Source organism: Monodon monoceros, unplaced genomic scaffold (genome assembly GCF_005190385.1).
Source record: "Monodon monoceros isolate NGI ecotype Baffin Bay Population unplaced genomic scaffold, NGI_Narwhal_1 Super_Scaffold_18, whole genome shotgun sequence".
Lineage (NCBI taxonomy): Eukaryota > Metazoa > Chordata > Mammalia > Artiodactyla > Monodontidae > Monodon > Monodon monoceros.
The window spans coordinates 9482779-9554867 of NW_021703774.1; positions in this window are offsets into that span (position 1 = coordinate 9482779).

The following is a 72089-nucleotide window of genomic DNA, read 5'->3' on the forward strand; positions in this document are numbered from 1 at the left end:
AAAGAAGTACTGGTTTGTGTCTTAATATAGTTTTCTTTCTACTTAAGAGCTAATGACTGAAATGTAGTAAATGGCACAATACCTGTTTGATAAATAAATGAATCAATGAAAAAATAACTAGATGATTATTACTTATCAAGCATAAAAAATCTTTTTTTTTTGTTTGTCTGTTTTTTCAAGATAATGGTTTTATTTCCTTTGGAAACCCAAATATCTAGAAGTGGGAGTGCTGGATTATATGATAGTTCTACTTAAAAATTTTTGAGGAACCTGCATACTGTTTTCTATGGTGGTTGTAACAGTTTACATTCCATACTAAAAGTGTACAAGGGTTCCCTTTCTTTTTCTTTCTTTCTTTTATAAAAAAATTTTTTTATTGGAGTATAGTTGCTTTACACTGCTGTGTCAAGCACCACCCCCTTTCCCCCTTGGTATCCATATGTTTGTTTCTCTATGTCTGTGTTTCTATCTCTGCTTTGCAAATAAGACCATCTATACCATTTTTCTAGATTCCACATATATGTGTTAATGTACGATATTTGTTTTTCTCTTTCTGACTTACTTTACTTTGTATGACAGTCTCTAGGTCCATCCATGTCTCTGCAAATAACACAGTTTCATTCCTTTTTATGGCTGAGTAATATTCCACTGTGTATATGTACCACATCTTTATGCGTTCCTCTGTTGATGGACATTTAGGCTGTGAAGCATAAAAAAATCTTTACTTCAAACTTCCAGTACTCTGGCAATTCATATTACAGTGTTTCTACACAGTCCACATACACAGAAGATAGCTTGGTGCAGTGGACAGAGCATAGACAAACTAGGTTAAATGCTAGCTCTGTTACTAACCCCCTGTATGACCAAAGGGATGTTCTTCAACCTCAGAGAGGTTGAGTTTCCTTTCCTTCCATATTCCAGATCTGTGCTTTACACCCAAACTAATATGTAAGATCAATAAAAAACCTAAAATGTTGCCTTCTCCCATCACTGGTTTTGAAGCTGTGTTATAGATATCTCAAATATTTGTTTCCTTCAAGGTAGTGGATAGTGATTTCTACACATTTTTCTAGCTGTAGGCTATGTGGGGGCCAACAACTGGATGACTTAATATTCTCAGAAATATGGCAGTATTGCAGTTCATTGCCTTCTGTGGTTCAGCAGAGCCATGAGGCTAGTTGTAGTCAGTGGGTTATCAGAAGTCAGCTATGGGCTGGGTATTGAGTGGCAGGGTAAGACCCTCAAAAATTCTCTACTGAGAATTTTTTTTTTCTTCTTATAATATGTGACAGAAATCTCAGATGGCCCTCAAAATTCCTCCTTAGTGTACCTTCCATATATAACCCTCTTTCCCTTGAAGTGGACAAAATTTGTGAACAAGATATCATTCCTGTCATTAGGTTACATTATAGTTGAAAGGATTTTGCAGCTGTAATTAAGGTCCCTAATCAGTTGGTTTTGAATTACTCAAATTATTCTGCATGGGTTTGATAATCATTTGATTCCTTAAAAGAGGAATTCTCCTGCTCACCTACTGAAGTGAGCTGCCAAGTTGTCTGTAAGAGGGGAATGTGGCAAAGGACTATGAGTGGTGCTTAGGACCTGAGATCAGACCCTGGCTAGCAGTCACCAGGCAAAAGGAGACCTCTGTCATACATCCACAAAGAGCTGAATTCTGCAGACAACCATGTGATTTTGGAAGAGTATCGTGAGTTCTGTAAGCAATGTAGGCCAGCTAACACCAAGATTGCCATCTTGTGATACCCCAAGCAAAAGACCAAGCTAAATTGTACCCAGGCCCTGACCCACAATAACTATGCGATAATAAATGTGCATTGTTTTAAGTGATGCTTTACACCATTGAGTTTGTGGTGGTTTTTTTTTTTGCGGTACACGGGCCTCTCACTGTTGTGGCCTCTCCGGTTGCGGAGCACAGGCTCCGGACGCGCAGGCTCAGCGGTCATGGCTCGTGGGCCCAGCCGCTCCGCGGCATGTGGCATCTTCCTGGACCAGGGCACAAACCCGTGTCCCCTGCATCGGCAGGCGGACTCTCAACCACTGCACCACCAGGGAAGCCCTGTTGTGGTGGTTTTACAAAGGAATAGAAAACCGATACATAAGGAATGATACATAAACATCAATATTTAAGAGGTTTCCCTGGCGAATTAGTTCCCTGCATGAAGATTATGTGTAAAGGTCTGTTGCCAAATTACTATGTACGTACAAGGAGAGCAAAAACTAAAACTCTTTTTTTTTTAAAGTATTGAGATTTATAAATTCTCTTCCCTTCCCCTCCCTTCCCTTCCCTTTTCTTCCATAGCCTAAACTAGCCTATCTTCACTGATACAAATTTGGCACCAGAAGTCAAATGCAATAATGACCAAACAATGCATTTTACATTGCTTTAAGAAGTTTTCTTAGGAGTAAACTATTATTAGAGACTAGAAGGAGAGTCATCCTTGTTAGGTAGTGGAGAAACACATGATAAAACTGTCAAATGTCATCATTTGCAATGTAGATAATTTATCTTCTGACCTTGTAACTTTAAGGAAAGTGTTTGGGAAATAGAATGTTAGTAATGTGTGTTGGTTACTGTTGGCTGAGTTTGGAAAATGAAAAGATGAATAGATGAAGAGATGGATCCAGAAATTATTGGCCAGCTTAGAAGCAGAAATGAAAGAGCCTAGAGAGACTCCAAAAATGTGAGAAATTGTACAAGTGGAAAAAGCAATTTCTTCTCAATCCTGACCAGTAGGAGATAATTTTGGGAAATTTCTTGAATAAGGGTTGATTAAAATTCAGCCATGCAGCAAGAATGCAGTCAGAGGTTTGACCATTGTTAAAACCTCTTGATGAGTTAAGGTTACAGGATAACAGGATAACAGAAGAGAGAAGATATCTTTGGAGGCAGAGCTAAGGATCAAAGAGGTCAAAGACCAACACTTCCTGAGCATGGAACCAGGGCCTAATTGAGATACATTTACCACAGCCAGTATGGGGTCTTCTTGTAGCTGAAATGCCCATGGGATTTCAGAATTGCTGCGGACCAATGACATCTGTGTACTTTCCTTTCTTCCCATTTGTGAATGGGAGTGCTTATTTTGATTGTCCTGTTTTTGTTCAACCACTGCAGATTTTTTGGAGGTCGAGCACACAATTTTCTGATAGATCTATGCATCAAGAAAGGGTCCTATCTAGACCTGCTGTAGTGCCTACTGCTCATCACTTAGAGATCATGGACTTTGAAGTTTGGGTCTTGACTTTATGGGACTTTGGAGTTATTTCCTTTTGGGAGTGGGGAAGATGTCTATGGACTTGGAAGTGAAGGTAGCTGATCAGAGAGTGGACTGTCTAATATTAATTACATTCACTAAATATTTCTGACTCTCTGCATTCCAGGCCTATAGTAGTATTATATTTACTAAGTCACTGTTGTTGGATGCAGTCAAATGACTAGTTATGGCCAGTGAGCTATGGGCCAGTGAGCTAGGACTGAGTGTTTAATTGATGGTTCAACAACTTCAGGACTCTCTGTATCCTCCCAGATTTAGACATAGTTATGGTGTACTTCTGTTCTCAATAGCAATTGGAAACTTCTAAAAGGAGAGATCACAAATAAACCAACAAATTCTAATTGGAGATGATGGACTATGAATTTAGAGATAGGGAGAGAGATTGGGAATGAGAAAGAACAAAGAAAATAAAACAGAAAATCGTGAAAAAAATATTGAATTCACATGGTGGTTGGGGAGGACAGGTGAGCAGTGGTCAGGCAGTATTTCCAGATACTGGGACCAGTTGTGATGAGGGTGGCTCTATTGGTATGGGACCTAGAGTGACTGTGATGAGCTGAGTCCCATATTGTGCCCCTCGATAAACATGTAATGGAAGCTAAAAAATGTATCATTTTAGGTTTCAATCACTGAGATTTGGGAGTTAACTTATTACCACAACTTAACCTTACCTATCCTGCATGACACAAAAAGGAAGCCCCAATTACTTATTCAAATACATCTTATAGGGAAGTTAGAATCCTTCAAAATTCAGAATGGAATTTTGATATTTAATTTTAAATTTGTTTTCACAAGAAATTATTATCATCCTGTTAAAAGTTCTACAGTGAAATACCTCTTAAATATTATTACATTTAAATGAAAGGGAAGTTGGTAGTGCTGGAATTAACATAGAAACTGCTTGTTGATGTAAGTGATTCTATTTATAATGTTAAGAAAGATTAGCTTAAATATTCCACTTTACCTGCAATGTAAGTTGAAGTGCTGAAAGTTAAAATTACATGTTTTGAATGAATTTACCTGTGAATTAAGTCTACTACTCATAGGAAATGTTTCAGTAATTTATCAAAATCACATGAATATCCATTGTAAGTTTACTTCTACTAAAAACCTTAATTGTGCCAACACTTTTATGATGATATAATTGTGATGAAGAACCAACATAGCATCATTTTATTTGTCACCAGAGAAAACCTATGTTTGTCTCATCAAGAAATTCCAAGGCAAAAATAATTTTTAGAATCTTTATATAAAGGAAAGATCATGATAATTGGGTTGGAATAAATCATCTTGCAAAAAATAGCATTTTCCTCAGTTAAATCCTTATAAAAATCATATTTTGGTGATTTGATTTTTAAATAAGTGTTGTATATTTTAAAACTACATATAACATTTATTATGATATATTAATATAGTGTGTTAGTATATACTATATTAATATAATGTACTATATATTAATATAATATATTGGCTTTGTTATAATTAATATTATAATAAGTTTTATACTAATATTGATATAATATTAAGTTAATATGACATTTATTATATTGCAACTTACAAATAATGAGGTTCCCTAAATAAGGGACTTTATTTGCAAGAACTGTCTGTCATTTTCTGGCTTAGTGACCTTGAGAAGTTAACCTCTTTTTCTTCTTTAAACCTTTGTAAATGGGATAATAACTTACTGAATTAAAAATTAAAATTTTTATCTAGGTATGTAAGTAGAATTTCCTTAAAGAAAAAAGGAAGAAGAACACAGTTAAACTAGATGTTACATTAGTTCAAAGAAGTGGATTTACAGTAAAGAATAATAATGGCTGCTTTCATAAGTGATGCAGAACCAGGTTGAAGAAATAAATGTAAAGTGACAGACAGCAACAGAAGCAAATCCGCCAAAGTGGGGAGACTCACATTCTGAACTCTAACCATACCTACAGCTGCAGATAAAAACACCAAGAACGTGTCTTCTCAGATACATTTGGAAACCTCTAAGTGGAGAGATAACAGAGAGGGTTAAAAGAATGTGGGTGGGCATAACAGAATGGAAACGATAAAGGAAAAAATAAAACAGGGAAAGGGCAAGGAAGAGAATGCAGTTGAACAGGAGGTAGGGAAGGTGCCTACACATAATTTTGGAGCCCTTTTGAGGGGAGATTTATTGTGAGTACTCATGCTGCCAGACAGTTCTTTCAACTTTTTATTTCCTTTAGTGTAGAGCCAGTGACAACGTATTGTGTTTGAAATCACTGGAAATAAGGAGATCTGTTAGTACTTAAGATCTACTGAAAGGATGGATTTGTTTTGGAGATTATATAAATAAAAAGGAGGAGAACATGACTATTAAAAGTATTTCATGGTGTTTTGTCTCTGAAAGTTGATTATCATTGAAAATAACTGTGGAGGGGGGGAAAGGTAATAGAATTGCTTCAAAGACTCCTGTGATTATTTTTATGCTTTCAGTGAAAGTCTTTCAGTGAAAGATATATTTGGATAAGGAAATACGGTGATATAAACTGCGACAAGGGGAAACGGGGAAAACCACCTAAAAGATGCTTTACACATAGAAAGAGAAGCTGTTGGTGATGTAGGAAATAGCCAAAGGTATATTACGGAGGATATATAGTATTGAGTATAGTGTGCAGTGGGTAGAGTATACTAAGCAAGGAGGATAAAAATTAAGAGTACCTTAGGTTTTGTACTTAAAGGAGGAGTAATGGTGTATAACTCTGTATTTTTGTGAGAAGGAAGCTCTCATAGCCATGCAAATTGTAGAAGACTTTGCCATAAAATATGGAAGGCACTGCTAAGAAAGTCCAGTGCCCAGAATTAGATAAAATAAAAATCTTTAAAAAGTAAATTTTACCTAGATGAATGAATTTCATTCCCAATAAATTCAGGTATATAGGAGAAGGGACTGAAAATGATTATAATGTAATACTTGTAAGACAGATACATACCTCCCTTTTATTGAGGTGTACAGCTTAGCAGTCAGGGGAAGACTGTCCAGAGTCACACTTGGATTTGTGCCTTGACTGTGCCACATACTCTCTCTGTTTGACTTGTCAAATTGTTTAACGTCTTTGAGCCTCAGTTTCCACACCTATAAAATTAGGACGTGAATACTAATAAGATCATGAAACTTAAAATTGCAGTACCTAGCACATAGAAAATTCTCAAAATGTGTTAGTCAAGTACTATAGCAAAATCTTTACATAGATCTAAAAAATTTTTTTGAAATAACCACCCACTGTGTTTTCCTTTCTCATTAAGTTTTTTTTTTTTTTGGTGTGGGGTGTTAGGTTAGAGAGGTGAGGAGTATTTTAGTTATTTGGCCATTTAAGCATTAAGGCTAAGCCAAACAGAAAGATGAAAGAGATAGAAGAAACTACCTAGAGCAAAATCCTTGGTCAGTACAGTAAAGAATTTACCCTTGCTCAGTGAGAGGTCTGGCCTTTGCCCTTGGATTGGGGAAGATTATGTCAAAGCTCTGGGGATGTCTTATCTGATAAAAGTGTTTACTGGGGGATCTTGAGTCTTGCCACGTAGTAAAAAGATGTGATTTATGGTGGGAACTTTGCGTTATCTGTTGTCAGCTCAAACTCCAGAGTTGCCTAGGAAGTGAGGTCAGCTATGTGAGCAGTTGACAATTCTATATGACCAAACCCTAGTAAAGACTCTGAACACCATGGCTTGGGTGAACTTCCCTGGTTGGCAATGTGTATCATCACACGTCACTGCTGGAAAAGTTAGCACTGTCTGTGACTCCACTGGGAGAGGACAACTGGAAACTCCATGCTTGGACTTTCCTGGGCTCTGTCCCATGTGTTTCTTCCCTTGGTTGATTTTAATCTGTATGTCTGCACTGTAGTAAACTGTAACTATGAGTATATATATAACAGCTTTCAGTGAGTTCTGTGAGTCTAATGGGTTATCAGAGGGGGTAAGGGGTCTTAAGGACCCCCAAACTTGTAATTGGTGTCAAAAGTAAACATGGTCTTGGGACCTACTGAATTTGCAATTGGTCTTGGAAGTGAGGGTGGTCTTGGGAAACCCCAAACTTGCAATTGATACCAGAAGTGAGGGTGATATGAGGACTGTTCTCTAATGTTACCCTTCTTCATTAAGGTTTTTTGGTGGGGGATCATGAAGTTAGGAAGTGTTATATTTATCTGGTTATTTCCCCATGACAAACGAAGTAAACAGGAAAGATGAAGGAGGTAGGAGAAAATGCCTAGAACAAAAATTTTGTTCTGTTTCTGGTTTTAAATTAGACACTAGACTTTATAGATCTAGAGAAGAAAAGCTGAGTTTTCAAGGATATGGAAAGGGGGTCCGTGGAACTCCCATAGTTAAGCTTTTCATCTTCTCTCTCCAAATCTGCCCCTGCCCATCTTCTTCATCTTAATAATGGAGATTCTCTGTTTGCTGAGGGCAAAATCTTGGAGTTATCATTGATTCTTCTCTTTCCTTCATTCTCATAACACATCCAACAGTAAGTTCTGTTGATTCTGTCACCAAAACATATCCTGAATTTGTTTACTTCTTTATAGTTTCATTACTTGCATGTTGAATGTAAACTCCATGTGTTTTTTCTTCCAAAACTACAAAAAACTTCCCAGCTGCTTATGTTTTCACCCTCCTCCCCAGTTGTTCTCTAGACCAGTGGTTCTTAAAGTCAGGTCCACAGACTTCAGGGGATCCCCGGGACTGTTAGACTCAGAGAATCCTTAGGTCAAAAGTATTTTTATAGTAATACTAATATGTTAGTTGCCTTTTTGACTGTGTGAACATTTGCATAGATGATGCAAAAGTTACGCTGGGTAAACAGTTGGTGCCTTAGTACAAATGAAGCAGTGACACAAAACCACTACTAGTCATTATATTTGTCACCCCCACACACTCACAGTTGAAAAGAAGTAAGTTTAATTTATTAATGTCCTTGATAAACTGAAAAAAATATTAAATTTATTGACCTCAACTAATAAGCATATGTCTTTTCAGTATTTTGTGTGACCAAATGGGAAGTACACACGAAGCACTTCCGCTGCATACAAAGGTATGATGTTTGTGTAAGGCAAAACACTGTTCAGTTGTTTGTGTTGTGGGGTGAATTAGCAGCTTCTTATTCATGGAACACCATTTTTTACTTGAAAGATTTACAGACAGAAAAACTGAAGTTATTCAGACATAGGAAGATATTCGGACATTGTCTAAAATGAGTGAAGCAACATTGTCACGTCAAGGAGAAAAACTGACAGTGTTTATCGCCAATGATAAAATTTGAGCTACTGAGAGAAAAATCAGAAGTTTGGAAAACTGGATTCGCAACTGTGAGATTGACATGTTTCCAAAACTTAAACACTTGTCTGGTGAGGTCACTGGTGATAATACGAAATGTGATTTTAAAAAAATTGTTTAATGAAATTTGTTAACATGAGGAAGAGATGCATAACTCATGCAACTAATATTTTTCTAATGAATAATGTTTGTTTTACCAAATCACGTAGGGGTTAAGTACTTCCTCCTAAATGTGAGATTCAACAAGAGATTTTACAATAACAAGGTGTAAGAAACTCAGCAATAGTTTCAAATTACACATTGCAACTAAGTTTTAAGAAACTATCACTTGTAAAGTTTTGGTGTAGTATCATAGAAGAATATCCAGAGTTATCTAAAAGATTATTAACAATTCTCCTCCTTTTTCCAACTATATATCTGCGGGAGGCCAAATTTTTTCAGATACTTCAACCCAAGAGCATATTGCAATAGATTTAATGCAGAACCAGATAAAAGGATATAGCTCTCTTTTATTCAGACAGACATTGAAGTGATTTGCAAGAATATAAAGCAATGCCAATATTCTCATTCTTTTTATGTTTTGAAAAATAGTTACTTTCAACAAAAATCTGTTATTTTTGTTGACATGTAATGAGTTTATTGTTTTTAAGTGAATTAATTTAAAACATTATCATATTTCTTAGCTTTAATTTCTAATACCATAAATATCAATGGATACACACTACATAAACAAAAGCTCTTTGAGGTCCTTAAAGCTTTCAGCAATTTAAAAGAATACTGAGACTAAAATGTTAAAGAATCACTCCTCTAGGCACTAGCCAGATGGGTATTTTAAGATGTCAGTCCCACCAGTGATTTCCCATTGCACTTAGAATGAGGTCAGGCACTTTTCCTTAGCAGTCTTATATGTTCTGACTGCTGCAAAATTTCAATAAACTTTCCTCTTTACTGATTGCACTTCAGCCATCTTGGTCTTGTTTACTGCCTGGATTGTTCCTCTTCATTATCTTTACCTGGTTAGCTCCTTATGATTAAAATCTCAGGTTAATGTCACCATTATAAGAAATCTTCCCTGATTCCTCAGTATAATTACTGTATATGTATTTAACACTCTTTTACTCTATATGTTTTTACCCTGGTTTAAATATGTGCAGAGCACTTAGTAATCTGTGATATTTTTTAATTTATATTATATTAAAATTGTATATTATCTGTCTTCACCCTCTAGCAAGTAAGCTATATCAGAGCACGGATTTTGTCTATCTCATTTATCACACAGTCCTTCAGTCCTTAGGGTCTAAAATAGTCCTGGCTGATGGTAGATGCTTAATATATTTTTGATAAATGAGTGGAATGATGACTTGTAGGGTTGGCTACATCCAATCAGAGAGCAAGGAACGTTTCACAGAAGCTCATGACAGAAAGAAACTCAGGGTTGGGCTGAGGGATGTTTAAGAGAGAGCATGAAGATAAGAACAAGTTGGGCAACATCAGAAGAGAGAGAACCAGAAAGAAATTTTGAGACACAGTTCTCTCATTCCCATCTTGAAATCTAAACCTGAGGTACAGGGTGGCTGGAAGGATCCAGATAGATTTGGGGAAATATAAAAATTATGAGCAATTTTTAACCCTTTTCCTTCCTTCTTTCCTTCCTCCCTCCCTCCCTCCCTCCCTCTGTTCCTTCTTTCTTCCTGCAAGCTTCTCAGAAAATTATCATGTTTGGCATGGTACCAAGTTCAAATGACATGGGATTAGTAGAGTAGCGGTTGTTGAGAAAGGTGACTGGGCCCAACTTCACAGATTCCTGTACCTCTGTTAGATGGTATGGAGAAGCCAGCTGGGAATTCTTCATAAATACCAAGGCAATTAATGGAATGGAAAAACCTGGTGTTGGGACAAGAAAGCTGCAGATATGAGGTTTCAGCAGCAGGGACAGTGGAAAGGCTTGTGATTATCCTCAGACAGTGTCAGGATTACAACAAAATAGACAGCCCTGACCAAGAGCAACTAAGCAGATACTCTGTAGAGCTTACTTAGCAAGCAGGTAGATTCCTACATACTGAATTTCCTTAAGGTGGAAAGCTGACATTAGCACTTTGCTTAATGTGTTCCTGTCTTCATATAGTTTTTGGCTATAACCATTTAGGTCTTCTAGATCTCACATATGATATGAAGAATTTAAAATTTTATTTAATATTTTTTGTTGTTTTCATTGGGATGATCGGTCCAGTACATAGTCACTATAGTAATGGAAATGAAAGAGAAGACAACCTTTTCATGATGTTTGTGAAGGAGGGTCATGTCATAATAGCTGAAGGGGGAATTATGCAGGTGAATGTCAGGCAACAAGGAATAAAGAAACACATTTATTAGAGAAGAACTGAAGCTTAACTCAAGCTCTTAAATGAGTAAAAATGCATCTTCATCTGATGGTCTTGTTTATGAATAAAGACTTTTAGGGCTTTTGGGAAAAAAATTTCCCTGCTGATTTTAGTGATGTATGAGAAGACGAAATGACCAGCACAGTGATACAAAGCGTGTTAACGGTGGCATTTACAGGATGAGAGGGAGGCCATCCAGACTGCAGCCTCTGACATTATTCAACATTGATTTAGGAAATTTTTACAACCGCTACGCAGGTTGACAAGAATGTCAGAGGTCAAGATGCACTAAGCACAGTGGTATATCACAAAGAGCCAGAAAATGGCAGACGATTTGTTGAACTTTGGGGAAATAAGTAAAAATATGAAGGAAGTTTAGAATAATTTTTCTGATCTTTGAAGAAAGAATGTATTGTTGGTCATGTAAGTCAAGATTGTTTTTCTTAAAATTATACAAAAGTAGGCATTTCCAAAAATAAACTGCTGGGAAAAAGGCAATATATTATGCTTAAAGTACTATTCACAGGTTTAGAAAGGGGAATGAGGAAAGAACTTAAAATAGTGAGATAGATAAAGATGGGATGTCAACATAATTCTTTACAGTGCCTAGTGCCAAAAGCCTCTCCTCACAAAGATCTAACACTGTGTGTACAGTATTAGTCGAAGATAAAAATGGTTCAGCAGTGAATTTCAGACACATCTGAGTAGTTCAGATATATATTTACGTGTCAGAGAATCTGGAAAGAGTTAAAAAAAGAACGTTTAAATGGGAGAAAAATTAAAATTCAAGAACATGGAGGGAGTAAGCATAGTATTTTGAGTCATAAAAACTTTTACACACATTTTGGCAAAGAATAATGTATTTTTTAAAGTGGGAAACAAACACTACAAGATGATATGCAGAGATTGAGTTGGGAAGTTTTCACCAGAATCCTGGATAAGATATCATACATTTATTATTCCTAACTTTATTTTGCAACAGTTGAAGAGTAGTTTCCAGAGAAAGCATTGATTATTTAACTGACAAATCCCTTTGATTAGCCTATGGACTAGGGAGAAAAAAAAAGCTTAATGTGAGATAACTTATATTTCCTATAAAAAAGAAGACTGACTATAGGTTACTGACAAAGACTCTCTCCTTAACCAAACTTTAGTCAGCCTCCTCTGAGCCCTCTTTTCAACTAGGCCTTGTCTTTGGGCCTCCTCTTCAGCCTGCCTACCCCAGTTTTAGCAAAAATCCTATGTCAGTTTAGTGAGAATCATCTTCACCTTTGACATCTGATCACCCTTGATACCTGATCAGATTTTTCATCTCCCACCCTTGATCACTCTGGCTGGCCTTCAGCAAGAATCCTGTTAAGTTGGTTTAGCAAGAATTCCCCTACACTTGACATCTTCTCTTAATAGTTTTCCATTTTCATTATCCTCTTTATCCTGTTCACTGGTTATAAATCCCCACTTATCCTTGTATTTGGAATTGAGCCCCATCTCTCTCCTCTATTCTAATAGTACTGACACCCATTGCAATAGTTGTGAATAAAATCTTCCTTACTATTTTAACAAGCATCAGAAAAAAATTTTCTTTAATATTATATACAACTCTTTTATTGTATAATACTTTTTCATTAAATTAAAGAAGACAGATGATGAAGTAAGTTGATAAGTTGACAGAATAGGAAACTTTCAAGTTTCACTGCCCATATGAAGAAACTATGAGGAATGGAGTGTTTTACTAAACAGAGATTTTCTGTATTATGCAGGACGACCTATGAAAAGGACATTTCTGGTTGGAGGATAAAGGTCAAAAGCCTGGGAGGGATAACCTAGAAATAATATTAGACAAATGTCAGCTTTCTGTTGAAATAAATGAAGTGAGGATGAACCCATGGCTGAGGATATAAAAAAGCAGCACCAGGATATTTCAGGCCTGTTGTGGAATGCTTTCTCTACAAAACTTCTAGTTAAATCCAGAAGTAAAGACTCAACTAGCAGCATTTCACTTATGAGGAATAAAGTAGTGCCATAAATATTTTAAAGGCATAGATATTAACCTCCATAGTTTGATTCAGTGTCTGAATTTGAGTTTATTGTTTATCAGGCGGTGTGTTGAGACCATTTTCATTTAAAAGAAATTTAATAAAGCATTTAAGAATTTCCCTCAGTTAATTATGTCTTCACTTGACCTTTAAAACTAAGAATTATATGACATATTTTAAGTAACATATCTGTTTTCAGTGTCTTCTTCTTGTTTATGAAAATGTAATCATTTAACTCAGATCCCTCTAATGTACATGTTACATTGCTGAATAATTTTATATGCATTGTAATCCATCCCATATTGAGAGCACCTACATAAAATATTTTCATAAACTTAAAGCTTTAAGAATATTATGATGACAGTGAGTACCTGTGACTTCTGTTGTTCCATAACTCCCAAGAGGCAGATACTCTGAATAATGGATCATTTATGAAAGAAGTAAAACAATTTTTCCTTTAAAAAGAAAACAGCAGCAGAGGAAAAACTTTCAGAATAAACTTGAAATTCTTCAGCTTCATGTTCCAAGTCCTTTGTAACTTACTTCCCCTTCTTTCTGCTTCTGCCACCAGACATACCTTCCCTAAACTGCTTTCATACCAAATACTGTTGTTCTTTGTCAGCCATCTCCTCTCTATGTTTGTACTCTTGTAGCTCCTGTTCTTTGCATAGAATGTACCTGCCACTGTCTTCAGCTGTATATGAATTGTGTGCATACAGGGGGTTGGCCCCAACAGAGATTAAGTATGTGATTTTCTTTCCTTTAATGAGAGTTGGTAACTCTGTCACAGAATAAGCAGCCACAGAAAATCACCTTACGATTATGGGAGATCATTTTTTGGAGAATTGTATCCTTTGGCATTAGAGAAGATAGAATCCCTGACTACAGGGGAAGGAGTGCCAGTTATTTTAGAAGAATGGATCATTCTGACTCAAAATAGGGTTATTGGTTTTGTAAAGAGCAGACACCCAGGCTTCCCTGGCAGCACAGTGGTTGAGAGTCCGCCTGCCGATGCAGGGGACACGGGTTCGTGCCCCGGTCCGGGAAGATCCCACATGCCGCGGAACGGCTGGGCCTGTGAGCCATGGCCGCTGAGCCTGCGCGTCCGGAGCCTGTGCTCTGCAATGGGAGAGGCCACAACAGTGAGAGGCCCGCGTACCGCCAAAAAAAAAAAAAAAAAGGAGCAGACACCCTTACTAACCATGACTTAGTGCTATTGAAGCTTTCTTGTCTCTCATATAGTGCTTGTATATAAGTAATAAACTGAAATAGATGATTGTGTTCAAGATGAAGAGATGTCTTTATTGAGACTGATTCAGGCAAATTATCCACAGTGTCCTCATTAAGCAAATGTGGCATCAGTAGCTTGACGTGTTCAGTGACCACTCTTGTTATGGACTGAATTGTGTCCCCCACTAAAGTCATATGCTAAACTTCTAATCCCCAGCACCTGAAAATAAGGTTAAATGAGGTTATATGGGTGGGCCCTAATCCAACGTGACTGGACTCTTGATAAAAAGATTTTAGGACACAGACATGCACAGAGAAGACCAAGTAAAGACAGAAGGGAGAAGAAAGATCATCCACAAACCAAGGAGAGAGGCCTCAGAAGAAACCAACCCTACTAACATCTTGATCTTAGACTTCTGTCCTCCAGAACAGTGAAATAATAAATTTCTGTTGTTTATGTCACCCAGTCTGTGGTACTTCTTTTTTTTTTTTTGGTACTTTTTTATGGCAGCCCTAGCAAACCAATACACTCCTGTACCACAGGCCTAACACTTTGCTAAGACTTCATTGGTGTAGGCCGCAATTGCCTGCCTAGGAAGATGGCACAGCACCCTCCCACTTAACTGAGGCACCTCACGCTTAAGACATAGTTCTTCGGCATCAGTGGCCCTGATAACCTGTTGTACAACCTGAATCTCTTCAACCTGGTACCCATGAAACAACAGAAACGTGAAAGATCTTTAATTCAGAGATCCTAATTAAATGTGAATCCTCCCAGAAAGGTTACACTGGGGAGTGAATAACTTTCCCCTACGATTTCCTAACATAAGGAGTGAATCTGCTTTAGCACATATGGACTTCCTAGGAACCGGGAACTTTGCCAGATTCTCTCCTTGCAGAATATCACTCAAGTTTCCTCTTTCTTGTAGTCAGCTCACCTATATAGAAGTGACCTGGACCAGATTGTGTTCCCTCCACAGACATGAAACCCTAGAAGGCACCCAAAATGCATAATGGAAGGAATTATTGCTGCTGGATGACTGGATTTCCTACAATAACTAACTTATTGTAGGCTTAACTAACACAGCCCCAGAATGGATTGGAGCTGCACGATTCCTTTCACTCAAGCTGTGTAGAAAAACAGTCTGGTTACATACTGGAGTCCTAGCTGACCCATTAACATAGCTCTGTGAAGCCAGGAGCTGGCTCTTTTCATCTCAAGCCTTCCTCCCAAGGTCTGGATACAGACTGACACACAGTACACTTTAAATAAATACTTTTAAAGGTTATAATCTAAATTTGGGACAAAAATTATAGTCCTTGTTTTAGGTAGAATGTAGCACTTAAACATAATTTTGCACAACATCAAGTGTGCACTGGTTATAAAGGTTAACATCCGCAGAAATGCTTAAAGAAGACAAAAGAAATTACAGAGCTTTCAACTGATAAGAAATTGATTTATATTTGTTGTAAAAGAACTGTACCTGTAATACTGAAGTAAGAAGAAATGGGGAAGGGCTTTTGAAAGCATAAGGGAATTTGCTCTTCACTAAAGAACCGTTGGCTCCTGGTGGTAGCTGCAGACCTTTACTGGAACTTTTAAGGCCTTTCCACCACTAAGCCTTCAGCTAGCTTCTCAGATCCCCCTGAACTCCGTTTGTTCTTCCTTCTTGTCTTAGAATATACAGTCCTGAGTCTCATGCTGTGTCTGTGTCCTATTAAAATTTTCTCCAGAAAAGAGGTGCAATCTTCCCTTTTTCCTATTGTTATATAAATAAGCCAAAGATGGCCTCTGTGTATTGGCCCCTATGTTGCTTACTTCTTTACTTCAAGCTGAGACCTGTTAGCTCAAAAGCCTGCTAGTGCCAAACTCAAATGTTTATACATCCAATTATTTAAAAATAGCCCAAACAAGCAGATTTTTAGCCAGTTAGGGCCTGCGTGCTTTGTATACCCCCCTGCAGAATCTTACTTCCCATCTGCTGGCAATAGATAAGATAGCCCCAGGCCATAGAGACCCCAGGCCACTGCAGCTGCCCTTTTGGAGCTGTCTGACCCAGAGACTCCCAGCCGTGCTGCTGAGTGACATCACCTAGACTTGCAAGCCTCCTCTCTGATCCCCCTCTCTCCTGGGAGTTCTCTTGCCTTCATACCCTTCTGGATGGTGGCATAAGCCTCTGGACCATCTCATGCTGTGAGAAACTTTGCCTCTCATTCAACGCTGTCCAAGTGCCACCCAGTCACCATTGTGTGTGGTAACTGCCTCTCATGCTCCTATTTTTCTTTCCTTAATATGCCCCTAAATCCCTCAAAACCCCTGCAGCTATTCCTTTTCACAATTTTTTTTGTCATCTTAGTTAAGTGTTTAAAAACAAAATAGATGAGTTTTTTTTTTGTTTGTCTTGTTTTTTTACCTTTTCTAACAAGGCATTTGTTGTAGTTGCACAGCAGTATTGGGTAGGTGCAGCTTATGATACTGGGAAGCTGTGACCTTTGGCATCAAGTTAGATGGTCTTCAACAACCTTCTACTAAATAGGCTATCCATGTTTCCGGGCCTCTAGTCTTCTCCTCTCTATACATGGCCGGTTGTGGATTTCTCAGATGCAGCCCAGGCCAGTGGCCACCAGTGCACTTCTCCATGTGGGCTTGTCTGACTGAGACTTTCATATTCAGCAAGGTGTCCTCAGTAACCAGTTGAAGGAGGTTCTGAGACAGTCACCAGGGCTAAGACCAGAGTGGAATTTTCCATTGATCAAATTAAATCAGTCATTCATTAATAGAACATTTTTTTTTTTTTTTTTTTTGCGGTACGCGGGCCTCTCACTGTTGTGGTCTCTCCCATTGCGGAGCACAGGCTCCGGAAGCGCAGGCTCAGCGGGCATGGCTCACGGGCCCAGCCGCTCCGCGGCATGTGGGATCTTCCCGGACCGGGGCACGAACCCGTGTCCCCTGCATCGGCAGGCAGACTCTCAACCACTGTGCCACCAGGGAGGCCCAATAGAACATTTTTGATGGGCATTAGTAAGAATGAAATGGAAGGATGGCAGGAGAGTGAGAACTGAATGTCAGGACGTCAGACTTGTTGACAAATATACCTTGCTTAACTAAAAAGTTGCTTCTTTTAAAAAAATTTCAAAAGTTAAAAAAGATATACATGTGAAAGTTACAAAGTTTCCAGTGTTTTTATAACTATTTCCAGTCTTGAGTCCTGACCTAAAATTTCTTGACATATTTCTATGTTATTACCATAACCAGAGATAAGACTTATACATACTATCATTGTGAACTTTCTCCTTCACAGTTCTCACTCCAGCCTCCTCTTTTGTGAAATATATTCTGACCCTTTTCTTCATGAGTCTCCTTTATCAAGCGGTATGTCTACTGAACTCAGAGCTTCTTTTAGGAAGACATTTAGATTGAGAAGTGCCCATTTCTCCAGGCATAGCCCAGACACAACCAGTTTGTATATTTCCCCATAAGAAGATAGCATTAATTAGAAATGGAATTTGTTGGGGATACACTTAAGATGCAATATGGAAAATCACTTGTTTATAAATTTGCTATGAAATTTCTTCTCTGACTACAGTCAGAGAAAAGCTTCACAACGAGTTAACGTATGCAGGATTGCAACAGATCTTTCCAAGGGATAAAAGAAACTATTAGAAGGAAGGAATCAGAGTCATAGTTGAATAAAACCAAAATGATATTTAGGAAAAGGATGAGTAGCTCAGGTCACATGGAGCAAATGCTGGAGGTAGGTCTGGAAGTGTGGCTTTGAGAAGGTTGAGGGTTACTGACCTCAAACATACAATTATAAAATACAGAGAAATATAAATTGGCGTATACCATTTATAAAACTGGGTGAATTTTGAAAGAATTGTATGTACTTCAGCCAAATATATACATTTGGAAGTTGTATTGTTCACACAGTTTATTTTAACGAACTTTTCCAGTGCCCAGCATTGTGCATAACTTAATAAATATTTAATGCATGACTGAAGTGTCTCCCACAGTACTTCCACACTTAAGGTCCCCAGGTATTAATTTCCCATTCACTTTTTACTCCATATTTCACTAAATAGTCCCTATGTGGAATATATGTTAATTTGGTTTATCTGTAGCCATAACCTGCTTCTTTCTCCTTGTGTCTCTGAAAGGCAGAACTCTAACCAATGGGCAGATTTGCAAAAGGCAGGTTTTGCCTAGAACTTTCTGATGAGTAAAGCTGACTGCAATATGCAGTACTACAGTAATGATCCTCTAACAGTTAGTTTTCATTGAAAGACTAAAAGATCCTCTCTCTCAGAAATTTAAGGAAGTTGACATAGATGGCTTCCAGGGCTTTTCCAAATATTTCTTTTGAGTCTTTTGACTGTTCTGAATACAGAATGAGAAACAGGACCTAATTCTATTGGTTTCTGTTATGCAGTCTCCCCCATTAAACCTTGTTAAACACAAAATGCCAGAGACAAGAACTAATCACCAAATTTCTCAACGTATGCATTATTCTTCATTGTAATTTTGGATATTAAAGAGCACAAAGTCATCCTAAACAAATTTATTTCCTGTACTGTGCACTTTCTTTTTCAAGAACTATCTTGCTGTGTATGAACTAAAGAACATCTACTTCATTATGTAATTTATCAATATTAAGAAAAAATAAGTTGTTTCATTAAGTTTGACTAACTGCTGTCATGTTTGCAAAGGTGTTGTCTGGTGATCTGGAAAGCAGGAAGGCACTTTTAGGGGCAAGAGGATTGTGCCAGTGGATGAGCTGCAGGGGGAAGAAGCAGGCACTGAACCAGAGATCAAAAAGTCACCCACTGCTGCTTGAGTCTTGCCTTGCAGGAAACGCTACTAATTGCTGTTCATTTATCAAGCTTGCCAAGAAGCCCTGGCTCTAGCATAGGCCTTCTCTCCCACATTCACCCAGAGATAAACATGGAAGGGCAGCATCAGAAGGAATGGCAGTAGAACTTTCTGCTTCCTGGGAGGCCTGGAGCCTTGGAACAGCTTGAGGGAAAAAAAAAAAAGAATAAAATACTGAAGTACTTATGTAAGCAATGGCCATCCTTCTAACTTTTGCAACTTTTGTAAAAGGAATTCAAGATAAGGGCATGATTCTGCACTCCTTTTTATTACGCTCATTTCCTGAATGCCAGTTATTTAAGTTGTTTTATGTTTGATTAGTTTGGGATTACGTGCCTTTTATATTTGTTGGTCAGTTTATCTTTAGGAAACTGATGTTTCCCCAAGGTCACAGCAAATATATGCTGTTTCGTTTGCAAGTATGTGTTGCTGAGAGCAAAATGTTAACATCAGTCAGTGATCACCCCATCAGGGTTTATTCCTCAAGGTCTGAATCTGCAGGCTAGCTGCACTAATGGCAACAGCAATATGTTATTTTATACAATAGCAATATAATGCTACTTAGGACAACACTATACAAGCCTACTTAGTTTCTAGACTCTTCTGTAATATCCCCCATAGCACTGTATATTTCCAAGCTTAAGTTCTGGTCTATTGCAAATATTAATGGAAAATAATTACACACAACTCTGCCGGAGAGACCATTACTTTCAATTCCCTTTGAGTCATTTAAACAAAATAGAATGGATCTTTCTTGATCGTTTAATTATTGAGTATAATTACTTAAAAGTTTGTAAGAGGACTTCTTGTATTCACCTAAGAAGAGACCATAAATCAAAAAATTTTATCTTTAACATTGAATATTTTCCAAGGTTAGAATAAAGACCAGTAAAAACAGACTTTGTGGTAAGCATATTATTTGCACAACCCCTTGTAAAAATGTACTGGACGTAAAGACAGGAACTTTGCTTTGTTAACTGCTTCATCTGCAGCACCTAGAAGACTGTGACACTTAGTAGGAATTCAGTAAATCAACGAAATTGAATTAAGCCTGCATTTAACACAATTCAGACTTTTTAATATGAAACACAGAAGTAGAGCCACAGAAGTATTTGTTTACCAGTTTTGTTTTTGATTTAAGAGCCAAATGATAGGCTAAGTCATGTATCCAGAAGGATATTTTCTGAAATATCTTTGCTAGTTGTGTTATGTGTTCAAAGGGCTTAGAAGAGCCAAGCTGAACTGGGCTTCTCAGGACACTTATTATATTATCCCACCAACAAGGAGGTACTGAATACCCACTGTACATTTATTTCTGAGAAAGAAAACAAAAAAATATAACCTTACCTCTACCTTCAAGGAAGCAGCAGTTGGAGAGAAGTGACCCATGCATGAGGGACCACAAAGCATTACAAAATAGTATAGTATGAAAAACTAAGCCATTTAATGAATTAAAATCCCTATGTAAAAAAACCCAACACAAATTGTTTCCCTTGTTATCAAGGAGAGTAGCAAGGACTTTTGTAAACCAGAGGTGGCAAACTGGCTGCCTGCAGGTAGAGCTGCAGACTTGTTTTGTTTTTGCCTGCACTGTGTTATAAAAGAATGGATCGGTATTTAAATATTGAAGATTTTTGACTAAAAATATTTTTATTGCTTCTCTTGGAAAATAATTTCATAAAATCTGGCATCTTTGGATCGGCTTTTATTTTTATTTTTTTTTTGGAATGACCAGTGGCTGTCACTTTTAGAGGTACTGATGCTTTCATGTTTTTATTAATTTTTGTTAACTTTCCTTGACAGCATCTGATTTTACTGCCCTGGTGCTGTAGGGGAGCAAAATTTGCCACCTCAAAATATGTCTCTTTAGTCTGAGATTTATTTTAGGCTGACTATTTTTTATGAAACAGAAGACTTAGTAAGTCTTTTTTTTAACCTCCCCCTTAGCTGCCTAACAGAATCTAGATAAAGGGTCTGTTGCTGGAATAGAGCTAGCACCAGAGATATCTGCAAGGAATATGGGCTAAGAATGATGGGGGAAACTCAGCAGGGCCTAGAGATCAGAGTCCACTTTGACCGGTTGTCTCTCTCTACAAGGCCCAGCAAACATTTGTTTACCAAACATTTGCTCCATATGAATTGCCTTTCTCTCCTTTGAAGTCCCAAACCACTAGCCCTGACATCCACTTTTGTCTTTAGCTGAAGATGGTTTTGAAAGTGAGGGTTTAGGCCATTTTGATAAGTTACTCAGTTTTGCTGGCTCTCTCCCATGTATACATGTTATTAAACTTTAGTGTGATTTTCTCATGTTAATCTGTCTCATCAATTTACTTCTTAGACCAGCCAGAAGAACTTACAAGGGCAGAGGAAAATTCTTTCCTCTACAGCAGTGCATACATACAAAATAAGTCTCCAGACTCTAATATTTCATTTGATATTTTTGATACAAAAGACAGGGATGTCTAAGGGTCTACTATTTTAGAACAGCTAGAGCAATGAGGTTTTTAGGAAGGTGGGTTTTTAAAAGTAGAGTGGGCATTATGTCACTGAATGCAAGTTCAAGTGCTAACACACAGTGAGGACAAACAAACCAAAACGTCAGAGTTTGCAGCAGAGAATGGTTTATTGCAGGGCCAAGCAAGGAGAACAGGTGGATCATGCTCAAAAGACCCAAACTTCCTGATGGTTTTCAGGGACAAGTTTTTATGGGCAAAATTTGGGGTGAAGTCTGCAGGGTGTATGACTTTCTTCTGATTGGTTGGTGAGGTAACAGGGTGGTGTTCCAGGAATCTTGTGCTCAGCCTGAAGTTACCATCCTTCACCTGGGTGGGGGCCTTAGTTCCTACAGAAGAACTCAAAAATATTGTTATGTATATCCTTTGAGGAGGAACCAGATCCCTGACCTATAGATGCGCTATTGTTTCTTGATTGCTCCTCCTTTGTTTCTGCATTTATTCACTTCCCTGATTAGCAATTGTTTGAATCTGCCCTAAGGTATTCAGGAAGGTCTAGGAGGCTGAAACTTTTTTCCTACAAGCAAGAAATGGAACAGGAAAGGATTTGTACCCAGGAGGGGCCCACAGGGTCCTGCTCGATTTCACCTGTACAGCTGTGTTTTCTAAATATGTTCAAGAAGGAACCAGAATCAGAACTAGAACCATCAATAATCTAATGTTTTGCCCTTTGTGACTTTTGTTGGTACTTCATATAACAGTTTATCATTTCATAGGAAAAGATAATATTTCTTTATATTGGATTTTGAGGAATTAAATTTTTTACACTGGCTGTATCAGCTTCCTCTCCAAAGTCATACACACCTCACCAGCATTCTGGATTTCATCATCTATTTATTGCATTCATCATTTTGAAATCGAGCAGGACCCTATGGGGCCCTCCTGGGCACAAAAGCCCTTCTGTGTCCCCAGTTTCTTGTTTGTAGGAAATAGGTTTCAACCTGCTAGACCTTCCTTGAGTTCCAAAGGGTAGATTCAAACAGTTACTAGTTAGAGGAGTGAGGGAATGCAGAAACAAAGGAAAGGCAGTCAAGAAACAGTAGTGTAGCAATGGGACAGGGTCCTGGTTCTCCCTCAAGGGATACACATAACAAAATATTTTTGAGTTCTACAAGAACTAAGGCCCCCACCCTGGTGGAGGATGGTAACTTCAGGCTGAAGCCAAGATTACTGGAACACCACCCTGTTACCTCGCCACCAACCAATCAGAAGAAAATCACACACCCTACTGCCTTCACTCCAAATTTTGCTCATGAAAACTCTCCCCTGAAAACCATCAGGGAGTTCAGGTCTTTTGAGCATGAGCCACCCATTCTCCTTGCTTGGCCCTTGCAATAAATCTTTCTCTACTCCAAACTCTGGCATTTTGGTTTGTTTGGCCTCACTGTGCATGTGACCAGGGACTTGGTTTTGACAACAAGGTACATTTGTCTATACTGGTAATTTTTTTTTTTTTAAGCTGTAGAAACCTTTGTTGAAATAGAATCATTTGTAAAAGCCAAATTCGTTAAATGAATGTGGTGGGAAAGAAATGTTGTGAATTTCCATTTGTCTTTTTTTTCCAACATAGTATCTCTACCATAAGCAACACCTAGATTTCCTTTTGGGGACTTAACTTGCCTTGTTTCCAGTAACGTACACAGATAGAGAAAGAGAAACCTGGAATATGCTTCCTTCTAAAAAGGAGGTATGCTGCAGTTCAGATTATTGCTGCTTCATATATTAAAAGAAACCCCAAGGATAAAGCAGTACACTTTTTACCTGTGTCAGTGATATTTTACTCTTTGGGGAATTCTGACATTTTGAGGAAGTAATTCAAGTTCAGTCATTTGGTGTAAAAGTTCTCTCTCTCTCTTTCTCTTTCTCTTTCTCTTTCTCTCTCTCTCTCTCTCTCTCTCTCTCTCCCCCCCTCTATCTTTAGAGATCTGATATCATTGGAAATAACAAGTGCTTCCAAACACTCTAGTGGCCTCCAGTTATTCAACAAATGTAGTCAATCATCCTTACAATCACTGTCCTGGTTGTTGAGCCATGGAATTAAGGCTTTTTACTGTTGAGGAGCTCACAACTGAGGAAATATATAGAAAGCCGAACAGAGAGTTTAAAATTCCAGTACTGTCAGTAGTGGTATACATATTAAGAGAACATACAGGAAGTACACACACTTGATCTTGAGGTAGACAAAGAAAGCTTGCTCAAAGTCAGTCTATTGAAAAATATGTTTGCTATAGCTTGGAGTATTTAGGAAAGTGTCAAATATTGCTGTATATGCTGAAGAGTATTGTGTGTTTGATAATGAAAGAGTTTTAAGTGTGTTATATTTGAAATTTTATTTGTAAAGAAAAGTTGTCTATCAGTCCTGATGGCTTGCTGGATGTGGAATGAGAAGGAAGACTCCTAGGCTTGAGGGTGGATTTTGGTAAAATTATCTGTGGAGAAGTCTGTGAGGAACAGGTGTCAACAGCAGTAAAGATGATCAGTTTAGTCTTAAATGAGATGCATATGAACAGTCAGGTGGAGGTGTTCACCAAAACTTTGGAAATACGTATCTGCAGCTCATGAGAGATGTCGAAGTTGAAGACGTAGATTCTGATGTAGTCAATATAGAGGTAGTATCTGTAAGATCATTTCCACATAGGTTCCCAGAAGGAGAAGATAAGAATAACTGAGGGTCTTCAAATCCATAAAAGCTAAATGGAATTGCTGGAGAATATATCATAGTAGCTAACAATGTAAAAAATTGATTATGATAAAATATAATAGCCAGTCATTTTTAAAAATCAATAAACCTGGAAGAGGAAACAATCAAAAAGAGTTCTGAACATCATGTAATGAATTTAAAAGTAGGAGTCACTCATGACCTTCAAGGAGGCAATATTAGTGAAGTGGTGAGTGACAAGTTAGATTGCTCTATTTTGAGGTTGGCATGAAACAGGAGTAGAGACAATAAGCACAATACATACTTCGTTGAAGTAGGTTCATCCTGAAAAGTGGGAGAAATAGAACAGTAGAAAGAAGGACATCTTAGACTAAAGAGAAGCTTCAAGGCAGCAGTGGTTATAATTGGCAGTGTGTTTGGTGAATAGGAAACAGACTCTCCTGACTTTTGCTGATCTCCCTAGAGCTCTGTATGAATTTGCTAGGTCTGCCATAACAAGAGTACCACAAACTAAGTGGCTTAAACAGGAGAAATTTATCTCACGGTTCTGGAAGCTACAAGCCTGAGATCAAGGTGTTGGCAGAGTCAGTTCCTTTTGAGGGCTGTGAGAAAGAATCTAGCTTCTGGTGGTTTGCTGGCAATCTTTGCTTTCCTTGGTGTATAGAAGAATCACCTAGATTTCTGCCTTCTTCTCCATATGGCATTCTGTCTCTGTGTGCTTCTGTGTCCCAGTTTACCCTTTTTATAAGGACACTTGTCATATTAAAGTAGGGATCTAACCTATTTCAGTATGACCTCATCTTACCTGTTTACATCTGCAGTGACCCTGTTTTCAAATATTAGTGACATTCTGAGGTATTGGGGGATTAGGACTTTAAATTTTGGGGGGGACACAGTTCAACCCATATGTGGAATGGTTACACCATGGTTAATCCTTAGGATTGATAGTGAAAGTTTAAGATTAATATTGATCCTATTTGTGAATTTATCTTGATCCTGTATTTCCTTAAGTAGTCTTAACTTCTTGCCCTACTCCTTTCTATAGAAGTAAAGTGAGTTGTGTTTTAATCAGGTGAGTGTTCTTGACTTTGGGCATTTGCTTCTCTTTCTTCTTTCTCTTCTGTCTGGACATAGAGACTGTAGGGTGTCATTAGATCCATTTGACTCCTGCTCTAAGTGGCCTCACCTAACCTAGCTCTGTCAGTAAACTAGCTGTTGATTGCAGTTTTATGTCTCAACTTAAATTTATGTCTGATCTAAATTTCTAAAGCATATGGAATAGAGCAAGGTGTGGATCCAGTGGGGTTTTCTTAATGCTCCAACCCTTGTCTCTCTTCTCTTTCCTTCTCTTCAGCATGCTACTTGCTGCTCTTGGTTTATTTAAATTGTATAATAAGGTGCTCATTGTGGATATCTTCTTACTAAAAAAAAAAAAAAGTTTACTATTCATGATAGACTTTTCACATCTCTGCATTATAGTATAAATCTTTGTCTATTTGAAGTGCATTTTTTTGGTGCAAGTTGACCATTTCATTCATTTATTCATTCCTCTATTCATTTCTGAAGCAATTCATTGGGCCCTTTTATTATTTGTAATTCTCTTGGCTGTGTACTCCTGAGAAAGTCTCTAACTTCTGTGTCTAGGAGGAAAGCCACATATTTGCCTTTCTGTACCTTGGAACCTGAGGCACATGTGCATAATCTAAGGGTGGCTGATTAGATGTATCTCCTGGGACTTTGAATCTGAAGAAATGGATTCAAATGAACAGAGTGAAGAGTTGCTTCCAGAAATGACTGGAGAGGCAGCGATGTCCATCTCCATGGGTGGCAGGGCCAGCAGTAACAGGGGAAGCATCCTGAGGTTGGTGCCAACAGTGTCAGTGACACCAAGTTCAGGTGCCAGTTGTGCACGGTGATGGCAGCAGGCAGCCATGCCAACCCAGGACTGATTTTTGGGGGCATGATTTTGGCTGTGATCTGGCTGCACAGCTTCCCTTTCTTGTGCCCTAACCTCCCAACTCTCCCAGAAATTCTATAAACAACTTAAAATTCAATCAGTATTTTTCATCCTGGCTTAAATTAGGCAGGGCTTGTCTTTGTTGTTTGTAATTTAGCACTATGATTAATATGTGATACTACTGATGATATGTGTGTAATGTGTTAGCTGCTGAAGAAATCAAAGAGTCATGATCATAGCGAGTTAATATCCAAAGACTTCCCTCAAGGAGAGTTTGTTAGAGTTCCCTTATTCTTAGTCAATATAAAGAAAATCTGTAATTTGTTGAGTACACATTTATAAGGTTTGGAGAGAAAATATACGTCTGCTTAACTAGACCAAGAGATTTTAACAGGATTTTGCAGATGAGGATTTTCTGAAGGGCCAGAGAGGAGTTTCTACACATCACTGAAAAGATTTCAGTGATGGATTCTTAGAGTAGAAGTGATCCTTAAGAGGCCATCTAGTCCAAATTTCTTCCTGATTCATGGAACTTAAGAAAATATTTTCATGCTCAAATTGTTGCAGGCTGGTAATTACCAGGGTTAAGGCCTATTACTCTTTGTTTTTTTTATCAGCACAGACTTGCCTCCATATATCACAATTATAGAAATATTCCAGGCTAGCCCAGCTGGCAGCAGGGCAGTGCTTCACTGGACAGACATCTGAGTGTGTAACAGAGCGACTTCAGTAGCTTAACTGCACTTGCATGCTTCATTGTTGTTTTCACATATCTGTGGTTTTGATCACTGTAAGTGTAATGTATATTTATTGAAATCACGATAAAAGGAAGTTCAACTAACCACTCCTCTTCATCTCACAGTTGACATAATAAACTGGATCAAGATTTTCTTGAATAGTCACAGCATTCATATTAGTTAAAGGTTAGAGATGAAGACAGATTCAGTTGTATCGGCAAGTGAGAATGTATCTTTTCTCTTAATCTTCAAAATTTCTACATTACCTTTGGGCTGTTATAGAGAAAATATGTCTGGTTTTGATCCGTGAACTGGTTTTCTAGCAGTTACGGGTGTCAGGGAGGAAGAAATTTTCCTCTGCCTTTCTAAGTTCTTCTGGTTGGTCTAAAAATTAAATTGACATGAGACAGATTAACAGGAGAAAGTCAAAGAAAAGTTTAATAACATATGTACATGCTTTTGGAGGAAATAGTGAATTCATCAATGGTAATATTATTTTGTTTCATTTGCAAGAAGAAACTTTTTGAACAAGAAAGTTATCCTCAGGTGATAACTGCACACCTGGGTAACTCTTGTCTCCCTTGGAATGCTCAGTGCTTTAGCACTTCTAGGCCATTCGTTTCAGAACAGTCTTTCGCATTCTAATGGACACTGTAGGAATAACCTCAGTGGCTATCTTTTTAAACTAATAAAACTACAATGGCTTGAGTGGGAGCTTATTACTGTGTGAGTTTCTCTGGTAGGCACTTTTTATACATATTACTTCCTTTAAAGATTGTTAGCTAGTTCAGGTACTTATTTTTCAAATTAGGTTTAGTCAAACTCAAATTCTATCCCTTCATCATTTCTACTAGTTTTCCCGTTTTCTGTTCTGTCCATTACCTTTATCATTGGAAATTTAAACATAAATCGTGAGCAAGAATGGAAGCTACTCTTTTGAAATGTCACAAAATAAAATCAACCTTGTCATTCACATATCTGGCATCTGAATGTGTGCTTTTTAGTTTCTAGAACAGTATCACTCCACATAGAGTACAGGGCAGCACAGTATTAACATCTCTGGATATAAATACATTATATCTACATTTCAGTCCCAGTTTGCTTGAGATTATCAACTGAAGAAGTCACTTAACTCTCAATTTGAAGAGGTTTCCCTGAAAAATAATATGATTCGAATAAATGATTTCCAATGTCCTTTCTGCCACTAACATCCATAATGCCACGACCCCCAAAGATGTACATCCAGCCCCAACCCATCTTCCATATTCCAGTTGCATTTATCCAAGTGCCCATTTGGTGTCTTCACTTGAGAAACTCATAAGCATTTCAAGTTGCAACAAGATCTAAACCAAACAGAGCTTCTTTCTTTCAAGATCCAACCTACGATTTTGAAATTGATCTTTGATAGAACCACTTGTCTTATAAAACAAGCAAGAATTGGAAATATCCTGAGACTTCTCCCATACTTGGAGCATCAAGTCCATTACCAAACCCTCTCTAATCAGTTCCAAACTCTCCCTCAAATCTACTCCATTCACTTCTTTCCATTCTCATTTTCTATGCCTCAATTCAGGGAGTATTTCCCCACCAAGTTCACCACTAGAGTTTCCTAGTCCATCTAGTTTTCCCTGTGCCATGTCTTCCTGCCCATTTCCATAGTGTCACTAAGAGCAAGTCTCTCCTCTAGCATTTATACAGTCTTTATCAATCTCTCCATAAAGAGCCTGCAATTTTTCTGTGGTACATAATATTGATTCCTGTGATTTCATACATTTTTCAGCAACCTCCCTACACTAGTTAACATATTCTTTGCTTTTGTTTGTTCGTTCTATGCCTAGGAGTTCCTCCCCACCCCTCACTTCTTCACCTGCGTGATTCCTACACAGCCTTCAAGATACAGCACAGAAATAGCCTCTCTGGGGAGAGTTAGGCTATATTAAACGTTCTTCTGAATCCTCATAGAATCCTATGCGTGTCTCCACTGTTGTCCTTGTCACACTGCATTTGTTTATTTACTAAACTATCTTCATTCTTGATTTTCAGAGTTCTTGAGATCAGGGATTGCATCTTCATCCCTGTCATCCCAGTGCTTATTAGCACATGGTAATTTCTCAATAAAAATACACTGTTTTAAAATGACAACTCAGTGGATATGCTCAAGATCTTAAAGGAGGTGGAAATGAGAACAGCATACTATTGAGTTATTTAGCATCCAGAAAGCTGAATACAAAACCTGACCCACTCTACCACACTGATGGGCTTCAGCCCTTCCTCTCACTGATTACTATGATCAACTCTGCAAAACACAAAAACAGTTACTTGAGGGCTTGACAACAAGAACAAAAGCAGGTGCATTGTGGAGGAAAGTTAAAAAAATGTTTTTTTAGTTTTTCTCAAGGTCACGTTTCAGAAATAGGTCCCCGTCAGGAAGCCACGCCCTGCCAGAGGTAAAATGCTGACAAAAATCGTGCCATCCCTTGGGCCAGAGAAACCAGGAAAGAGAACCCCTATAGGCTGAAAAATGATGGTAGAGGGAGAGAAGCAGATAAGGAGAATCCCTAATTCTGTGTATGAAACACCCTCACAAATTCCGGACTAACCTCTGATCTACACGTGCATGGGTCAGATCAAACCAGTGTAGCAAAGCCTTGGAGAACTGAACTGAGATTGCTTCCAACCCACATAAAAGGCAACATAGAACTTCCAGTGTAAGACTAACAGGGTTGATTGCCTTCTGAAACAAAAACCGCGGTATTTTGCAGAAGTTTACAGCTGAACCCAGAGTATATATAATATTATGTTTGTACAAGGTCAAATCAGAATTACTCAACTTTGAAAGAACCAGGGAAATGTAATTTATTTTCCAAAAGAAAGACAATAAAAAAGATGTCAGCTGCAAGATATCCCAGATGTTGAAATTATCAGATAAAGATTTTAAAGCAGATCTTAAAATTTTGCACCATGAGGTAAACGAAGTCAACTGAAGTAAATGAAAAGATAGAAAATATAAGACTATAAAAGGCTATTTGTTTTCTCTTAAGTTCCATAAGTTTCCAGATTTATTAGTGTGTATTTGTTCACTGTGTTCTTTTATTAAGCTATTAATCTTTTGTTGAGTTTGCAGTTATTTCTCTTTTATATTCAAAAGTTTATTTGCATGCTTTCATTTATTTTATCACTCTGCAGAGATTTGGCTGAATTACTTTTTTTTCCTAAAACACTATTGTTTTTGTTTTAATTTTTGTTAGTCTTTTCTATTGACTTTTCTTCTGGTTATTGTTGTTTATATTACTGACCTCTACTCTTATAGTTATTATTTTCTTCCCTCTGTCTCCCTTGGGTTTGCTCTCTTGATCTTTCATCAACTTTTAAAATCAAATATTTTGATAATTCTTATAATTTGTCTTGTTTTTGCCTAAATATATGTAAACTTATTTCCTTTTTAGTCCTACTTTATTGTCCATACCCTGTACTTTTGAAATGTAGTGTTTTCATTTTCATTTGGTCCTAAGTGTTTTTGACTAATTTTATAATTTTATTTATAAGACAAATAATATGTTTAATAGCAGGATATACATGAACATATAAGTATATATTTCTATTTTACCTTTACATAATTTATATATAATTTAAATATACACTCATATTTAATGATTTCAATTGTTATCTCATCATCAGCAAACAAAATTTCTAAGTTGTTGATTTTGTCTAATTTGTTGCAATTTCATTTTGGATATTACATGCACAATTTTGTTTGTTTTCCAAATATGCTCAATATGAGTATGTGTTTCTTTGAGATGTAAAGTATATGTGTATGCGTACGTGTGCACACACACATATATTTCAAGGTAATTGGCGGTGCTCTTCAAATTTTCTCTACCCGCAGTTATTTTTTTCTGCCAGTTTGATACGTTTCTCAAATGAATATGAGTATGTTAGAGTACGATTTACTGACATATCGATTTTTCTTATAGTTCCACTGTTTTATATTTCTTTAATATGTTTATTATATCTATTTATTTATTGTTTCTTTTACCTATTTGATGCAATCTCTCTTTTTTTTTTCCTTACTTTTTGGCCGCACTGCACGGCATGTGGGATATTAGTTCCTGGACCAGGGATAGAACCCACGCCACCTGCAGTGGAAGCGCAGAGTCTTAACTGCTGTACTACCAGGGAAGTCCCCATCTCTCTTTTTCTTTGTTTTACACATACTATTTAATTCCCTTCTCTCTGAAGCTTTCATTTTTTGTATTTTTATTTCTTTTTTTTTTTTTTTGCGGTACTCGCGCCTCTCACCGTTGTGGCCTCTCCCATTGCGGAGCACAGGCTCCAGACACGCAGGCTCAGCGGCCATGGCTCACGGGCCTAGCTGCTCCACGGCATGTGGGATCTTCCCGGACCGGGGCACGAACCCGTGTCCCCTGCATCGGCAGGCGGACTCTCAACCACTGTGCCACCAGGGAAGCCGTTTATTTCTTATTTTTAATGCTCATATGTTCTCTTAATTTATCTCTTCCAAGATAAAGCATTGCTGGATGGCTTTTTATAATGTGAGCGTCTGTCTTTTTGATTCATGAGTTTAACTCAACTATATTGAAACTATTATTATATTAGGACTTATTTTTGCAAATTACATTTTCTATTTATCACATTTTTTCTTTTCTCTTGGCTTCCAGTAGCTGTATTAACATTTTATGCTTTTTTAAAAGTTACACATTTTACACTTATATGCAGACATATTTTGTCTTTTTCTTTTTCAATTTGATAAGCTCATAAATACCCATATCTTTTCCCTGAATATAATGCTCTTTTCTCCTTATACATCATTCTCTTCTGTTTTCACCCAGTTGTGTTGATATTATTTGCAGTTTAGTTCTGATTGTAATAGATGTTTATTTTGTTTGTTGGGCTTTGTTTTATTTTTCTATATGACAGTAAACCTCATTAACCTAAATATTAAAGTATTAAAGTAAATATTAAACTTACTTTAACATTTGATAAATATTACTTTACTTTAAAAATTAATAAGTATTACTTTAATATTTAATATTGTAATATATCTCATAGAATCCCCCTTGATTTATTTTCTTGCTTGAGTTGTTCTTCTGAGAATAAATTCGAAGATGGTCTTTCTGTGGAATGGAAGTTATAGGATTGCACATTCCAAGGTGGTCGTCAGTATCCACGTATGATTATTAAGCAAAAAGTTCTACAGACAGTGCATCCCTGGAGAACATGCCGTTTCGCTCTTCCATGTAAATGACAATTTGGGCTGAGTATAAAATTGTACCAAGTTTGAACTTCGCTATTAACACTTTAAAAAGATTCTTCTTTCATCCAGTATTAGAATGTTTAGTGTCAATTTAATTCTAGTGGGTTTTTTGGTTTGTTTTTTGTTTATAGAATGCATAGTCTTTTTAGGAAGCTTTTTTATATATAATTGTTTAATTTTTTAAAATTTTAAAGTGGTTTTGAGATTATGTTGTAGTTGGGCCATTTTCTTGGTCATTATTTTTTCAATGCTTTTTTCCTCCCTCTCTACTTTTTTGTGTCTGGAACTTCAGGTATAAAGGTACTGATAAACCTACTACTAAGTTCCCCATGTCTTAATTTTTCTTTTGCATTGCCAGTTACTTTTATCCATTTTATTTTCTTTTGAGGAGTTTCTTAAGATGATTTTCTGCTATATATATTCTGCTCTTTTTCCAAGCTACTAATTTTTAAAATTCAAATATCATCTATTCCACAGATGTCGCTGTTTCTGCTTATTGTTCCCATTCTTTGCCTTTAATGCTTTTAGGATATTTTAGACCTATTTATTATATTTTTTGTGTCTCATTTACACTAATTCTGTTTCATGTGGTATAAACTATTCAGTTTGTAATTTTATATGCATTTCTGTTCATTGAATTTCTTGTTATTCCTGGCCATGAGCTCCATTTCAGCTATCTTAGATAGCTGTGGAGGAGAGAGAGGCTAAAGTCTGGGTTTAGCTTCTGTTCCTGGCATTCAAGGGAAGAGTTTGGAGATTATGCTTCAGGGCAAAGAGACCTCTAACACCTATTGAACATGACCTTGCAAGTGACCTTGCCCTTTAAAACATTCTCCAGGCTTCATGCTTGGGTGTTGTTCTTTTCCAGAAGTCTCTAATTCTAGCCCAGTCTGTGAGGGAGTGGGGTAGGAAAAGTGTCGTTTCGTCTTTCTAGGTATATTTTGTCAGTTCTCATTCTAGACAGCTTGGTCTTTGATCCCAGCCAGATGTGAGCTGACTGTTGCTCTTCTGACTCCAGTAGCCATGTGGTGGATAGTGGCACACCCAGGGCTGTGTGGAGGTGAGAAAAGAACATGCAGGTTTTCTCCCAGCTTCAGCTCTGCACCAGGAACCAGACTCCTCTACTCAGAACCATCTACCGACCCTCTTCTTTTCTACCCCAACATTCACCTCAGACTAACTCTTCTGTTTTCTTAGAGGTTTCTCAGTTTTGTATTAGCTTCACAGATCCACCAGACTGTCTGATTTTCATAACCAAAAGAGGGCAGACACCCATGCATTCAGTCTTTTCAGGAATCATTAGCAAGTCACAAAAACAGATCTTACACAAAATACGTGTATACATTTTGGAAATAACATTTTCATGAAGGCTCAATGTTGCTTAAGAAAGAGTTTTAGCAATAAATTTATCAAGCATTATAACTGAGAAGAATGAGATTGTTCAATAGCTACAATAGAATTTATGAGCATCTAAGTAAAACACTTAAGGTCTGCATTTGTATCATTATTTAATGAATTTCTCCTTGTTTTATGTTTGGCTCCAAGGCAAATAGTCTACTTTAGGTAAAATCATGACTTTAGGTACAAAGGAAGCTAAAAAAGATTGCTCAGTAAGCTTTTCAACTCAGTGGCTCAATGACAGTGGTGACAGCTTTTGCAATTAGTTTAGGCTCTTTGTTTCTTGAGGCAACTGTAAAACCTACAGCCACGTATTCACTTTTCAGTGAAATTGGTACACATCATAAAAATTGTAGTTGAGTTAATTGGTGCATTGGCTGTCAGATTCAGCAAAGAGGCCAGGCCCTGAGCCATGCAGTTATTGCTTAAACTGCTCAGTTGTAACTATGTTGTCTAGGATCATTGAGAAGACTGTGCTTCCCCAAGGCTTATCTGAGGCACAAATTGAGGACTTTGGTATCCAGGGATGTCAGTCTGACACTTTTCATAAGCAACAAACACTCCAAATTACAAAAAATAAAAAGATATGCTCTACATGAAGATATTTTATAAATACCAAGTAATGACGTTATGTTACTCAGAAAGTTTCCGGTATCCGGATGGATAAAAAGTCAAGGATGATATAAAATCTATCTATTTTTTAAGTTTAAATTTTTTGTTCTAATGTTTATTATAGCCTAATATTTTAAAGTTCAAGAAATTTGACTCTTTTTCCTCATTTGACCCCAAAGACCTTCTCATCCGTTCAGTGGAAAGAAACTTTGAACTCATTTTCAAAAGTTGTCTATTTTGAGTGCTCTTGTAAAAAAAAGGATTCCTGGTGTGTCTGTTTAGAAAACACTTTTTCAAAGGACAACAAATGCCTTAGGATAATTATTCTTAAATGTGGATGCTTCCCCTTCAGAGAGCATGAATAGAGGCAGTGAAGAGTGACTCACTCATTTTCAGTCATCTACAGCAAGTGAAAGAGAATATTTCTCTAAGTGTACTCAGGATATTAAACATTAAAAAAAATTAGAAATGCCTTAGAACTAAGTAGATTTTTTTAAGTAAACCTGAACCCTCAAGTTTTTCAAACAACTGATAGCTCCATGATACAGTGTATTTTTCAATTTCAGGGCATTGGCCACTAGACATATAGGCATTTAAAATGCTGTTCTGTTAACTAACTGTATGTAGAAGAAGAACAGTGGTAAGTCATTGAGCATAGCCTTAAATGAATTCTAAGTCTACATCCAGGCTCTTGTGGAATTACATTACTCTCTTCCTGATTTATTAGATTGATTCAAACATACATATTTTTAGCTGTGTAAGGACCCTAGAATTTTTAGCTTTCCTGGGAGATTTTGACCTGTCATATTTAGAAACTGGAGGTGGATGTACAGTGAAACTAATGAAGCTTAAGCTTTAACACCCTTCGCCCTTTAGTGCCTTTAGAAGAGACAGCAATGTGTTCATATGGTCTTATGTATGTTAAATTTTTGCAAAGTAAGATATTTTTACTGTATTCAGTCAGGACCACGGTATATTTCAACTTCAGCTTCTCCTCTGCCACAATTTCCCTCCTGTTGGGTGACCCTGGAATGTCTTAAGCATTTGTGGAATGTGGCTAAGGAGAAGTTGATTTGGGCATAAATCTAAGTTCACTGTTATCTCTTTTCTGATTGAAATAAGTATCTGCAATTATTCTTTATTTTTATAATGTAATTTTTTATTAAAGGGAATCCCCAAACTGTCAGTGCTTTGGGTCCCCAAATCCTGAATCCACTGCAGTAGAAACTCTCATAGTAACGCTGAGGACAATGTAAATCCTTTAGGCTCCTTGCAGTTTTCATTGTGACCTGGTTTCATTTCTAGTCTCTATAAACTATTAAACTTCTGCCACTAGTGAGTTGTATTTCACCTGGGCTACACAGGTCTCCCTACACTGTGCTGGACACACAAGGTACATTTTCTAAAGAAGACAATCTCATCCTGTCACTTTCAAATCTCTATTTTCTGTACCCCAAGCATAATGTCCAAAGTCCTCACTATAACTTACAAGATAATGGATATTTTCTCTCTCCCCTGCTCAATCCCATTCCCTCCTCCACCCAATTGTTGTTCTCTCTGTGCTCTAGTCACAGAGGTGATCCTCTTTTAATAACCACTTCTATAGAAACGAGCCCTCAGGTCAGGCCACATTGTCCAAACTATAACCCCTTTCCAACTCACTTAGAGTAGGGTTGGATTTGGGATAGGCATCTGATCCCTTGGGAATTTTCACTTGCAGTAACCTGGATTTGGGGAAAAGGGCCTCTTGTCAAATTCTGCTGAGTCTCTGAAATATGAGTAATGGTATAAATGTGGGGCTGGGAAAGCAATGTTTCCACTACATGTGGGAAAAAAAAGAAAAAAAGAGCAAAAGAGCAACCACAGGAAAGACTGAAACAGAGATGCTGAATGAAGCAGAGATAAAACACCATGTGGTCCAAAGAAATAGAGAATCAGCTCATGATGGCTTGCCTAGGATAGATTCCATTCGCTCATAGGACCTGGCTACCTTCCCCCTCTTGGATTCTGTTAGATACCTCTGGATACTTATCACATATGCCTCTTTCTTTGTTAGACCTAAGTGGATTTCTTTTACTCATAATAAATAATTCTCACAAAATTGAACTACACTGAGTTCCCATTACACTCCCGTGTTCTCTTGCCTTCACACCTCTGCACAATCCTTTACTTATAACGTCTGCCTGGAGTTCTCTCCCTCCTCTTCAGGCACTGTCTCCACATCTTACCAAAATAACCCCTTAATCACATTTTTGAACTTACCTTTGAAAACGTCTGTCCTGGTAAGTCTTCCCCAGGTACTCTATAGACTGAGTTAAAAATCTGTCACACCCCCTTTTTTGTTGTTGTCTGTTATTCCAAATGGTGATAAATTTGAGAATAAAAACTTGTGTTGTACACAGTCATATTTGTTAACACCCACATAGTGCTTGATATAGTGGATAGACCCTAATTAATATTGGTTAAGGAAGGAAAGAAGAAATGGGGGTGAAGGAAGGGAGGAGAATAGGAAAGAAATAAAGAAGACCAAAAAAAAACAAAACAAAAACAGTAAGATGAAAGTAAATGAAGTGGTTCATTAACTTTCAAAAATCACATCAAGAAATGGCCAAGTTGAGGTTTCAACTCAGCTTAATCTGATCTTCCAAATAGATTCTTTCTTATACACTAACCTGCTTCACTTTCTACCATAAGACTTAGCACGTAGAAGGTAATACATAAATGTTAGTTGACCTTAACTTGTTTGCCGGTTATTGATAAATATGGTAGCTCAGTGTAAAAATCGTCTTTTACTCATCAATTCATTCATTTATTGTAAATGTACTTTGCGCTAGGCACTGAGGAAGTATAGGAGGATACAGAAACATATGGTCTATTGTAGTGAAGATAACAGCAACTACACAATAAGGATGGTATGTACATTTTTTATATGCTTATTTGCATCTGTATATCTTCTTTGGTGAGGTGTCTGTTTAGATATATATATATTAATAAATTTATTTATTTATTTGGCTGCGTTGGGTCTTTGTTGCTGCACGCAGCCTTCCTCTAGTTGCGGTGAGTGGGGGCTACTCTTTGTTGCAGAGCACAGACTCTAGGCACGTGGGCTGAGTAGTTGTGGCGCACAGGCTTAGTTGCTCCACGGCATGTGGGATATTCCCGGACCAGGGCTTGAACTTGTGTCTCCTGCATTGGCGGCGGATTCTTAACCACTGCACCACCAGGGAAGTCCCAGTGTGTACATCTTTAACTCATTTTGTAAACAGATTTTTGATTATTAAATGAAAAATGTAAGTTACTTCCTGAGGGGCATTCTTGGCTCTGTAATGCACAAATTAGGTTATGTATACTTTGTACATTACAAAATAAATAAATAAATAAGTAAATAAATAAAACATTACCAAATAAGGCATTACCATGGTGTCACTTAACATAGATAATCGATGCAGAAAAATATGCTCCAAGGAGTGTGAAGTTGGCTACACATTCCCCATTTAGTAGCAACAAGTATGCAAAAGAATATATTTGTTTTCATGGAAAATCCTTAAATAAAGCAGACAGGCAGTATGTGAGATCTACAAGTGTTAATCAATAATAAGAAAATAAATAAATAGGGGCCGAAAACCTACTTTTTTCAGCCCTCTGCTTGTTTTGTTATATAGCCTATCTCTAGTTCTCCAAATACTTTTAAGGAATTTATTAGGGTTCCCTGGAAACAGACTCTTGTGATGGAGATTTGAGTGTAAAAGGTTTACTTGGGAGAGCTTTAGGAGAAATTCCCTGTAGGGGTGTGAGGGTCCAAGATTCAGCAGCGGGAGAAGCTGAACAGCAATTCATTTTAAAAGGGCATCAGTTGATCCCACAGGGAGCTTTGAACCTGGATGGTCATGTAAATTAATCTTAGGTACCATAGGAAATATGTAGGAAATTGATTGAGAGACTAATAAGGACCAGACCTTTGTATGTCCTGCATCACTATAAGCAAGTTGCCCCGAGTGGGCATAACTGGGGGTGGGGCAATAGCCTTCCACAGAGGGCGGTTCCCAGGGAGGACATTATTTTCTGCTAGGGGTATCTAAATAATTTGAAGTGCAATTACCTGGATGATTCTATTAACTTTTTACTTCAGTTGGGTAATGTGACTCTCATTAAAGTACCAGCAAATGTCATTTTAAAATATGTATCTATCTGTATGAGTATTTTTGAAATACTGTAAAATGTTTTTTGCATGTTAAAGTTTCAGGGAGATAGCAACTTTAGCTCATTTCAGCACCCCCCTACACACACACACACTTTTTTCTTCTTTTTTTCTATCAAGGCTTGCCTATCACCTCTTAACCAAAGGGCACCAATTTTAATGAACTAATCAGCACAGTAATTTGTTATCCTGATTTCAAAATACAGTTGACCCTTGAACAACGTGGATTTGAACATCCCAGGTCCACTTATACACAGATATTTTTCAGTAATAAATACTACAGTACTACACAGTCCTTGATTGGTTGAATCTGCGGGTGCAGAGGAACCCTGGATAAAGAAGGCCTATAAATACCCATAAATTATATGGGGACTAACACCCCCTCCCGAGTCGTTCAAGGGTCAACTGTACTGAATTTAATCTACTTAAATTAGATAAATTTGCCTAATAACTTGACTTTTAACTTGTCAGTCAGGATTGGTAGCAACGGTGTCTAAATCACTCCAAATGAGAGGGTATTTTTTCTGCAAAATGTCTTCTGACTGTGTTACTCTCAATTAGTTGTCTCTAGCTACAGAACTCAGGAGGCATCAGTGATAACCTAAGAAAGTAAATCTGTGTAAGAATAATTTACCAGATGACTTTCTTCTCAGATCGCTGTCAGTAGTTATGTTTGTCTGTAAAACCCCAAAATGTGCATAGAGGAGATGAAGGCCATGAATCATAAACATCTTATATATACATAGTAATGAGTGAACGGTACTTTTGGTAATTCAAAGTTTCATTATCTGCATCATTTTTGCTAATTGCATGGTTTATATCTTGCCCATAAAATTATAAAAGTTACTAGTTTTCCATTATATACCAATATGTAAAGTATACTGCACAAATGGATTTTAGATTCCTGTTTGCCAGAGGAGCTTCATTAAGCATCAAACACAAAGAAAATTGCACAGGTAAACATGAATCCATTCTTCATTTTTGCTTCTTGGAGACATTTTATTTTTGGAGACAGTCTCCTTAATTAACATTTGTTTGTCCTAAAATTTTTGTCAGGTTTTATAATGTCATGCTTCTTAAGGTCAAGCTCATGTTTGGAAATATGTACTTGGGGAAAAATATGGCACTTTTGTCATCTTTATATTTCCAGAACCTAGTGGGGTGCCTCGCTTTCAGTAGCTGTTTATTGAAGGTGAAAGAAATTAGCTAAGTGATAACAGGCCAACTAATTGAGTGTCTGTGTACCAAGTTAATTATAGTGTTTATAGTTATGAACACTATAATGTTATACTCACCCTTGAAAAACCATATGTGGATGTAACTTATTTTATTAACTATGTGTATATAAAATAATACTTGTTTATATAATTTCTTATAAAGTGTGGATATTTAATTGCATAAATAGGATTAAATGTAGGGCCCATGCATATTATTAAAATGCTCTAGAAGAAATAAATTACCTTACAAACTTAAATTTCTAGCTGTATTACTTGGCATATGTTTCTGCATCTTTAAACATACTGATAACTAGCATGGCTGGTTGAACCTTGGAACAAAGCTCTAAAAATAGTTGACATTTTGCTGTTTCCATAGTAACAAGAAAATGGCTTCATACTCTAGCACTGCTCCCACAGAGCTTAATGTTCTCTCTAGATTGGCTATACACTATACTGCTTCGTTATTGTCGTAAAAACCATCATTACTCTTTTCTTCATGTCTTTGATGTGTCCTATAACAACCTGATCACTAGTGTTAACAATCTGAATGTTTACCTGCTATGGTAAAGCAAACATTCCAGTTATTTTTCAAGAAACTGAGTTTTACCTCAAAGAGTGCTAAAACCAGACTGAGTTTTCACATGATGTGATTTGGACTGTCCTAGAAGGCTCCAGATAATATCTCCATTAGCCTCTGTGTCTAATATTTCACCAGTGGGAGATGATTCTTTTAGCTGAAATAATTTTCCACCTCTTTTAATGAACCAACCACTGCTAACTGTGTAGGGACCCCTAGTAAATCCCATAATGTTGAGTATAACTCTTTGTAGCATTCATACCAATTCCAGTATACCTTTTCCCCTAAAGAATTATAAACTTCATCAAAGTAAGGGGTTTGTCTGTCTTGTTTTGTAAGTAATCCTGTGTTGTGGGTACAGTGGGCACCTAATAGATGTTTTGATGAGTGAGTGGTTAGATGAATAAAAATGTGTTTAATCTGGGAGAGGGAAAATTAATTTTCAACATGGCATTTATACTTTTTAAGGTTAATTAAGTTCTAAAATATCTCTCTCTATCCCCTGACAACCCAGTGGTAGTTGTATACTGGTTGGTGATTTTGGTAGGTAGAATAACAGCTCCTCAAAGATGTCCAAGTTCCAATTCTAGGAACCTGTGAATATGTTAGGTTATATGGCAAAGGATAATTAAGGTAGCAGATGGAATTCGGGTTGCTACTCAGCTGAACTTAAGTTAGGGAGGTAATCTTGAATTATCCTGTTGGGCCCTGCTATGGACTGAATGTATGTGCCTCTCACCCCCAAATTCATATGTTGAATCCTAATGCTCATTGTGATGGTGTTGAAGGGGGGCCTTTGGGAGGTGATTAAGGCATGAGGGCAGAGCCCTCATAATTGAGATTGGTGCCCTTATCAAAGAGGGCAAGAGAACTCCCTTGCCTCTTCTGCCAAGTGAAGCTACGGTGAAAGATTGCAAACTGCCAGGGCTTTGATCTTGGACTTCGCAGCATCCAGAACTGTGAGAAATAAATTACTGTTGTTTATAAGCTACCCAGTCTGTGGCATTTTGTTATAGTAGCCCAAACAGACTAGGCAGGCTCAATATAATCACAAAGGACCTTAAAAGTGAAAGAGGGAGACATAAGAGAGAACAGGGAGGTGGCAGCATGAGAAACATTTGGCCGGATGGCACTGGCTGTGATGATGGAAGAAAGAGGACATAAGCCAAGGGAAGCAGGTGTCCTTGGAGCAGGAAGAGGCAAGGAAACAGACTGTTTGCTATTGTTTCCAGAAGGAATGCTGCCCTGCTGACACCTTGTTTTTAGCTCAATAAGAGTTAATCTTCTGAGCTCTAGAATGGCAAGATGAGAAATTTGTGTTGTTCTAAGCCATTAAGTCTGTGATACAATGTTACAGTAGCAAATGGAAACTAATATAATGGGGAACAAAAACAATTTTCAATAATAAGAAGTTGACCTAGAAATAGAGGGCTAGATAACTTTGTTTATTGAGATTCCTTGATTATTCAGGGGATAACCTGATAATTTGGGAAGAAGAAACATAACTGCCTCTAGAGAAGTCAATCTCTGACATGAAACAAAATGAAAGTAAAATTTCTATTCTGTATTTAAGAAATTCTTTTTATTTATTACAATTTTTCATTAGAAAAAATCCAAGTAGAATAATTTTTATTACTAGATTTGAATGAGAAACAGGTTAAACTAATAAGGAAGCAATAAATGAGAAACCAAGTCACCAGTTTCATGCATTGTAAGCATATGATCAAAGTATTATTGTCCTGTTGATACAACCTATATTTGATGGATTGTTTTTGTGTGTGATAATGTACCACAATTCACCAACTTTACTCCACTGATTTAAAAGATATAAGACTTTACTGCTGGTATTGAAATAATATTTTATAAATATATATTAACAATATATAAGGAATTTTTAATGTTTTTTAATTCAACTGTATTATAATTTTCATCTTCCTTTTATCAAGAATAGAATAATCACTCTATTTCTAAGACTGTGTTCCACATTATTAAGAAAGAGACATTATAATATAATTGATTTTTATAGCCAACTTAATCTTTTACACTTTGAGATCTATGAATGGCTTCTTGCTCTGGTAAGTGTGATGTTTGTGCATTTATTCAACATCATCTCTTGAATATCTATCATGTATACCCAATAAGGATCACAATTTCAAAGAGATAAATGCTTTTTCTATGGTTGTATGTCATGAAATGAGCAGTTGTGTGATACCAAAATATCATTTTGCTCAAATCTGACCCAGTCCAAACCTTCTGCACTTAAGTTATATTCACTTAGAATTTTCCCACCCAGATTTATTCTTTTGCAACATTTATTAAATGTCTGATTTTAAGTAGAGAAATGGCATGTTCTTTTATACACTTAAGAACCATAATGTTGGCTGGTATGTGGAGAATGGTTTGTAAGGAGGACCAGGAGCCCTAGAACGAAATAAAAGATGAGGTCGCGTAAGAGCCTGTAGTAATGGGCCAGGTGAGTGAGAGGTTGGTTTGATTTAGGATAATTGTAGATTAGTTGGAAAGAACTGGGTGTATTCAAGAGATATAGATATTTTTTAGAGTTAAATTTCGCATGAAGTATAAATGGATATGATGAATAAAGCACATCAGGAACATGATTAGCTTTTGGTATGAGCTACTGAATGGATGTATACTGAAAAGAAACAGATGAGTATAAAAGCAGGTTTGTGGAAGGTAGCTTATGTGGGAGTTCAATAATTCTGTTTTGAACATGGTAAGTCTGAGATGACTCTGGGTATTGAAGAAGAAATTTGGATAGACAAATCTGGAATTTCAGGGAGAGGTCCAGGGTGGAAACATTGATTTGATAGATGGTAGCTAAAGCTGTGGGCCCATGTGAGATTCCCGGGAGTGTGGGGGGTTATAGAGAGGACCTAGGGGACGCCAGCATTTGGAGTCTGAGCAGAAAACAGAATGACCAGCAGACAAGCCTGAGAAGAGAGTCTGCAAAGTAGAGGAAAACCAGGAGGAAGTGATAGAACAGAAGCCAAAAGAGGTAAACATTGGATTTGACATTGACAAAGACATACCCCATTGAGTGCAAACAAAATAAATAAACCAAAATATATTTCCATTAATTTGAATATTGATTAATATCGTTTTTACCTTAAGCTTTCCAATACTAAAGTAAATAAGCCACTTATATTTAAATATATAAGTATGCTATTATTTTTATAATATATTTTGCCATTAGGGTATCTTGGTCAGCTTTCTAAAATGTGTAATTTTTACAGATATTCACTCATTTGGCCAATTTCATGCACTTATTTTACATATTTGAAACCTAAAATTGTCATTATCCAAACACCTATTTCAGTGGACTTAGTCTATTATAAATTATTGGACAAATGCTTCATTATCTCCTTATGAATAGAAATCAATTGCTTTTACATCTATGTTTTATTTCAATTCAGTGAACAATTACTGAGTACATACTATTCTAGCTGTTGTTCTTGTTCCTGGTAATTGAGAAGATAGTAAGAGCTTATACTTTGTGAGAAGAATAGCAATCAATATTGAATTTGGCTGGAGTGACCAAAATAATAGCTGTTTAAAAAGATAGACATTTACCTCCCATTTATGGGAAAAAATATATCAAGGTAGTCCAAAGATGATAAATACAGTAATTATCCAGAACACAATTCCTTCTGTTGGTCATGTCACCTTTCTCTACACATGGCTTCCACTTTATGGTACCATTTGGTTCCAGTCTGCATATTCTCACTTTAGCAAGCGAAAAGCAGGTAGAGGACAGGATCAGTGCTGAGGACACTTCTTGGAAGTCAGAGCTTAATCACATGGCATGACCACCTATGATGTAAGCTGGAAGCCATAATGGCCACCTGAATATATGGGTTCCTCTTAACAAACCCACAAGGGCAGTTTTTCAGTGTAGACATTTGCATAAATAATTTTTACAAGAAAATTAATGATTTTCCAAAAAAATGTACAGAGTGCCAGGAGAATGCAAAAAAATGGAAGCTCACCCAACATGGATAGAACAAGAAAGATTTAATTTCACCTAATATGAGTCTTACAGTGCATTTTGCAAACAATTAGTAGAGGGAGGGAAAGGTCTTTTAAAAATGAAAATAGAATGAGCAACGGCACCCAAGATCAGTTACTTTATAATATCAGTTACTTTAGTAGGATATACGATTAGATGAGGTTTTTAAATGGAAAAATAAGTAACTTGAGATATGTGTAAGACTAGAGAACTAGGCAGTGAAGCTCTCAGAAAGTGCTGTATGCTGCACTAAGGAACCTGGGTTTCTTTGTTAAATTCAGGGCACTGTTAAAGGACTTTAAACAGGACTGACATCATGCAGATTGCATTTTAGCTAGATTACTTTGGCAGGATTGCAGAGCACAGATCTGAAGCAGAACCAAGTTGGAAGTAGAAACATAATTTAAATGAAAACAACACTTTGGAAAGATGATGAGAGTCTGACATAAGGAAAGATAGGGAGTGTTGTGTAATAAAGAATTGTCTGGCCTTTGCCCCTGGTTTCTGGGAGGGAGTCTCAAAATTCTTGGAATTTCAAGAATGATTGGAGTGCCTTTGTTTTGCCTGGTAGTGCCCTCACACCAGTCCTGAGTTTATGTTAATGAGACTGGCTCAGGATAAGGGCTGACCACATTAGAAAGACCGAACCTAATTAGAGGCTTTTGAGCCACTTGATATCTGACTGACTTCAGGGAGGGAGGGGGCAGGAGACAGAGTTAACTAACAGGCCAATGATTCAATCAGGTGTGCCTGTGTAATGAAATCCCAATAAAACTCTAGACTGGGAGGCTTGGGTGAGCTTCCAGTTAACAGCACTCTGTGTGTATTGTTACACATCAGGGTAACTGGATGGTGATGTATTAGCGTTTGGAACCCACCCAGACCTCGCCCTATGCATCTCTTCTTTGTCTGGTCCTGATTTGTTTCCTTTTCTGATGTAATAAAAACTGTATTTTAAGTATAGCACATTCCTGAGTTCTGTGAGTCTTTCTAGTGAATTATTGAAACTCAGGGTAGTGGAACCCCTAAGTTTGATGCCCGTTTGTCAGAAGGGCAGGCTCCAGGCTTGTGTCTGAAGTGAGGGCAGTTTTATGGAGGACTGTGCTCTTAGTTTGTGAAGTTTGACCCAGCTCTGTGTATTTAGTGTCAGACTTGCATTGCAGGGAGCAAAAAAGGAAAAGGAAAGAGGCTTTAGGTATTTCAGGTGATTGTTAAAGTTCCAAACAAAAGAAATTACAATTGTAGCCTAGGTTAAACATTAGCTGGATTTTATGTAAATTGGAGTTAAATGCTCACTGCAGAATATTTAAACATGTTTACTTCCATGCTGTGAGCCATTTCCTGTTTCAAGGAATACTCCATAGACAGCAGGACTTTAGTGTAACTGGTCCCTGCCCATTAAACATGCTTCTTTCTATTATTGAGACAACCAGTAATGCCCCAACCAATTTTCAAAATGTACGTATTTATTGAGAGCGACCGATTGAATGACATAGAGTGAGAAAAAAATCACTGTGGCCAAGGGAAAAATGCTGAAAAAATAATTACGCAAGCAGAGAAAAAAGAGGAAATGCAGATGCCTGGGAATAAACAGTGAAAATGGTAGATGAGAAACGAGAGGATAATATGGAAGCCAAGGGAATTTGTTTAATGAACAGCAAACAAATGAAAAATTCAGAATGTTTTTTAAAAGAAAGATATAAAGGATTACAGGTGTCTTTTATATAGTAAGGTAGTTTTCACTAACAGGAGGAAAATTTTCTGACTTTATAGATTACCTTGCTATCTGTTTTTCAGGACTAATACGTTTTTTTGTTTTTAATATTTATTTATGTATTAGTCTCTGCTGGGTCCTAGTTATGACACACGGGATCTTTTAGTTGTGGCATGCGGGATCTAGTTCTCTGACCAGAGATCGAACCCGGGCCCCCTGCATTGGGAGCGTGGAGTCTTAACCACTAGACTACCAGGGAAATCCTAGGACTAATAAGTTTTGACTAATGTCTACGTATTTGGATAAAACTGAGAACTTCCACCTGGAAATTTACAAATCTAGGTATCTAAAAATCAAATGTTTGATGCAGCTAGCATAAAACATCTTGATTGTTCTTATATCTACCTTGGCTTTTTTTGTTAATATCTGAACTTCCAGATATATTATGATTTATGTGAGTAACTAGAATAAATGGATGATTGGACATACTCTTTTTTACTTTTCATTCAGATGTTTTGTCTACACTTATCCAAACTGTACATTTCCAAATAAAAGATGAGAATTCTGTTTCTCCATGTAAATGTGCAAAAATTGGGCAATATTAAGTTAAACTTTGCAATTTAATTTGTTAGCTCTGATTTAGAAATGTCTATGCATATTTCACTGCTCCTAATAAAAGGTGATACCTCAGCAACTATTTGTGACTTTTATAAACTTTAATTTACCTGCTAATTTTTTTTCCTCAATTTTAACTAGGTGAGGAACAAATGAAAGGCAACTTTAAGCTCTCTCAGTTTTAATCAAAATTGAGGAAGATATGGCTTAGACATTAGGTTGAAAAGATTTTGGAAAGTGATACATAATATTACATATTCTCTGACTACTGCACAGTGTTCATTTAGGAAACTAGATTAACATGGCAGATTTTTTTGTAAGGGTTTGTATTTTTAAAGGATGATACTAAATAATATTATGACATGTGTTCACATGGGACAGAAGAATAATCCTTGTAATAATTGTCAGATAGACTGACTTATCTGTAGGCTTCATAATGAATTTGATGATATTCATCTACTATATATCAGTCTTCTGCATGGTTGGTTCCAATGTAAATTTAATAATTCTTTATTCAACTTACTAATATCTTTTCCCTTTTAACTTATATCTTATAGTAATATGCTACTATCTTATGCCCATAATTCACTCTTCAAAGAACACATTTTATTATAGAAAGGATTTTGCTTGCTTTTGTAGATGTAATTTTTAGTCTATAAATGAGTTTAAATTTTACTAAGTATATTTAGTATTATCTTTAATCTGCTACATCAGAAGACATATAATCAGGTAATTTGTGTGTATCATGAAGATTTTTAAAAGTTCATCTCCCTTACTTGCTCTCTACCTGATATATCCTTCAGGAATCCTAGCCAAAAAAAACCAACAAAAATGCATTTGACGAACTCCCTGTTAGTGTAATTTATTTGTAGATTCTCTTAAGAAAATTAACCTCCAGACAATAATCCAAACTTGTTCTCCTGAACAAACACATCATTTTTTTTTCTTTTTACTTGAGTTAGTAGTTTGCTTTATCTTCTCATCCTACCCTTTGTACAACAACAGCAAAAAGCAAACACATTCATACATAGGCACAAGCTGAGAGGGGGAGAGAGAGACAGAAAGCCAGTGGTTGTGGAAACATGCTTTCTGTGTGCTTTCTGTAAATCTGTTGTGTAATTACTACCCAGGCCTTGTCTCCTCTTTAAAGAATTACGTGGCATAATTTAATTTTCCTTGAAAGATGAACATTTCTTTTGACTCTTGATAAATATATTTTTGCATGATAAGGAAATACTGGGTTTCTCTTTTTTTTTTTTTTTTTTTTTTTTTGCTTTACGCGGGCCTCTCCCTGTTGTGGCCTCTCCCGTTGCGGACCACAGGCTCTGGATGCGCAGGCTCAGCGGCCATGGCTCACAGGCCTAGCCGCTCCGCAGCATGTGGGATCCTTCCAGACCGGGGCATGAACCCGTGTCCCCTGCATCGGCAGGCAGACTCTCAACCACCGCGCCAACAGGGAAGCCCAATACTGGGTTTCTGAGAATCTAAAATACAGATTTTACTTCATTGAAACCAGAATTCGGCTATCAGGAGAGTTCTTTTGAAGATCAAAATGGACTTACCATCAGAGTGAGATGGCCAATGAAAGCCCAGCCCAAATACTCCTTATGTCCATCTTTCCCCTGAGATAACAGTTTTTTAAAAACTCATTCACAGGCACATTGGCAATTTATAATGCATGGGAGCCGTAAAGATCAAACAGGATTGGGCCCTGCTCTCAAGGAGTTGAGTTTTGGCTAGTGTTGTTTCTGATCATGCCCAGCTAGTGTTTTATCAGCATCTCGTTTTTACCCCAGATTGATTGCCATGTTCAGCTCCAGGTACTGTTTTGATCTAAAGGACTTGTCAGACACCCCCTTCCCTACCACTGTCTGGTTGCCTGGTCATCTGAACAAATTCTAGCCTGGCTTTCTCCTCTGATCATTTGGCATTAGCACCTTTATCACTGACCACGTCCACACTCTGAATCCAGTCCTGATGAGGAGATTAGGCACCCTCTGTGCCTGGCTAGGTTAAATAACATCTGACATTTTTTTATTTTAGTTTTTGATTCCAGGTTTGGATGACACTATCTACCAGTAGGGTAGGACAAAATCCTCATAATCACTGTGTACTTCCAGAGTAGATACTGACTTTATTGATTCAGCAATACTTAAGAGAAAGTTTATACCCATAATTCCACTTGACTTCCTTGTAACTGACAGTTCTTACTCATTTTCTACTTTTTAGAATAAGGGTTCGATCAGCTTCCAAGCTAATTTTCAGAGGGTCTCAGAGAAGTTAAAGGAAGTGTTCTTGGAATGAAGTTCAGCACTTCCCAACCAATTGGGTGAGAATTAGACATTACCTGTCGGCTGAATGCCATGATCTCAAGTGGCCCATGTGGTCTCTTCTTCACAATAGTCGCCAGTTCCAGTGACCACATGACTGTATCTCTCTCTGCTGCCTTCAAAATCTGTCCACTAGATTAACAGACACTTCTCTTTCACACTAAACTTAAAACCACAAATCACTTGTATTCTTTATCCCGAAAACTCATCTTTGTGGAATTAATGATGCAAAAGAATTTGAAAGTTATTTCATCTTACACTTCTGATTTGAATGGAGAATTATAACCCACTGAAAAGAAAGTATATAGTTCATCATAATTGACTCAGGAGTTCTCATTTGTTTTCAACCTTCTATTTTCACTACAATAAAATTTATATTATTTTCGGCAGATTTCTCAGTTAGGTGAAAGTATACGTCATTAATAGCAAATCACCAGAAATAAATTCATGATTTTCTCATATAAAATATTTGAGTTTTCTAAACATGTAGCTTGTTTCAAAAAACGATTTTATAGAGGATATTTTCAAAATTAGAAATTATTCAAAATTTTCATGAGTACATGGGTTTGAAAAAATATGTGAAAGCTCGTTAAACATAGAGATTAATTACAATTTGGCTTCTTTAATAGGAATCAGATAATTTAACAAATGTTTATGAATGAATATGACAGAGGAATTTGTCATGCATGTGGTAGCACGAATAAGAATAGGGATTGCTGCAGTAGATATATCATTGCAGAATTTAATTTAATTTTTAGTCTTAACAGCTAAGTTCAGGATTTATCAGTAGGATTTAATATTTTTGTTTCTTCTTGGACTGAGAATTATGCTAAAGGCTTCAATTAAATAAACTGAAGTTGACTTTATCTCTGTTTCACCTGACACTACCTTGATCTTGAGACTTTTTTTCCCAGCCACCATCACACCAAAAGCTAATACATTTTGCCCAAATATTGGACAGGAAATACTGATTTTAGCACCTTTCTAAAATCTATAAAGCAGAGCTATAAATGTTCTCTCATATCAGATTTTAATCTTCTAATGCCTCTGAACTTACCCCTTCAGCATAATGGGGTATAGAATATGTCATTGCTTTAAGAGGTTAGGTCCCAGTGAATGTGTTTTGGAAGAAAGTTTAATGAGTCATCAGAGTAAGTACTAAGCCTCTGTCTTGCCCTCAAGTAACTTCTAGTCAAGTGGTGGTTGAAAATATAATAAATGGAGTATAAAGTAATAATAACAATCATACCTACTCTATTAGTGGAGAAAGTTATCTGCCATAACAAATAAATACAGCATTTCAATGGCAAACATAATAACACTTTATTTCTTATTCCAGTAGTAGCCCAGTTTCTGATTAGGCAAGTCTTCTGGACATGAAGAGCTTATTGTCTTCAGTTTCTGTTTGTCAAGTAGTACTTTAAGTTCCTTCCATCTTTTGATTTTGTCAAATAACCTTAGAACCCTTTGCTTGCAGCCCCTGACAGAGAAAGAGAGAAAGGGGATCTCCTGGGATATATATTTTGAGTCAGACCTAGAAGGGTACGTGTTACTTCCACCTTTATTCCATTGGTCAGAACTCAATCTCATCACTGCAGCAAGCAAAACTGTGATATACAGTCAAGCTAAGTGCCCAGGAAAAAGAGGTAAAAGATTTAAAATCTTGCCAGTCTCTGCCACTATGTGCCAGTTGGGCCACCAAATATCCGTTGCACTCCTCCTGTGTACATATGACACATCCCCTTCTTCCTAAGTCAGGTAATTGAAAAATCCTATCCAATAGCCCTATTCAGTTGCTGGCCCATGTGCTCCAGGTGATGAGCGGTTATTTCTGGCTGATCTAGCTGTTGCTTGTGGTATGAACTGAAAATACATGTTATTAAAAGTTATATGCATCTCCATACCCAGTATATCATGATAAAGTGAGGACATGATAATTACAATAAAAGTTGCCCAGAAAGGTCAGAATGGACCATCCAGAGCAGTCACTACCCTAGAATGTAGCAGTTACTAGAGTCTACTGGGCACACATTATGAAAACCTCCTAACTGGGGGTAAGAAAAAGGTCCTGTTAACTCTGATTTTGTTCTCTAATAACACTCCCTTAAAATTTTTCATGATTCCTTCCTCTGCTCTTTAGAAAGTACTTTTCTGGGGTTCCCTGGTGGCGCAGTGGTTGAGAGTCTGCCTGCCGATGCAGGGGACACGGGTTCATGCCGCGGTCCGGGAAGATCCCACATGCCGCGGAGCGGCTGGGCCCGTGAGCCATGGCCGCTGAGCCTGTGCGTCCGGAGCCTCTGCTCCACAACGGGAGAGGCCACAACAGTGAGAGGCCCGCGTACCGAAAAAAAAAAAAAAAAAAAAAGAAAGTACTTTTCTGTTATCCTCCATGGCCAAAGCTAATATGGATGAGAGAGAGTATGTCCTCTTTGGGGAAATATAGCTGTGGCACTGCTTCTTGTCAGAGACTCATCAAATACCCTTGGGTTATTTCAGTAGAGGGTTTAAGACAGCAAGCGGTCATAGACTATTTTTAGACTAGGCTTGCAGTTTCTTTGGCAGTACAATTTCCTCAAAAACTTAGGAAGCTTTTTATCTGTTTGCTTCTAGACAGTTCCATGTGGCAATAAACACAAATATGTACCTAAAAGGATTTCCCAAGCTTGACTTTTTCCTTTATTATCTCCATCCACATGCTCTCTGATTAACTACAGCTACCTTGAGGCTACAGACGCTAAGAGTCTTTGGTAATATTCTTAATCTGATTTTTTTCCTGCAAAACTGAGTCACTTAGCTTAATTTGAAAGCTTTCTTGGACTTTTGTTTCTCAAGTGTTTTTTTGTTTTTTTGTTTTTTGGCTCTGTCTCTTACTATTTATGGTCTAGAGCAATTAGCTTTTCCATACCTATAATGCCCTTGATTGGTGGACTTTCTCCGTTCCCTTTGCTCTCTCCCTGAAAATCAGCTGCTTTTTTAATTGGCAGCTCGCTTTCTTGTAATGTCTTCTAAAAAGCAGCTCATAATAGCCGATGGATAGTATCACTCTGACTCCTTCTAGGCACTACCTTAAAATTATTGGCTCAGTAAGTATGTGGTCCTCATTTCAAGTTGCTGCAGGTGAATGTTTACTAAATGTTTTGCCACAAAATAATATGACTCACCAGGCTTCAAGCTTGCTTTTTTAAGTTCCTTTGCCTCCTGCTTCCTAACCACTAAATCAGTAGCAGCACATGATCAGTTTGGGTTTTGTTGATAAGTAATACCATCCTTCTAGGTTGGAACTTCTGTATTAGTAAGAACAGGCCACTGTTGTAACAAACAACTCCAAAATTTCAGTAGTTTAACTCAACACATGTGCGTTTCTGTTTCACACAAGAGCCTAATGTTTGTTTTATTGGATGACCCGCATGGAACGTTTTCATCCAAGTTGTTTTTCATGGATCTAGTTGCCTTCAAATGTCTCTGTGACACTCTAAGGCCTCAGTATACAGTGCCTCCAGCTTGGCTCAATAGGGAAGGAAAGAGAGTAGAAAATCCTGCTTCTGTTTTTAATGATCCAGGCCTGTAGGTGATGTTCATGGCTTCTACCTACACTTCACTAGGTTGTGAGAGAAAGAGATCAATCACATGTAACTCCACAATTGTTGGCCAGAACCACTGGGCGAATTGCAGCACCAGTTAATTAAATGAGAAACGCTGGCTGAGATCAAGTGATTTGGAAGACTGGGATCCAGGTGTTCAGTTTGCACATATCAAGTGTGAGATGTTAAAAGACATTCAAGTGGAGATGTTAATTAAGTTGTTGTCTGTACAAGTCTGGATTTTAGGGGTAACGCCACTGTTGGTGGTATAAATTAAGGAGCCATCAAGAAATGGAAGATATTTAAAGTAACAGGACCAGTTAAGTTCACTTAGGCATTGTACACAGCTAGGGAACAGAAAAGGGCCAAAGACAGAACTCTGGGGCATTCCAACATTTAGAAAGATGTCTGGAGAATCTGGCAAAGAAGTTTAAAAAGGAGGTGTCAGTGAGGTAGAATGAAAACTAAGAGATTGGCAAGTCTTAAATTCCAAGTAAAGAAAATGCTTCAAGAAAAGGAATCAGTGGTCTTCTAGGTCAGATAGAATGAGAGCCAAGAGTAAAGCATTGAATTTAGTTAGATAAAGGCCATCAACAGAGGCAGTGACTTTGGAATGGTGGGGAGAAAAGCTGAATCTAATTTGGTTTTAGCGAAGATGGAGCAGGGAAATGGGGGCTGAGCTGGAGGAAGAGGAAGAGAGGAGCCATATTAAGGAGTGAAGCATGATAGCACATGTGTAAATGATCCAGTAGAGTGAGGCGAACTGAAGAGCCAAGAGACAAAGGCATCATTATAACAAAATGTGATTGAGAGGAGAAAACAGGTGGAATTTTTTTATATACAAAGAGAGTTGGCCTCAGAAAAAGTTCATCCTTTTCGAAGAGAAAAAAAGGTGGGTTTGTGGATTTGTGGTGGAAAGATAAAGATGTTCGTTTCTGATTCCTTTAATTTTTTTCGGAGAAAAAGAAAAATAGGATAACCAGTTTAGAGTGAGGAGTGGGCTTTTGAGATGAGAGGTAAAAGAAAAAATAGCTTTCTCAGAAAAGGTTATGCTGTTCTCAGTACTGACCCCAGGATTTGCAAGCTTAAGCTAAAGCATGAAGGTCAGTGGGGCGTCAGGAAAGGTACATTCCTTGTTGGTGGTGGTGGGTGGATCTTAGCTGGCTGCTTACTACCAGGGTGGGAGGAGTTTAGCCTGGTGCTGGCCTAAAGCAAAAGCATAGTTTTTTTGTCAGATTTGGACAGTTTCAGAGTACAAGCTGCTGCAGCTGGATCTTGAACTTTACAGGCACAGCTGAAGCGAAGAGTTGCTTTTTAACTTCAAGGCAGCTGATTATCACATACCCTATTGAGCAGTGCTTCTCAAACTAGCTTTGGTGAAAGAGCGTTTTTTTTGCTTTTGTTCTTTTTTTTTTTTAAGTACAAAGTCATCTTGGACTGACAGTTTTGTAAAATATAATACAAATTAAACTATTTAAAAAAATTGAATGAAAATTCATATAAAATACAAGACTCAACATTTTTATTATTCTTTACAACAGAAAAAAGTATATATGCACCCCAATCTAATCTGAACAGGCATAAAACAGTGAAAAATAAATAATTACAAATTTAAATGCATTATTCATTGAAAATATTTGTATATGTTATTAATATAGAAAATCTCTCCTATAGTCCTAACTTTGTTGTTCTTCAGTTGTGAATCAACAAAACTTACATGTGAAATAGTGATTCACGTATTAAGCACCTGAAATCACTCTTGGAGCCAGTCTATGTATATCAATATTTAAAAGTTTTATAGCTACAAATGAACTTCTTTTTCTTTTTGCTTGTTAACTTATCTAGTATAGGTTGAATGAATGATACTTATGGAGACAATGATATCTAAACTGGTTCTATGTTTTGTTTTTCATTCTCCTTGCTTTCAATTCTCATAGTGCAGAAACCAGTTTCACATATACTTAATATACATAAGTATATTAATAGGAACAGAAGAAGAGATTTTAAAGCAATTTCAGCAAGCTTTGATATTCATTTTAAATTTTATTCAAGAAGAAGCAAGTAATGTTATACTTTTAAAATTTATCTCCAATCCTTCCATAGTAGCCAGGTCCAAAAATTTATTCTGCAAAATTACAGTTATATTTCAATTATCTCCTGGTAGAAGAAATGGATTCTGGATTCATTAATTTCCTATTCATGTATCTTCATTTGATAGAAAATAAAATTCCAAATATGCTATCAAATTTTTAAGGTGTTCAGTGACAGCTTCGACAGATTTGCAAAATCAAAATGATGATCTGCTTCATGGATAATTGCTGTTTATGGAACATGGCTTTAATCAGCAGAAACTCTGTTCTCTTAAGCTTCTAACTTGCATTTGAGATGGATGCTTTCGGTGCCCCATCCAGACCCCTTTTACCAGATTCCCTTGCTCCTGAGAGTATCTGCCGCTGTAGCCCCCAGGTGTACCTCAGTGCCATTACACTCCAGGACACCCCACTGGGTCAAGCTAAGCCTAAACTTCAGCTAAACCCATAACTTTTCCTAGCTTCCTAACTAGGAAGCTTCCTTTCCCAACTTCCCCATCCCCTTACAGGTTTTACCAGACAGCGTACCCTCAACTCAATCCCTGGGGCAAGAATCCACATCTCAGGCTCTGCTTATAGGGAAGCTGTCCTAAGACCTGATGACAAGGTCTGCCATGATTCTATATTTTTAAGCTTTGCAAGAAGTCATCAACATTCAATCACTTAGGGAGAAGACATTATGCAAAATTAGGTTTTTCCTTCTAGAGATGGTTTTGCACATTGGCAGAATTAAAATTCTGCTAGGATATTTCTCCCAGTTGAATTTATGTTCACAAGTATCATAGTCTGAAAACATCCTGGAGGGGCTTGATCTGATACTTTATGCTCCTAAGCCTCTTTCCCTCAGAAACTACCAAGTTTCTACTGTGCTCTTTGGCAACACTAGGTACTAAATTATAGGAACATAATTTTGCTTGAGGAACTGCTTTAGGGAAAAGGGTTGGCTTGCTTTTAAATTTGGTGAATATTGGACTAATTCTATATTAATTTTGCATATGCTGTCATCTTTAAGTGTTCTTTAAAAGTGAGGTACATCAGAAACGTGACATGAAATTAATTCATTTTGTGAGGCCATAAAAATTTCATAATAAATCTTTTTACGGTGAGAGATAGCCTAACAAGTCTACATAAACATTGAGAGTCTTCTGGCTAAAACTGAGTGAAGTATGAAATGGAAGAGGGTATTTTTGGCTTTAATTTCTTTGGAGATTTAACTCATGGGGGAAGGAGATTTTGATTTTGCTAATTATTTTAGACTCCAGCTTATAAAGGAGTTTGATTTGTGGATTTTTCTTTCTCCACCTCCAGGGTAGAGTAAGGGCTAGGGAGAGGTTATGAGTATCAGAGAGAATGGAATTTGATAATGGGAGTAGGCTTACATGTAAATTTTGACCATCTCTATCAAGGAGAGGTTTTTTTTTTTTTTTTTGCGGTACGTGGGCCTCTCACTGCTGTGGCCTCTCCCGCTGCGGAGCACAGGCTCCAGACGCGCAGGCTCAGCGGCCGTGGCTCACGGGCCCAGCCGCTCCGTGGCATGTGGGATCCTCCCGGACCGGGGCACGAACCCGTGTGCATCGGCAGGCGGACTCGCAACCACTGTGCCACCAGGGAAGCCCCTAAGGTGAGGTTTTGTTATTGGAGAATCTTAATCTTGTCATTTGATCTCCTTACAGAATATATACTGAATTGTATTAGACTACAGGGAATATAAAAATGTGGGGTAAGTAATAAAATAGAGTGGCTTGGAGTTTTGTCTTTTTTTTTTTTTTTTTAAATTCTGACTTATTTCAGAGACATTTGGTAGTAAATCTGGTCTGTCCATCAGTAGTCCCAGGAGAATTCCCAAAGAGAAAAAGATTGGCATTAGAGGAGTAGTCATAACATTGGTGCAAGACTTTGTAAGAAACTGTTTATCTCATTTCCCAGGTGATGGGAGTGTAGACTACAACTCTAGATGGATAGATCCATTGGGTTAAAAGAACCAAAACCTGTCTTCTGTGACCATACTAATTTATTGTTTCACTTGACAAAGTTTTGGGGTAATATTCTTACAGAGCATTAGATAACTGGAAACCCCCATGTCAGGGCTTGCTCTGGAGATATGTCAGCCAATCTGCATGACTCTAGGATAGAGGAGGATGACTTGATCAGAATTATATGTCATATACTCCAGCCTAGCCTTTTTCATTATAAAGGGTTATTTTGTGTTGCATTAATTTTGTTGTTTTTATCTCAGTTGGGTCAGAACTCAAGCAGAGAAAAGGATGCTATTTATTAATAGATTTATAAATTGCAACAATGTAAAATAATTCAAGAAAAAAGCATTATACTATAAATTTAGCCAAGCAGGAAGTACAGATAAAACCCTGTTTTTATTTTTCTGCCTCAAAATTACATAGTCGATTCTGAAGCTGCTAAACTATTCCAATAGCATGCATGCACTTTATGAAAAGCTGCTTTTCAAAATTATGCAGTGCAAAACCACTGAGCCCCGTAGTGATTCAGCTGAATGATTAGGTTCTAAACTGTTAAAATGTCTTTGGTTTAAACTTTTATTGTGATGGTAAAAGGGAAAAGTTGTAGATAATTATGTGATTAAAAAGTATGCAATTATTGATTACCAAAGATAAAAAATAACGTGTTTTTCTTCCCCAAAAAGTTATTATTAAATTTATGGTGAAGTAATTGAGAGATATATTCCACAGAATTAGCAGGAGTTTGAAATAAACCACTATTTGCACATTAGTACAATTTTATACGGATCCATGTACATGGGGCAAGGTTTGTGTAATAGCTCCAGATTTGGACAGGTCTAATTCACTTTATGCAAAATACAACAAAGGTGATACATTTATTTTCTTGAAGTGCTGGGGGGTCCTTCAGATATTTGGTTATTTGAAAAAAATAGGGGAAATTAATAGGAATTCACGAGGCAAGAAAGATGGGAAAACATATCAAGTTAGAAGAACCGTGTGCCGAACCTAATACAGGGAGCATGCACAAAGTTAGTAAATACCAGAAACTAACATAAGGAAATGGAAAATCTCCGAAGACGGAGTTGAAAAATGCATGGAAAATTGATATTCCGCAGTAGAAAAAGAGTGGATTCCCAAGTGGATGATGTGGGAGCAAGGGCCAGCTTCAGTTACACAGCCCCATGCCTAGAAGGTCCTTGAACTTCGTTTTGTGCTCTGATATTGCTGTCTTGCAATTATTCATTTTTGAACAAGGGGCCCCTCATTTCATTTAGCACTGAGCTGTGTAAGTTACGTGGCTGGTCCTACAGGTGAGTGTGTTTGGTGGTGGTAGAGGGGCAGTTTCTGGTTTTGCTATCCAGCACTATCTCCTAATGGACAGTTTGCTATAATAGAGAGTAAGAAATTTGGGGATCAAATTCTGGTTCTGTTATTTACAGTATGATAATTTTATTTTTTTATTTTATTTTATTTATTTATTTTTATTTATTTATTTTTTTGCGGAACGCAGGCCTTTCACTGTTGTGGCCTCTCCCGTTGCAGAGCACAGGCTCCAGACGCGCAGGCTCAGCGGCCATGGCTCACGGGCCCAGCCGCTCCGTGGCATGTGGGATCTTCCTGGACTGGGGCACGAGCCCGTGTCCCTTGCATCGGCAGGCAGACTTTCAACCACTGCACCACCAGGGAAGCCCTGGATACATTACGTCTGGGAGGGAGTATAAATTTTGTATTTCTAACGTGTTTCTTAATGATGCTGATACTGCTAGTCCAGGAATCACATTTTTAGAAGCTCTGCTCTTCATCATTGGTCAAAAAGGACAGCAAATTAAAACCAGTGAAAAACTATTTTCACTGACTAGAATGGCTAAAATGAAAAAGACTGATAGCAGCAAATGTTGGTGATGTTGTGGAGCAACTGAGACATTTCTCTGCCATTGCTGGGGTATAAAGTGGGAAATTCCTTTGGAAAGCTTTTTGGAAATTTCTTATTTAGTTAAATATTCACCTACCTATGCTCAGTAGTTTAATTCCTTTTCATTTTACCCAAGTGAACATTGAGCATAAGCCCACAATATGACTTATCGAAGAAGGTTTATACCAGCTTTGTTCCTAACAGCCAAAAATTGTCAAAGGTCCATCAAGAAGAGAATGGATAAACTGTGATGTACGTATACAATAGAATACTGCTTAGCTACAGAAAGAATGAACTGCTGATACACACAGCAACAAAGATGATTTTTAAAAACATGAAAGTTAATGAAAGAATCCAGACATCATAGAGTATATATTATAGGTTTCTTGTTTGATAACAAGCAAAGTTAATCTATGGTGACAGAAATAAGTGAGTTGTCCATGGAGCAGGTTGACTGAATGGAAGGTGGTACAATGGAAGGTGGTGAAATCTGAGATTATGGAAATGTGCTGCATATTGATTGTGTTGGTGATTACTGGTGTATACATCCATCAGATCTCTCTGAACTGTGGAATTAAGATCCGTGACTTTTACCATATATAAATTTGATCTCATTGGTAAACATTAGATTTATTTTGTGTAGCCTTAGAGTATGGGTATAGCTGAAATACTGGAAAAACTCAATGGTTCCATAAGGAACTGAAAAGTCACAATTACTGGTCAACAGCTCTCCTTAAGAGGACTTCAAGTTTGATTCTGTACATCCTGCCACACCTGGGGTGTGGCAACTAGGGGAAAAAGAGAAAGGATATAGTTTTGGAGACCCCTGTAAAGGATAAACACTTCTGTGTTTGTCCTCTACTCTCAGCACTTAACTTCTGACACCTCTGTGACCAGAAGTGTGTGGGTTTTCGCCCCTACCAAGAAATTATCCAACTCTCTGGACACCAGCTGAGTATCCTGTAATTTGGTTCTGACACTGTAGTGTCAGATCCCACAGGTTAAAAGCTCAGTCCCACTAGCCTGATCCCTCCCACTTCAGATGCCAATCAAAAGACCAGGTTGTTACCTGTACTTGGTACCAACTGGCTACAAATTGGAGGTTCCCACAACCCCTCCTTGTGTTTAATTACTTTGCTGGAGCAGCTCACAGAACTCAGGAAAACCGTTTATTTATTAGATTACTGGCTTATTATAAAAGGATTTAACTCAGAAACAACCAGATGGAAGAAATGCATAGGGCAAGGTATGGGGAAGGGGCACGGAGCTTCCATGCCCTCTTCAGCACTTCCACATGTTCACTGTTAAAAGAAAATTTTCCACAGACAATTTGCTGATGTAATAGGCCTTTATTCAGCAATTCATGAATCAGGCAGCATCCAAACTAGCAGAGAGAAAGGAGTTCCAAAAAGCTATACAAAGTGAGAGATTTTTATTAACCAAAGTGAGCAGGAACAAGGATGTTATACTGGCATTTGCTGATTGGGTTAAAGCAGGGTTACTTTTCTTACATGGAGCAAAGGGAAGTCTTGGCTCTGAGTCAGGTAATTTGTGCTGAGCAGGCAAGTGCTGATTGGTTGAACAAGGTCTTCCTTTTCTGGGAGAGCCCAGCATAGAAACTTAGTTCTGAGTTTTGGTGTGCTGATGCACTCTTAGCATGATCGATTCCTTCTTGGGCCTGATCTGGTTACTCTCACATGGCCAACCCCAAAGCTCTCTAAACCCCCTTCTTTTGGGGTTTTATGGAAGTGTCATTACGTAGGTATGATTAGTTAAGTTACTGGTCATTGATTCATTGAACCCCCCAGTCCCTCTCCTTTCCCCAGAGACCTGGTGGGAGTGGAGCAGGGCTGAAAATTCTGTCACAGGGCTTATTACCCTGGCAACTGGCCTTCAGCCTCCATCTTTAAGGGCTCCCCAAATGTTAACAATAAACTCCTGTGGTTGAAAGGGGCTTGTTATGAATAAAAAAGATATCTTAATCTCTGTCATCACTTAGGAAAGTCCAAGGGTTTTAGGAGCTCTGTACCAGAAATAGGGATGAAGACCTAAAAAAATCACAGTATCACAGATTCCAATAAGTTGGATTGCCACAAAAGATCGTATATTTTTTAGTAAGGATCTATCCATGTCCTTTTATATAAAAAGCCATAACCAATCTGTAAACAGTTTTGGCTTTTTCTGTGCTTCACGTTTTCTTGTTATGTATCTTCTTTTAGACAAGTGCTTCTTAACCCTGGCTGCAATTTAAAATCACCCAGGGAGCTTAAAAAAATACCGAAATCCAATACTACTGTAGAACAATTAATCAAAATCTGCAGTGGTAAAGTCTGAGAATTGGTACCTTTCAAATGACCACCCTTTCCTGCCAAATGTACTAAATTGATGACAGGTTTTAGCATCATGGCTTTGAATGTTGATCTAACATCAAATCTCTTTTTCCTCTGTTCTGTGTTTATGCAGTTGTTCTCTCTTTGATTTCTGCCATTCTGCATGTTTGATAATAATTATTTGCTTAGGTTATAGCTCCTGCAGACCTGAGCAATTTTTTGCCTGTTTCTCTAATTTTTGAGTCTTCATACCTGCTTGTCTTATCCTGCCTAGGTCCATCTAACTGGAATTATTGAAGATCTGTTGCTGGTGTTTTCCTGATTTGACACCTGCTGATTCTGTAGAAAACAGGTTCTTTGCATTTAAAACTGTCTGGAAAACCACCGTCAAATATTTTATCTGGGTCTCTTTCTGATTATATTTATGTTATATTCCTTGAACGCCAAAAATAAAATGGAGAAAAAGTACCTCAGTCATTATGCTGAAAATATGTTTGGGAAATTAAGGGGAGATAGTTTTCTGCTTCTAACTCATAACATGCTTCCAAATCAGCTTTAAAATCACCTGCCAATGTTCATTAAGCCCAGACCATATTTGAAAGAGTCGGTTGAGTGGAAATGTGGGTTGAAGTGCCAAGTCTATTCTTTTTTTTAATACTGTTTAGGATATTTACACAGTAACTGTTTTAGGAACTACATATATTTTTTTATAGCACCATTAGTTCTAAGAGTTTGCCAAAACCTCCTCTTACCTCTTAATTTTTTAAATAGGTACTTAGCATCCTAGCCTTCCATTATGTGCATAATTTGGATGTGATCACTGAATTAAATGAGAATAGCTTTCTTTGGTAGTACTGTAACTCAGGAGGAGGAATTCCAGATTATGATGGGAAGGGAGTTACCTATGTCACCTGAGAGTGGAAAGGAGCTAATTGTTCATTAAGAGGGATTTTGTTGAATACAGCATATAACTGTGCCAAAGTTCAGACAGTTTTCCTTTGACTTACAGTGATGCAGGCATAGACATCTTAAAGTAATTATGTGAATTGACAAGTACCCACTCTTAATTCAATGTAAACAGTTGATAAGATTGAGTTAATACTGAGATACAGTCTGTTTGGATGATTTCCCACCTGCTTAGGAAGCAAAAGGCCATAAGGAGTGGAATGCAACAAGAAGTTTGTTTGGCATCTCCATGTGTCCTTCTCTTCGTTGTCATTGCCATCTAAAACAAATCTGATTTATTCAGGTTTAAATCTGCATTCCCAGCACTATTTACATTGGGAAAATATAATTTGCATGTTACCATCTGTGAAGAAAGATTATTAAACAATAATGGATTAAGAGATAAACAACAAAGTGTTGTAGCAATACGTTGAGTCCAAAATTTAATGAGAATCTAAAAGATTTGTCTGAGGGCTTTTGTATTGTTTTAGGGTGCTGACTATGTTCTTGGAATAGAAAGAAGTATAAAAATATGTAAAAATGCTTTGTTGTTAGATTACAAACTCTAGGAGTTTAATGTACTTTTTTATTAATATGATTATATTTTAAGTTTAATTTATGCTTTGCTGATTTGTTTTCCTCCCTCACTTTAATAATGTAAATATTACACATTCATTATATTTTATATGGGACAATTCACAACCTCTATAATGCTTGAAAAGAAACTATCTCCATTTAACATTTATCCTTAAGGCCAATAATTTCTCTCTGGCTAATATTTAAAGTTGAAACAGTAAACATCAAGGTCATTCATTTTGTTTCTTTTTTTAATTTCTGCGAGGCCTTTATTATGTTGAGATATGTTGCTTCTATACCCAATTTCTTGAGAGTTTTTATCATGAAAGGATGTTATATTTTTGTCAAATGGTGTTTTTCTGAATCTACTGAGACGATTATATGATTTTTGTTTTTCATTCTATTAATGTGGTGTAACATATGTATTAATTTATATATGTTGAATCATCCTTGCATCCCAGTGATAAATCCCGTGTGGTCATGGTGAATGATCCTTTTAATGTGTTGTTGAATTTGCTAATATTTTGTTGAGAATTTTTACATCTGTATTTATCAGGGTTATTGGTTTTTAGTTTTCTTTTTATGTTCCCCTATCTGGCTTTGGTATCAGGCTAATGCTAGCCTCATAAAAGGAGTTTGGAAGGGTTCCATCCTCTTTAATTTTTTTGGAAAGGTTTGTGAAGAATTGGCATTAATTCTTCTTTAAATATTTGGTAGAATTCACCTATGAAGCCATCTGGTCCTGAACTTTTCTTTGTTGGGAAGTTTTTGATTACTGATACAGTTTCCTTTCTTGTTATTGGTTTGCTCATATTTTCTATTCCTTCATGATTCAGTTTTGGTAGATTGTATGTTTCTAGGAGTTTATCCATTTCTTCTAGTCTGCTCAGTTTTTTGGTGTTTAATTGTTCACAGTAGTCATGTGTGATTCTTTGTATTTCTGTGCTATCAGTTGTAATGTGTCCTTTATTATTTGTAATTTCATTTGAGTCCTCTCTCTTTTTTTCTTGGTAAGTCTCGATAAAGGTTTGTCAATTTTTATAAATTTATTTATTTTATTTATTTATTTTTGGCTGCGTTGGGTCTTCATTGCTGCATGCAGGCTTCCTCTAGTTGTGGCGAGCAGGGGCTACTTTTCGTTGCAGTGCACAGGCTTGTCATTGCGGTGGCTTCTCTTGTTGCTGGGCACGAGCTCTAGGCACACAGGCTTCAGTAGTTGTGGCACGTGGGCTCAGTAGTTGTGGCTCGCGGGCTCTAGAGCACAGGCTCAGTAGTTGTGGTGCATGGACTTAGTTGCTCCATGGCATGTGGGATCTTCCCAGACCAGGGTTTGAACCCCGTGTCCCCTGCACTGGCAGGTGGATTCTTAACCACTATGCCACCAGGAAAGCCCCAGGTTTGTCAATTTTGTTTATCTTTTCAAAACCCCAGCTCTTAGTTTTGTTGACCTTTTCTGTTTTTTTCTGCTATTTTATTTCTGCTCTGATCTTAATTATTTCTTTCCTTCTTCTAACTTTGAGCTTAGTTTATTCTTGTTTTTCTTGTTTCTTGAGGTGAAAGTTAGGTTGTTTATTTGATATATTTCATTTTTCTTAAGGTAGCCATTTATCACTACAGATTCTCCTCTTCACAGTGCTTTTGCTGAATCTCATAAGTTTTGGTATGTTGTGTTTCCATTTTTGTTTGTTTCAATATATTTTTTAATTTCCCTTTTGATTTCTTCTTTGACCCATTTGCTGTTCAAGAGTGTAGTGTTTAATCTTCACATACTTATGAATTTTCCAGCTTTCCTCTTGTTATTTATTTCTAATTTCATACTATTGTGGTTGGAAAAGATACTTGGTAAAATTTCAGTCTTTTAAAATTTGCTGAGACTTTTTTGTGACCAAAGATATGTTCTATCTGAAGAGTGTTCCATGTATTCTACTCCTGTTGGATGGAATATTCTGTATATGTCTCTCAGTCAAATTTGATCTAAAGTATAGTGCAAGTTCAATGTTGCTTTATGGATTTTCTGTCTGAATATCTATACATTGTTAAAAGTGGGTATTGAAGTCTCCTATATTACTGTATTTTTGTCTGTTACATCCTTCAAATCTGTTATTAGTGCTTAATATATTTAGTGCTCTAATGTTAGGATGCTAGGTGCATATATATTTACAGTTGTTACATCCTTTTAGTGAATTGACCCCTTTACAATTATAGAATAACCTTGTTGTTACAGGTTTTGAATTAAAGTGTGTTTTGTTTGATGTAAGTATAGCTACTCCTGCTCTCTTTTGGTTTCCATTTGCATAAATTTCTTTTTCTACCCATTCACTTTGATCCTCTGTGTGTCTTTGAAGCTGAAGCTGAAGCGAGTACTTGTAGGCAGCATTATGTTGGGCTTTTTCTTTTTTCCATCCAGTCCTTCTATCCCTTTTGGTTGGATCACTTAATTCATTTACATTTAAAGTAATTATTGATAGGTAGAGACTTACAGCTACCATCTTGTTAATTGTTTTCTGGCTGTTTTGTGGCTCCTTTCTTCCTCTCTTGCTGTAATCCTTTGTAAATGATGACTTTTCTTAGTGGTATACTTTGATTCCCTTCTGTTTGTGTGTATCTACTGAAGGCTTTAATTTTGTGGTAACCCTGAAACTTACTTGAAATATCTTATGGAAGTAACAGTCTTTTAAAGCAGATAACAATTTAGCTTCAATTGCATACAAAAACTCTACCTTTTAATTTTCTTCCCATATATTTATAAGTATTCGATGTCATACTTTGCAACTTTTTGAATTGTGTATTCATTAAAAAATTATTGTAGCTATACTTATTTTTAATATTCTTGTCCTTTAACTTTTATACTAGCAAACACCACCATTAACACACCATCATTAACACACCACTGTATTACAGTATTAGAGTATTGTGATCTGACTATATACTTGACTTTACCAGTGTGCTGTTAATGTTCATATGTTTTCATGTTACTAGTTAGCATCCTTTTATTTCAGCTTGAAGAACCCTTTTTCAGCATTTCTTATAGAGATGGTCTGATGGTAATGGATTTCCTCAGCTTCTGTTTGTTTGGGAAAGTCTTTATCTTGCCTTCATTTTTAAATGACAACTTTGCTGGGTGAAATATTCTTGGTTGGCAGTTTCTTTCTTTCAGCACTCTGAATATATCATCCCATTCTCTCCTGGCCTGCCAAGGTCTCTACTGAGAAATCCACTGATAGCTTCATGGGGCTTCCCTTGTATTAGAGACATTTTTTTTTTCTTTTGCTGCATTAGAATTCTTTTGGTCTTTGATTTCAGACAGCTTTGTTATAATGTGTCTTGGAGAAAACAATTTTTGATTGTAATCTTGGGGTGATGTATTAACGTCATGAACTTGGATGTCCAAATCTTCCCCTAGGTTTTGGAAGTTCTCAGCCATTATTTCTTTAAATAAGCTTTTTACCTCTTTCTCCCTCAGAATCCAGTGACACATTTTTTTTTTCTTTTTAATGGTGTTGCATAAGACTTATAGGCTTGCTTCATTACTTTTTATTCTTTTATATTTTTGTTCCTCTGACCTTTCAAATCATCCATCTTCAAGTTCACTGATACTTTCTTCAGCTTAGTCCAGTCTGATACTGAAGCTTTTTACTGAATTCTTCACTTCAGTTGTATTTTTCAGCTCCAAAATTTCTATTTGGTTCTTTCATGCTTTCTTATCTCTTTGTTGAACTTCTTATTTTGTTTTTGTACTGTTTCCTTGTTATTGTTCAATTATTTATTGGTGTTCTTTTGTAGCTTTCTGAGCATCTTTTGAACAATTATTTGGAATTTTTTGTCAGGCAATTTTTGAACCTCCATTTCTTTGGAGCCAGTTACTGGAGGTTTACTGTATTTCCTTGGTTAGTCATATTTCTCTGATTCTTCATGATCCCTCTATCCTTGTGTAGGTGTCTGCACATTTGAAGAAGCAGTCACCTCCTCCAGACCCTATAGACTGATTTCCGTAAAGGAATACTTTCACCTGTGGTTGGGGGCATGCCGGTGCATAGTATGATCCCTGAGTCTAGTGGTGCAGGGCATCAAGTGTGGGAGCATGTGATAGCACCAGGTGTTGTGGTTCATTGGCTTAGAGCATTGGGGTCCACAATATCGACTACTGCCTGGTCCTTGGTGAGTGCTGCAGGGCGTCTGAAGATACTATACAGGCTGTTAGAGTTCTAGGGACCAGGGAAGGCCACGTTAGTGGCTGGAGCCAGTGGTGTGCATACACTCAGCTGCAGAAACCAGCTGCAAGTGCCTGTGTAGCGGTAGAGGCTGATTGCAAATACACATGTAGTGTTGGGGGCCAGAACAAACAGCAAAGGCTGGTGCCAGCTGTGGGTTCACTCACTGCTGTAGGGGCCCTGGCTGTCAGCATAAACTACTGGCACTGCTGGGTCTTGCCACAAGTGCATGAGAGTGGAGGCTGGTGATGGGCCTAAGTCCAGCAGTGTGCAAGTGCACAGCTGGAAGGGCTAGTTCTGCATGCCTGCATGGCAGTGGGGGGTCCACTGTGGGGATCTAGACTGGCATCCTGCACTCATGCAGCTGCAGAGGCCTGGGACAGCTGCTAATATAGTTCCTGGGCTCTGGCAGGGTCAGGAGGGCAAGGAAGCAGGGAGGGAATCAGGCTGCTGGCGTCAGGGAACACGAATAACCTGTGGGGCAAAAAGCTGGCAAAATCTGCAGGGTTCATGACATTTGTTCTGGCCATCAGTTTCTTCAGTGGTAAAGGTGCTGATCATAAACAAGGTCACTGGGAACTGTGTTTGCTTACACTCCATTGCTGATATCGGTAGCCCCCGCTTTCCTTTTTTGTTCCCATCACTATATATCACAGCTTTGTTGATCCTTTTGGTTGGGTGAAACGAAAGCAGGACCTTTCTGTGGTGCTCCAGCAGGCTGGGGCAGCTGGTCACTCAGCCCATTCTTCCTTACTCTATGAGGAGAACTGTTTCTAGCTGCGTTGTTCCCTCTTGGCACTGAGCAATGCCAGCTTGGGAGATGGGATGATGCAGGCAAAATGAAGCTGTTTTTCCTTCTTATTTTGTGCAGTTATCCTCAAGTTTTTTGAACCACTGAAATGCTGAAGTTTCTTACATGGACTCCAGAGCTCTCCCAGAGCTGTTTTTGTTTGTGCGGAGTTGCCTAATTTCTAATTATTGATCTCTGTTGGGAGATGGAGGCTAGTGTCTCCTCCTCTGCCATCTTGATGACGTCACTCTCCATGTTTATTCTTACATGATAGTGAATACCTAGACATTTGTAGGTAATTATGTAATTAAATGTCTTTTTCTTCAGTGTGTGTGGCCCTATGCAATCCAAACATGACTGAAAATTTGTTGGATACAATCTTTTGCTACATCTATGGAATTAAAGTTATTGGATTACTCTGGTGTTTTGGGTTGACCTAAGAGGCAATTCAAGCTGTCATTCTGTCGACTGTGCCATTTAAAAGAGCTTACTAATCCTTAATGTGACCAAGAAAATAGTGATTTCACTCATTACACATAGAAAGAGACTATGTCCTCTTCACTAACTTCTCAAGCTAGTTGTTTTTTTTTGTCTACTGCATGAACTATCTTTAACAGAAAATGAGTTGTTTTTCAGAGTACACTGCACTAACCTCTTCAAGCCACCTGGGTGTTGTTTTATGTAATGAAGCAGTAATTTCCAAATTAGTGCAGCAAATCATTAATTCACTAAATGATATCCAATGACTCAAAAGAAAAAAACATAGCTTTCCAAAGATCCTAATTAATTCCCATGGTATAGTTTATATATTAGTAGATTAACTTTTTGTACACCTTTAGATAGGTCATCGTTGCATGCCAAAATTTATCTCCATAAAAATCCCTATAGTGAAAGGATATTGAAAAGATAAGTTATTATATGTTCAAATTTGAAAACTGCTTTACTGTCATTTTCATTATGATTATGCAGGTTTGTATTAATCTCCTAATTTTACTGTTGAATAAGCTGAGACATAAAGAGGCAAGGTTACTCTTCCAAGTTTATATAGTGACTTGGTAGCAAAACTGGAATTATCTCTGTGGAGTCCCCAGTCCATTACTTTGCTCACTGAATCACTTTGCATTTCTGCTTTGTGTGAGGATTGTTTTACATTAATTAAGGAGCCTGACAATAAACACTCATTTACTCATTTTTGCTTTTTATAATGAAAAATGTTGTTGAATTGAACGCAAAAAAAAAAAAAAAAAAAAGAAAGTCTTTACTTTGGCATTCACATTAGCCCAAAACAGCTGAACTGGATGTTTGTCAAACTTGGCAAGGACTAAAGTCTGACATAGTAAAATCATGCCAAGTTCCATTTGAAATTAAATGTACTGCCAAAGTTATAAGCTACTGAAAACTGGGACTTCACATTAATCTGCCATTCCAATATACTCTACCAGTGTCTCATAAAAATCCTTATTCTAATAAGTAATGTTGATGTTATTATAAAACTTATGTGATATGGTAAGTGTTAGACTTCCCAGAGAAAAAGACTCTCCTAAGTTTAATCATTTGGAGACTCATTAGATTTCATTTATATTTTATGTTTTCTACTATTGCTTCCCTCCTGTGCAGCTTTCTCTTCACATGTATGTTTTGACCCCATTTCCATATTTAAATCTAATTTTACTAGGACTCTTGCTTTCATTTCATTTTTGGGTGAAAAGCTTTAGAAATATATGGGCATTTCTCTCTTTTGAGTGGCTCCATATATGTGTAGGTTTACGGCGTATGCCTTGCTGTCTACAAAAGGCAAAATTTAACAAGGGTCTCCTTCCCCTGAAAGCTTTCTTCTCTTTATTACAGGGAAGAACATATTTTCACTTGAAACTCTCCTTAGAAATGAAAAAGGGCCAATTGAATATAAGCAGTGTATTTGCCAAGAACTTTAAAACCAGAATACACTACTTGTAGATTCCTGGAAAAAAATTAAAAGCCTAACATGTAAAGACACGTTAAAATTGTGTTGTTCTAACATCAGTTAAATGATTCACAATTAGGTTCCCTGGCTGATGTAGTCAATTACTTAATGGCTTAAAGAAGCTTGATTTCCTGCCCCTTTTCCAGCCCCCATACTCTAACCTGTTGTCCTAAAGCAGATACTGGGAGTCACTGTTGATTATTCCTTTTCTTCAATCCTTACACTCCAAACCTTCCAGTTCTACTCCTAAACATTTCTTGATTCCTTTCCTTCCTCTCTATTTCTACATCAATTTCCATGTTCTTAATCAAAATCTCACCTTGATTACTGCAACAGATGTGATCTATTCCTTCTATACAAATTTCCCTCCAGTATAATTTTTTCATGCTTCTAGAGTGGTCTTTTAAATAGGAAAAATCTGATTATATCTCTCCCTTGATTAAAATCCTCCCATAGTCCCTTACTGCTTTCATGATAAAATCTAAACACCTAACTCTGCTGTATGAGACCTTCCACACTCTGGCTGTGGCTTCCACTGTAGATTAGTATCCTGACACTCCTGTATTAAACTTTACACTGTAGCTCCCTGTGGCTCTTGTAGATACTGTACTATGCTACAGTGAACCTCCAAGCGGTGGTTATGTTGTAAAAATCCACTTTTAAATTATCCTCCTTTCTTTATCTGATTAATTTATGTACATCTTTCAAGACTGAACAAAAACATATGTCCTCAAGGATGCCTCCTTCTCTGTTCATCCCCGGCCTTAAGTAGGTGCCTCTCTCCCTATGAGTATTTGCATCACTGCTCAGCACACTAGAAATGTCCTGCACCCTAGCTGCTTCCCTCATTAGATTGTGTGGTCTTTGAGGAAAGGGAATGTTTTATTCAGCTTTGTAAACTTAGTCTCCTACCCCATGGTAGGTACTCAGTATCATTTTGCTGAATAAATGAATGAATGAACCCATCTTTTTCCTCTGTGTGCTCCTGTCCCTTAAGTTCAATGTTCCTTTAATATTCCTTACCAGGCTCAAAACAGAACTTCATGTGCTTCTTTGTGACAATTTATGAAATAAAATTATTGGGAAATAATGAGCTGTATCATAAGCAGTAATTATTTTAGAGCAAATTATTTGGTGGGCCCTATTCCAAGAACTTTGCACACGTTGTCTCACCTAATCATTACACAGACCCCTGTAAAAGAGGTGCCATTAATAACACCAATTTACAAATGGAAACCAAACTAGAACTTCAGAAGGTTAAGTAGCTTTATCTGATCATCCTCTAGCTAGAAAGAAGCAGAATCCATATTTGATTTCAAGCTATCAAATTATAAAAGCTATTCTCCTAAGAGCTACACTATTCTTATTTTATCCTAAAATCTCCTAGTATCATCTTGCTATTATTAAAACTATTGTTGTCAATACAATTTAGTTAGTTGGAAAAATCACTAAAAAAACACTGACAATAAACCTTTGCAATAATACAGATAACTTTTGTTTTATATATTTTATGATTTTTTTTTATAGGGCATGGAGAGGGGACAGTGCTTAAAAGCAACTAATTTGTTTGACTGATGTTTGTTTGTTTCTTGCTTTTTATTCATCTGTTTTGTGGATTTAGACTTTCTTTGTCTTAAGCCTTTGTCCACTCCTCTCCTCAATACTTCTTTAAATGTTAAGCTCAGAACTTGAAAGAGGAAAGAAGCTGTTGAAAGAAGCAGAATGGGATCAGTTGCAGTTTTAACATTCTGTTTTTGTCTTTTTGGGGTTTCAACAGCCCTTCCTTCCTCACATGATGGTTTGAAAGATTACTTTTTAAGCTAGTTATATCACCATGGTGTGTAATAAAGAAAATGTTAGAAGCACTTTTATGACAACAGAATCTTTTTTGTTCCTTTTTTTTTTTTTTTTTTTTTTTTGCCGTACGCATTACGGAGCACAGGCTCCGGACGCGCAGTCTCAGTGGCCATGGCTCATGGGCCCAGCCGCTCCGCAGCATGTGGGATCTTCTCGGCCGAGGCACGAACCCGCGTCCCCTGCATTGGCAGGCGGACTCTCAACCACCGCGCCACCAGGGAAGCCCTTTTTTGTTCCTTTTTGACATTAGCAGCTGTGATTGTTACCAAGAAGTATTGAGAGGAAAGAGGGGGATGACAGCAATGATAAATACTCCCTTTGGGAATGGGGGAGATACACAGCCAATTTAATTCATTTTTAGTGACTCAGGCAGGCGCCTCAGGCTAAAATGGCTGGAGGATAACATGTTCCCTGGGGTGGAGTGGAGATGGGGAGAAGGAGGCACGAGACTTCCTCCTCATCATGAAAACTTCCACATGATCTCCAAGAAGGTTTCTTTCTAGCCTTCTGACAGCTATTCTGATATTCCCATGAGCGAATCATTCATACAATTCAAGTGAACATTTGTTATACTAATTTTGGTATGGTATACTAAGCATATACCATATGCTTAGGATAGAGTTGCCAGATAAATCAAATAAAAATACAGGGCACCCAGTTCAATTTGAATTTCCGATAACAGATATACTGTTTGTTTTTTTTTTTAGTATTAACTATGTCCCATATAGTACTTATACTAAAAAAAAATATTGTTCATCTGAAATTTAAATTGAACTTGTTGGTCCTGTATTTTGTCTGACAATCTTAGTCAGGAGCTCTTTCAGTTTATTTATATAGAATTATCAACCGTTTCTGTGAGGATACACAACATATAAGAAGGGGGAATATATACGAGGGATTTGGAATCTGTTTAAATTTTCA